The sequence below is a fragment of the Coffea arabica genome, chromosome 11c (genome assembly GCF_036785885.1).
Source record: "Coffea arabica cultivar ET-39 chromosome 11c, Coffea Arabica ET-39 HiFi, whole genome shotgun sequence".
Lineage (NCBI taxonomy): Eukaryota > Viridiplantae > Streptophyta > Magnoliopsida > Gentianales > Rubiaceae > Coffea > Coffea arabica.
Genome location: NC_092330.1, coordinates 12,519,126 through 12,590,936, shown reverse-complemented (window position 1 = coordinate 12,590,936; position 71,811 = coordinate 12,519,126). Strand labels below are relative to the sequence as shown.

The 71,811-nt window shown below is 34.7% G+C and overlaps 5 protein-coding genes across 8 annotated transcripts; 3 read left to right on the top strand and 2 right to left on the bottom strand.

Moving 5' to 3' along the window:
- Positions 1-15,010: 15,010 nt before the first annotated feature.
- On the top strand, positions 15,011-29,198 carry LOC140016479 (putative protease Do-like 14). Its single transcript, XM_072070005.1, has 8 exons — positions 15,011-15,104; positions 15,189-15,274; positions 16,316-16,527; positions 20,496-20,586; positions 26,199-26,285; positions 28,172-28,210; positions 28,843-28,935; positions 29,061-29,198. The coding sequence occupies exons 1-8, from the start codon at positions 15,011-15,013 to the stop codon at positions 29,196-29,198; spliced, it is 840 nt and encodes a 279-aa protein (XP_071926106.1).
- A 3,728-nt stretch (positions 29,199-32,926) lies between these two features.
- On the bottom strand, positions 32,927-44,787 carry LOC140017082 (replication protein A 70 kDa DNA-binding subunit B-like). Of its 4 annotated transcripts, none has more exons than XM_072071441.1 (11): positions 44,247-44,787; positions 42,966-43,025; positions 36,031-36,186; positions 35,669-35,939; positions 35,490-35,577; positions 35,274-35,398; positions 35,110-35,182; positions 34,901-35,033; positions 34,639-34,796; positions 34,425-34,545; positions 32,927-33,772 (listed from the first exon to the last, which is right to left on the bottom strand). In XM_072071441.1, the coding sequence occupies exons 4-9, from the start codon at positions 35,883-35,885 to the stop codon at positions 34,737-34,739; spliced, it is 696 nt and encodes a 231-aa protein (XP_071927542.1). In that variant the 5' UTR covers positions 35,886-35,939; positions 36,031-36,186; positions 42,966-43,025; positions 44,247-44,787; the 3' UTR covers positions 32,927-33,772; positions 34,425-34,545; positions 34,639-34,736. The 4 variants fall into 4 exon arrangements, with proteins under 4 accessions (XP_071927542.1, XP_071927544.1, XP_071927541.1 ...); XM_072071443.1 differs by having other exon boundaries at positions 32,927-33,693; XM_072071440.1 differs by having other exon boundaries at positions 34,446-34,545.
- Positions 36,656-37,918, bottom strand: LOC113715919 (uncharacterized). Its single transcript, XM_027240223.2, has 2 exons — positions 37,492-37,918; positions 36,656-37,335 (listed from the first exon to the last, which is right to left on the bottom strand). Exons 1-2 carry the CDS (start codon positions 37,916-37,918, stop codon positions 36,656-36,658), a joined length of 1,107 nt encoding a protein of 368 aa, XP_027096024.2.
- A 9,050-nt stretch (positions 44,788-53,837) lies between the features above and the next one.
- On the top strand, positions 53,838-61,118 carry LOC113715761 (methylenetetrahydrofolate reductase (NADH) 2). Its single transcript, XM_027240055.2, has 11 exons — positions 53,838-54,520; positions 54,732-54,792; positions 54,897-54,979; positions 55,118-55,291; positions 55,995-56,168; positions 56,270-56,370; positions 56,501-56,612; positions 58,296-58,376; positions 58,466-58,643; positions 59,107-59,441; positions 60,876-61,118. The coding sequence occupies exons 1-11, from the start codon at positions 54,116-54,118 to the stop codon at positions 60,957-60,959; spliced, it is 1,788 nt and encodes a 595-aa protein (XP_027095856.2). The 5' UTR covers positions 53,838-54,115; the 3' UTR covers positions 60,960-61,118.
- An 8,313-nt stretch (positions 61,119-69,431) lies between these two features.
- LOC113716332 (F-box protein At3g07870-like) lies at positions 69,432-71,157 on the top strand. Its single transcript, XM_072071270.1, has 2 exons — positions 69,432-69,835; positions 70,289-71,157. The coding sequence occupies exons 1-2, from the start codon at positions 69,642-69,644 to the stop codon at positions 70,977-70,979; spliced, it is 885 nt and encodes a 294-aa protein (XP_071927371.1). The 5' UTR covers positions 69,432-69,641; the 3' UTR covers positions 70,980-71,157.
- The last annotated feature ends 654 nt before the right edge of the window (positions 71,158-71,811 follow it).

Here is a 71,811-nt window from a genome sequence, read left to right as displayed (position 1 = left end):
CTTCAAATCCTTGCTCTCTTTTTCCAATTGTCATAGGCTTGTTTGGTCTAAGGTGTAAAAAAGTTCATCTTCTATTGATCCAGAGCTTTCATGGTGCTCTGAAGAAGGGAGGAAAAAAAACTCTTTCCGTTGAAGTAGTTTGAATGCCAAACAGTAGTTTGTGCTATTATAGGAAAATCAGTGTCTTTTGTCAAGTTTTGAGCCAATCTAATATTTATTTTATTAAAATTTAAGTGTGGCCAAATGTGCCTCATTTGAACATATATCAGTTGCAGTATTTGGTTTTTTGATAATTAACTTCTAGGCAAGTTATTATGACTCATACCTATTTATTCTTGTTTCCTGGAACGTCAAGTAAATAATATTAGGTGCACGTTTGTGAAGTGGGTGGTGAAATAGATTTCTAATTTGGCAGAGGATCAAAATAGCCCGTTAAGATAACAAAAATATTTCAAAGACTATTTGGGCAATTTTTTAGTGATCAAATCTAGAAAAGAACTTTTTTGTTTTAAAGAATCTTGAATAAGATTCATCTATAATAAAACGGAACATGTAATATGGTCCAAATCGATGAACAATTTCAACATTCAATAAAAAGGTCACTCCACCTTTATTATATGTATAATACTAGTACGTCTTTGCTATGCTACACACAGCCAGTGAGCATCTTAAAGTGTTTAAGAGTAGGAAATTTCCAAAGAATGTCCCTAAGTTAAGTGTAATTTTTAAATCTATACGTATTGTGTGTATATTACTAAAATGGAAAGAAATTAGATATTGGATATAAGTATACTATTAATTTATATGTTCAATCAAAATAGCTAAATGAGTACTGAGAAGAATTCTTATGCTTCTTCTTGCTATTTAAAATTTTTTGCTTTATTTTATAATTAATTGAAGTGGATATAATAGATAAAATTTAGTATAAATTTTATTAAATTTAGATTTCTTGATTAATTGTTTGCTTCTAATTTTCATGCTATAATTTTTCCTTTCCATTTTCAAAATGTGAAGGCTGTGGAACATGGAATTTTTTGGGGTTTTTGAAACTCTAATTATGTTTTAATCAAATTGTGCTGTCTTGAGATTTTAGAGTTGGCAGAGGACTGGAATGTAATTTGATGGAATTGCAATATTTATAAAATGAGTCTAGTTAATTGTGTACATTAACAAATTTTTTTTTGTTTTTTCAAGATTTTTTCCGGTTAATAACTTTTGTAATGTTTGTTTATCTAGTAATTGGAAAGTGCATGATGAATTTATATGTATAATGTGATCGGATAAATGTAAGCACAGAAATTGAAAAACAATGCATTTGTAATGTAGTTTTTAAGTTTAGTTCAATAGATATTTACATGTTTTTTGTATTTAAAAGTTAAATAGTTAAAGGAATTGGAAAGCAATGCAAAGAACTTGTGCAGGAATTCTTTTCCTTCATAAAGGCACATCTATAAATAGATTGGATTTACAGCTTGTGAGTATATTTGATTTCCAATCCAAAAGAAACTACTTTCAAGTACATCATGTGATAAGTTATACATAAACAGCAAACCAGATTATATTTCAGCTACTGTAGGACTCATTCAAATAGCAAGCAACTACTAATAGTTTACTGATCAAGCTTACAAATAGGAAGCAAACTTAAGCAGTATTCTATCAAACATTAGGCAAGTTAGTTATAAGCATTGTGATTAACCTGAAGGGATGTAATCAACAAAGCAACAGTCATCAACAATCATGTTAGTACTGCAAAATGAAAACATAAAACATGTAAAAGAAACTATATGTTAGTATGGTAACTTATAAAGGGGATGTTGAAGAAAAATCTGAGAAAAACCATATTACCAAATGGCAAGAAATCAAAAACTGAAAGAGCCTCTCTGTTTTGTGAGAGCACAAACAACAAGAAGCAGAGCAACACTAGCAAGTCTACCTAGCGCGGTGTGTGACGCCCCACTTCTCCCTAAGGCGAACCAAAGGGTATCCGCGGGACGCCTGCCCAACTCTCGCCAGGACTCAAGCAATTTCCGTCCAAGGTTAATACAATACGAGACGTTACGATTAAATATCATAAATACAATCAGTGCGTAAGCATTCAAGCTTATCAATATTCAACATCTTCCCAATCATTACATCGGAATCTCGAAATACATCAATATTCAAAATATATATATATCAATCACAAGTCTAGCCCAAAAGTGCAACGGAAACCCTAAAAACAAGAGTAAGCCAAGAGGGGTTTCTCCAACATTTCTCCAAGTCCAATCCTGTTAAGGAAAACAAATCTACAGGGTGAGCTGAACGCTCGTGAGGCCAAGAACACACATGCAAGCACTTTATTCAAATAGCAATCCCAAATTTAACAATTAAACCATGTCCTTTCAATAATCAATCATTCGAACAGGAAAAGTAATCAGAAACAATTCAAGGATATAGTAGCTCTCAGGAGCTAAGTTCCACTTGCTCTGCCGATGTCATTCGTATACCTTCCCGCGTTGACCCTCCTGTCAACCGGGTCGGTATTTCCATTTTCCGTAGATCACCACTTACTTCCCTCCGTCCACCGTACACCCCAAGGGCCCACAAGTCTATTATTGGGCGATACTCTATGAGTATGCCAAGCAAGACCTCTTATTAGGTCGAGCTTATATGTATCTCATGGCTCGCCCAAATCCCCGACCAAGCCCATTGCTGGCTCGAGTCTAAGGACGGCCTATGAGTTTGGGCGTCCCCCATTCATTTGAAAGTCGAGGAGGTTCACTCCAGCGACATAAGCATTCATGACATAACATTGCATTTTATTCATTCATTCAATACATTTCATTCATTCATTTGAAATTAGAACGAGTGCGGTAAAGTACGCACCCGCCCTTATTTTTAAAACTTCCAACAATTACCACAAATAAGCAAGTATCAAATTCATACACCTGACACTCACCGAGCAATTCAATAAGAATTATTTTCTGGGAGTTCAAGTGTCCACTGTGAGATCCTCTTGAAGGTCTCCTTGTGCGCCTGACAATTAATAGTGGATAATCACACAATTAACCCACTTATCAAGGAGATTGTACACTAGTACAATCTAAAGATTATTTCACAAAAGGAACCTCAATTACACGCAAATCGAGGTTCAACTAGCCTTTTGTTATGTACAATATTATTTGAGTTTTTATCACGAAAAGCGAGGGCAAAACGTTCGAATAATACTAAGAGAATTAAGAATTTTGGAAAAACTCCTTTGCCTTGAAAATTGAGAAATTTCAGTTTTATCCTAAATTTTTGAAAAATCGTAACTCACTCGGCATAAGTCAAGAATTGGAAAACTTTATACCGTTGGAAACCTCTTAGAAAGTACTATAAGTTCCTAGAAGACACTTTTCCATGAATCAAAGTGGAAAGTGTTCAAAAATGAGCTTGAAGATGCAGGATTGGTTTACAAGGCAGAATTAAGTTGGATTTCGGCCAACTTTGAAAATTCGGCACGATTCACACGTTGCAAACCAGCCTCTGAAATTTGTCACTCAATTAGAGTTGCAAGCGAGGTTTATGACAAAAAAAAAACTGATCAAGAATCGGAGTTTCGAGTACCGAGATACGGTAGCTCAAAGTTGGGGAAATTCAAGACTGGAGAAGAATTTCCAGATTTGAACCTCCAACTTTAGCAATTTAATTGGGTATCGAAACGAACTTGGATTGGTACCAAAATTGGCAGTATTTTACTCCCATATGAAAGGTACCACTCTATCAAATTTCAGGGAAAAATACCTTCGGAAAGATAGTTAATTAGTCAACCAAAGTTCAGGAAAAATTCTAAGGCAATCTGCCTTTTGACTTTCATTTCCCAATTTCCAATCGTTTAACCAAGAAAGCTATCCAACCATGGTTCATTGGTGAAATAAAGGTCTAAGATACATCCATGATACCTTTGGTAATGGTTTAGCACCAAAATTTCAATTAATAAGATCACTCCCAAGTTTTTGTCCCAAATCAGTCCAAATATTACGTTTTTCCAAAACAGGGCAGTCCTCTTGTTTTAGTCACAACTCAATCAATTTAACTCAGAATTGAGCATGGCTTACGCCGTTGGAAAATACATTCATAGGGCTAAAATACCCCAGAAGAAATCATTTCAAAATTCGGCACCCATCTGGTTCAAAATTGGGCATCAAGCTGCTGCCTGAACACATCATTCCAGATGAACGGAGCAACAAAACAGCGAACTTAAAACATTTGGTTTGGATTGCTCACAAAGAATCAGAACGTGCATTATATACCAAATTAAAGCCAGGAATGTCTAGTTTCAAACGCCACCAACGGCACATGATTTTGACATCCGAGGACAGAGTTATAGCCAAAATACTACCACTGGTCAGAATCATACGCGAACAGTTTTCCAGATTTGCTAGTTTCTCAAGAAAATTCATTTGCTCAATCAAACCTCAATATTTTCCAATGAAATTTTTCACACATCTAATACATCCTATAAACATCCAATTCAAGCTGTTAGACCAGTAAAAATTGGCCTCAAAATGGCCGAACATGGCAGGGGTAAAATCGGAAATTTTTACTTCTTACACCCAATGAAGTTTCTACTAATTACCCACCACTAATGCATCATTTTAACCACTAAACCAACAATATAACCACCATCAATCATCAAATCAGCAACAACAACCCAAGTGTGGGAATACAAAGAGCCCACTTTCACATTTTACAACCATATCAAGCCATCCATACACATGCAATAGCTTAAAGATGCATTTCTACCATCATAATCCAAGCTTAAGGTGTAGGATGAAGTTATACCTCTTTAGTGTCTTACACCCAGAAATTTTCGGCCCTCAAGAGCTCCAAGAAACCGTGAAAATGCAGCCCTTTAGTTAGCTAAATCCAACCTCCAAGTAGTTTGCTAGATGATCTTCAAGTTTGGTGAAGATTGGTTGAGGTTTTGGGTTGATTTGATGAAGGAAATTGTGAAGCAAGAGAGTGGGAGAGAGAGGGAAGGCTGGTCGGCACTCTTGGTGAGAGAAGAGAGAGTGAATTTTGATCCAAGTTAGCTTCCAAGAGAAGATTAAATGAGTGGTGTAAATTCACTCCAAAGTCAACTCTCATTAGGGCTCGTTTGGCACGTTTTAGGCTCGATTTTCTCGCGCGTTTGGTTCACTAGTGCACTAAACCTCCAATGCATATATATTCATGTAAATATTATTCACTCTTAATTGTCCCGAAATAAGGGTCTAAAGTCCCGCAAATAAAGTTGCGCGTGTGAAAACGCGTACCGTCAATTTTAACGCTATAACGCGAAACTTCCGAGAATTTCTTATAACGATTGCACTACTAACTATCACTTGAGTATTTATTCATAAGATTACCTATTTTAGGACCATAGTACAAGTCTCCAATATTCCAAGCTTATTGTGCTACTACGCGGATAAAATCTCCAAGCACTATTCACTATTTTTACTAAACGTACTCCAGGAAATTAATTCTTGAAACAAGTCACTTTAAAAATATAACGAAGCTACATTTCCACATAATTAGGTTCAATAGGTCTAGAAAATAATACTCGGAATAAATGAACAAGTAAATAATTAAATAAGCTCAAATTAGGGTTTTAATAGGAGTTTTACGAGTCCTCACATGAGTCGAGTATTAACTCCTCAAATCTCCAATAAATTTGTATCCCTGCGTCTTTTGGAAAACTATCCACACGTGAGTAGTATATGCTCACTTAGAACTTATTCACCTTTAATTCTCGATTAACTTTTCTTAATCTGCTATTGTCCGTTCTTAATTTCCCCAGGATAATCATACTCTCAAATACAATATCACCTTGAAACACTCGTGTTCATTATTTCTCACTCAAACAATCCTCCGAAAATTGAAGTTGTTAACGGGACGTTTTAAAAGCATAATGAAGACATTATTCCATACGAATGGATTTAAAATGGTCGTAATAAATTATTTGGGAAAAAACAGGTGGATTAATACTTAATTAAACCATTAATATTCGATAAAAATAAGAAATTTTTCGGGTCCTCACACGGTGTACTATATGATTGAAAATTTGTTTATTCATAATAATTTTTTCTAAAAAACTAGTCAATGGTATCTAATTTAACCCTATACCTTGTGTTTCAATCTAATGGTTATGAAACAATGAAGTACAATTGATAATTCATCATATGGTTGAGATTGTTGTCAAGGACTACCTAACATTAAGGGAAAAAGCAACTATCTAATCTGATTAGGTAATTGGGAAAAAGTAGAAAAGTTGAAGAAGGATTGCATTATTGACTTAAAAGAAAATAAGAGGGAAACAAGGAGAACCAGACATAAAAGCAACGATTGACTGCTTATAAAATTGAGCAAAAGAATTTAAGCTTTATTGCATAATCTAACGATCCAATGACAAGGCAAAAAGGCAAAAAAAAAAAAATCTAATGCCTAGCACTTAAGTAACAAGAATAAATAAAAGCAGCTGAATAAAATAGAATAAAAGCATATATTTTTTTGTCATTCAGACATTAATGCATTCATTTGCTCAACAAAAAAAATTGTCACAATAAAAGACAAATGTTCACATATCAATAAATTAAAATGAAATTGATTCGAAAGTGTATATTCTATTAGGTGGCTAGTTTGGTTTTGCATTTATAACAAATTGGAACCAATTTTTTTTATCACTTTTTCCCACTTTGAAGATATCTTTTTTTTCCTCCGAGTTTCAATAATAGCCAAGGTTTGATTAGGAAAGTTTAAATTTTTTTTTTAGCATGCAGATTAAAATAATAAAATTCGTGGTATGAGATTTGGATATTTCTTTTAATTTTTGAAAATGTGACAATTTTTCTATCATTTTTTACGGCTTCTAAAATAGCAAAAGTTATATTAACAATGTAGCAAAAAAGTATAAACTTTCAAAAAGATGAATAGAATTCTATGATTTTTAATAAATTCAAGTTAATCTGTCAAATATAACTTTAAATGATATTTCAAATCATAATAAATTTAAATTTATCTAATGATAATGATAATAATATTATAATTGGATTACATCTGTCCAAGACCTAGAGGTTGAAATCAATTTTAAATATTTCTTTTCATTTTTGAAAATACTATGATTTGAAAAATACTCTCTCAAATTGACATCATAATAAATATAAATTGAAATAATGATAATAATAATAATTTGTAATTGAATTACATCTATCAAAGGCTTACAAACTGAAAAGTGCAATAAAAATAATTGGACCTCATACTTGAATGCCAAGGCCAGACTAATTTTGGTCATTGTGCAATGCAATCCAATCTATCTACCATTTCCTATGAAAAGAAAAGGAAAGAAAAAATGCTCAAAAATATACCAAGAGTGCCATGTGTCAGTGAGACAGCAACTTAAAACCTTTGCTTATCTTATAGTAAGAAAAACTAGAGGTACTTGAGCTGTGCAAAGCACAGCTTGGGCCCCCTAGAAATTTAGTCAAACACATAACATCAATTTATTTTGGCACATGATAAATCAATAGAAATATAGGAGAAAATTGGGCCTCAAAACAATTAAAATTAACAAATGTTATTTGAACTCTCATTTTTGTTAATCACATTTTCACTATTATTTTTATCATATAGTTTTTATTTATTGTAGAAATAAAATATGGAGTATAAATAAAATTTCCCTCAAAATTTGTTGTGAAGAGAAATTCCATCTATGAAGTTAATACCCCTATTTATTGTGATTTGAATAAAGATTTTTGAACTATTATTATGATAATACCCAAAAAAGAGAGAAAATCAATACACTACAAGTGCATTGCTGTATTAATTAGCAGCATAGTCTTAGTTATAACTAAATCAAAAGCAATCATAATGCTTCCAGTATTTTAATAATGAGAAAAAGTTTATGTAAGTCCCAAAGACAACCAAGAGGGGGGGTGAATTGGGTTGATTAAAATCTTAACCAAATAATGCACTTTTTCTTTAATAAAAATTTACCTTCTTTTCTAGTAATGATCAACCAAGTAAATTAGAAGACAAGAGCAATATAGATCAGAAAAAAACAAGGATAGATAAGCAATGAGAATTTTATTAAACAGAAAAGTAAGATAGGGAATCAAACCAAGTGTCTACCAAGCTAACCTCAAGCTTGAAGACCAAATACAAGGAAGAGCAGCTTCTCTTTGATGAAAGAAGATCAACTAGATGTACAATGGAGGGAGCACTTCCTCCTTGCCCTAAGCCTCACTTAGTCAAACTAGGAAGTTTTACAATCACTCAGAAAACCCTCAACAAAGCTACACTAAAGATCCTTTCAACCACAAAAGAAATGCTCACCAGAAATTCACACCACTTTAAAACAAATCTAGCTTTGGAGACTATTTTCTAGCTAAAATATCTCTTGAGATCTTGTAAACAAAGTGTGCCAAAAGTCCCTTCTTGGTTCTGACCAGTTTGATTTTAAAGGGAACCAGAAATGGGCTTCATCAATGCTTCCAACGGATAGAAGGCAGCTGAAAAGTCAATTAGCCGTTGGGGCTGTCGGACGTCCGACGATCGAATCATCGTCCGAACCAATCGTCCGATGTTAGCCAAGTTGAGGTTCGGACGTCCGATGAGTTTTTTGTCGTCCGACAGCACAGCGTCCGACCTTGGGCCGAGAGCTAGCAAGTTAACTTGGAATTTTTCGGACGTCCGATGCGGTTGATGAGCGTCCGATGGCAAGCGTCCGATCCTTCCGGACGTCCGATGCTTCCATGTGAGCGTCCGACGGTGCTTCCTTCTTGATGCTTTTTATCCTTTCGGCCGTCCGACGTGAGTGTCCTGTTTTTGCTTCTTCTTTTGATTGAATTGCATTTCATGACCTATTCGTACCTGATTCTTTGATATGTAAAAACACTTATAATTGAAGAAGGTTAGATACCTTTCAAAATACCAAGAATAGCAACATTGTCATACTTAAAGGACAGTATCTTTGATCGGATCAAAACAATGACTAAATTCATTCATATTATTCCAATCTTGTTTGCCACATCCAAAGCAACGTAGTCAGGAGACCTGATCAAAGTGTTCACTTTCCTGGTTAGTATAAACATTTCAAATTACTTTGTGATCATCAAAACCAAGAATAACAGTTTAGAAAGCCACTAAGACATGTCACAATCTTCAACATCAATATAACTTACTCTAAAGTTTCACATTTTTCTTTCTTTATTTATTTAAATCCTGTTTAAAAGTGACAACATTATCCTGCAACTCCAGAATATTAATAGTAAAGTTAGATAAAAAAATATGAATTGCTACGTTTCCAGATCTACATATACAAATTAGAATTGAACCATTTTTTTATTGCAAAAACATCTTCCTGATCAAAATTGAATTTTCTAACAATTTTTAATTGTGACTTCTACCACCAACTACAATTTTCATATGCCAACCCAATTGATACTACAGAACCTGAATAATTAAAAAACAAACAAAAATTAACGTTAGTTTAAATATATACAAAATCTTATAGAACACAGAGGTAGAAGAATGCCTAGCTAGATTTATTTTGGTGGAAGCATCACATGATATATCTTTTCTCTTTAAAAAATACACAAAATTGTAGATAATTACAAAATGTAACCAAAAAACAAAGAAAAAGAAAAAAAATGTGAAGTAAGAAATCAAATCGTGGGAGGAGAAAAGAAAAGAAAGAATTATTGTTCTATTCTTCATAGAAAATTATCATTGGTATAAAATGAATTCTAAGATCTTTTTACATATTTTAATATTTCACCTTTTATCCATGAAAAATACCAAATAATAGCATCGTCATATAAATTTAACAAACAAATGCCAGTTGACTATAATATTATGATCGAAGAATAGAGCAAATATGAGAGATTAGACATGAAGAAAAAAAGGAAGAAAAGAAAATGTAAAATGGGATAAAAAAATAATAAAAACTTCTCTTTGTTAAGTAGCTAATCATCTCGACGAAAAAAAAAAGAACATGGCAACAATTTTAGTTAGATTAGTTTTAAAAAAATAAAAAATAACAGCACTTGCCGCAAGAAGAAGAAGAAGCGACACAGTTGATTTTCTGAAGGAGAAAAAATATTTTAATTATTTTGGTCCAATTGAATCAAAAAAGGGAAGGAAAAGTTTAGCTAAAATGACCAAGAATCCACTTGTCAAAAATATATGCAATACATGTGTCAAAAAGATGGGGTGCTATAGTAACTTGGCTTTTTTGGAAAAGTTTAGCTAAAATGACCAAGAATCCACTTGTCAAAAATATGTGCAATACACGTGTCAAAAAGATGGGGTGCTATAGTAACTTGGCTTTTTTCTTATATAATAGGTAGATATCCCAATGAACAAGGGCCACTGCCACAGGACCATAGCCCACACAGGGGTTTGAGAGGCAATTAGTGAAAGAGAAGTAAAAAGTAAGATTTACTCTTTAAAATAATATAATATAAGTATACGGCAAATTATGTAAAAATAGAACACCACCGGAATGATTATAATTGTGACTTCATTGGTACGGGGTCATCAGTTGTCATCACGACAACTGATCCTAGTAAGTTATAATTCCACTATAGATTTTCTTGATATAATTTTTAAATTTATTTATCCTATTCAGGGAAATTTTTCAATAATAAATATTTTAATTGCAATTGCATAGTTATTCTAGTATCATCGGAGAATTAAAGTGGACGTTGTTGCAGGTTATCAAGAATGCGCCTATGTGGCTAAGGGGGAAGGAAGAGTCAATGGCACAAATGCACAATGCCTCGGTCTTCTCCACTAATGTTCCCATGCTGGGCAGTTGTTATATATAGCCAATTCTTTAGGTATTTTATAATTAGAGGGAAGGCTATTAGTTATAATATTTTGAGTAGGGATTTGAACTTTTGACGCTATTCAAAATGTCATGTAATTCATCTTTGCGACAAAGGAAAATGGTAAAAACCTTATCCTTAAGAGCTAGTACTTCTAATTCTTACCAATTTGAAAAATTGCATGAGTGTTTTTTTTTTTTTTGTGTAGGAGGAAATTTTATGATGTATAAGATAATAGGACATTTTTCAACCAAAAAGTTTTTCTAAAAGTAAAGTCCTTCACAATAAGAAAATTTGTCTTCCTCTCTCTCTTTTTCCTTGTTTTATTCTATTTATCAAAGCTTTCCAACAAAATTAAGTGTTAGCATTGAATTTTTTTATAACATTTTAGAAGATGAGTAATCGTGGAGGACAATTATAATATGCATGTAACGTTATAACTTTTACTCATATAATTGTATATCATTAAATTTCAAATTTGACCCTATTTATTGTTGGGTCTTGTCTCTGCAATGCATCCATAGTAGTGGTAATTGGGGATTAATGATAAGGCCCATAATAAAAATTATTGTACTCGTTTCATCCAATTGAAAGTGTCATACTTTCTATTTTTTGATATGAGAAAATCGTTCAAAACGTCTTTCACATTTTACAAGATGATATTTTTCGTCCCTCATTTTTAAAAGTGTAATTATACGCCTCTTACAAATTCACATTGACCAAATTTGGTCCCTACCTATGTTTCTGACTAGTTTTTTGTCGGAATCCATCACGTGACTTGCATGTAATCATTTTGGAAGGGCAAAATTATCAAATCAAATTTTTACAAAATTGTCAAATCAAATTTTTACATAATCTAATTCATAGTCCCTCACATTTCACAAAATGAATTTTTTCATCCCTAACATTTTACAAAATGAATTGTTTCATTCCTTACATTTCAAAAAATGAATTTTTTCATCTCTCACATTTTTCAAAATGAATTTTTTCATCCCTTATCGATCATGTGTATGAATAGCTTTTTTCGATAAACCCTCGTATATGTCTATTTGATTTTATCTAAACAGTACGAACAACATGTAATTTATCTCTATTGGATTTCATCTAAACATGCTAATCGTAGTTATACACATGCTATTCAATAGATATATATAGGGGTTTAAAACTAATAATTTTGTTTGAAACCCATGTATATATTTATATAATTTCACCATTTGAACCTATTCAATATATGTGACATTTCTCTTTTGATAATAATTTATTTATTAAATTGTATAATAAGGTCATCTAATTAATCGGTCCTAACTCGAATTCTGTAATTGTGCTTACAAATTTCAGTTTAAATATGAAATTTCTACTCGACACTTTTAAGACCAACATTTGAATTACTTGCCTCGTGATTGTCTTAAAATTTGAAAATGCCAATCATTTATTTCTTTTTGTCAAACATTTTTTTATTTTTTCTATCCAAATTTAATTCGATATAAACACTCAATAATATTTAGGATTAAATGTCTTTTTTATTTTCAAATTTTGAGTAAAAGAAAATGAATATAAGTGAAAAACTAACAATTTTTTTAAACCCATGTATATATCTGTTTGATTTCACTTGAGCAGTACGAATAGTATATAATATATCTCTATTTGATTTTATATATTATTCGTATCGTTTAGGTGAAATCAAATAGATATATACATAGATTTAAAAAAATTTATTTACACACATGATCAATAAAAGATGAAAAAATTCATTTTGAAAAATGTGAAGGATGAAAAAATTTATTTTGTGAAATGTAAGGGACGAAAAAATTTATTTTATGAAATGTGAGGGATTATGAATCGAATTATATAAAATTTGATTTGATTATGAAATGTGAGGGATTATGAATCGAATTATATAAAATTTGATTTAACAATTTTGCCCTTAAAATATGATCAAGCGCAAAGTACGTGGTGAATTCCGACCAAAAACTAGTTGGAAACCTAAGTAGGGACCAAATTTGACCAATGTAAATTTGTAACGGACATAAAATTACATTTTAAAAAGTGAATGACGAAAAAAGTTATTTTGCAAAATGTAAGGGACGTTTTAAACGATTTTCCCTTTTGATATTTCAAAACTTTTGCTATGTCACAAAGTCAAAACCATTTTTGATCTCTATCCCCAATATTAAACATTCCATTAATGTTACACTCAAATTTAAAATTTGAATTTTCAAGGGGCAAGAATGGAAAAAAAATACAAATATTACAATCAAAATATTATTATTAAAAAGTTGAATTCTTGAAAAGTGACAATAAAAAAATTGGTTAATTACATTTACCTCCCTCGAGGTTAGGCCAAATGTGATGACCCCACTCCTCCTAGGGCATACCCAAGCCAACTCTCGCCAGGACTCACTCCTTCAATCAATCGACTTTCGAGATTAATCAATCAAGCCTCCAAAATAACATTTAAGTTCTACAATTCAACAAAAATGCAAACTTATGTACAACCTAAAAGTCAAATGTATGATACAACGTCAAATGTCAAAACACATCCTATCAACCAAGAGTATAAGTACAAGAGGGTTATACACTCTAGGTCACACTTAATTGCTCCAGACCTCCATTCCTGTAAGGAAAACAAAAATTAAAGGAATGAGCTAAAAACTCAGTGAAGTTCCCAAACAAGCAATCAGGTAGAGAAACCATGGAAGTATGGTATTTAACAGTTGGAACACTTTACACAATAATAAATAGTCATTCAAGAAATAAATATTCATTCATTGGAAGGATACGTGCTTACTTGTAACCATTTATTCAGTCATTCAGTTGCCTACGATTTCTCTTATTCCTCTACCATTTGAAAATATTTAACAATGAACACTCCTTCAGTATTTATTATAACTCATTCATTGATTTCATTGTATTTAATTCACTGGTCAGTTCTCCACCAGACTTCGTGGTAATACTCGAGTATACCAAAACACTGTTCCAGAATCACCAGTCGCCCGACCGAGTCCACTTCTGGCTCGACTCAACTACCAACGAAGGGTAAGGGCCCAGTTCAACCAAAAGACTTACACTCATGCACAAGTAGCATTCAATCATTAAAAATTCACTTTTGCTTGGGTCGGTGTGACAAAGTACATACTCGCCCATCGAAAATCCATTTAGCAATCATTGGAAAACATTTAACATTCCGACAACATTCACAACATTTCACATAGTCATTTAAAGCATTCACATGCAAGAAACACTCACTAGTTTAAGCAAAATAACGTCAAAAGTTTCCTTCCGAATTATGCCCTTGATCACCAACAAACTCTAAGAATAACCAAGAGAAAATATTATGGTTGAACCATCCAAAGTTTAGGCAAACCAAAAAAAATCCGACTAACTACTAGTACAAATGTGCACACATGGTTTTGGAGTGAAAAGAGAACATTTAGACCCAAGGGACATGAGTAACCAAGAATTTCCTCATTCCAATCATAAATCAAGCTCAAAATGGTTTAACAACTCCAACTTAAAGTTGGAAATGAAAGTAAGGATAGTTTTAGGAAAACAGAATTTTTTCAGTTTTGCGCGATGCTATTTGAAAAATCATATCTCAAGATTCTTAAGTCCAACATTTACAAACTTCATACCATTGAAAAACGCATTTTAATCCTTGTAACTATTGCTAGAATTGTATCAATTCTTCTCCTTCATAAGCAAAGATAGAACTTAAGTTCATAGGAAAGGATTGAAAAGTTTTGACGATAACTTGAACTCTATGGATAGTTCTAAACTATTAATTTGACAAGTTCATCATTTGTTGCTTACTTTATTTGACATAACGTTGTTTAAGGAGTTTGTATTTGCAATACTATGTATAAATTGGTTATAAATTTCAGTTAATGAACTGTACTTCATCTTGTTGAATGTTGTTACTTCCTCGCAAGTTATTTTGATTTGCTTTAGTTTCAGCATTATTGACTGTCTTTTGTTGGAAAGGTTTGAGGACAGCTTGTTACAAGAATGGATAAAAAAAGTCTTCTGTTGTTGAATTTTGAATGCTATACTGGTGCATGCTACTAACTGTAACTAGGAGAAAACTTTTTTGAGCAGCCTTTCAACCCATTTGGTTTCAAATTGCAAATTAGAGTAATTTCACATCAACCAAGTTCATTCCTTGCAGAGACACAAGGGACCAAATGGCGACATGTGATGATTGCTTGGATCGTAAAATAATATCTAACTTGGCAGCTTCAATTTTCAAAGCAATTGTTTCCATACATGTTACTGGAGGTATGCTCTACCATATTCGATTCTGATTGGTGGTTTGTTTCTTTGTACTTTACATAATAATAAACTCTATACACAATTGTGTAGGTAACAGATCTAAAAATAATTTTGAGCATAGAGCCACCGAAACCATATTAGATCCAAAAGGCCTTATTCTGCATCGGTTGTTGTTGGTGATGACTCCAGAGCAAAGGTAAACGCAAGTTTCACTGGTTTTAGTTGATTATTGGTTTTTTTTTTGGGATAATTTCAGAAACCTCCCTCGAGGTTTCGACAATTTCACTCGGCTCCCTTGAGGTTTACATAATTACAGAGACCTCCCTTATTGTGATAAAAAGACAATAATGCCCTTTATTAATTGTCAACTCATTGAAAAACTCTATCAAATATTAAAACTCTCTCATCGAGTGCTAATTTCATTATCATTTTGATGGAGATGAAGATAGTGACAGTGATAAAAAATAAAAATTAAGATAAGAAGTGAAATAGGAACTAAATATAAGTTATACTATTATGGTTATCATGAAAAAAAGTGTTCTTGGTATATATTTATAACTGTATTGTGTTTCTATTTTTGATTTACAATTATTGATATTATTCCTATAGAGAGAATTTGATTGATTTTGAACTCTGTACCAATGGAATATATTGGATATTGATATTAGTAGTGATGGTTTAGATTATTTTGTATTAAAAAGGTGGCAGTCATGGAATTGAAATTTAGGAATATTGATGAATATTGTAATATATTAAGTAAAATCTAATATTGTTATGAAATTGTATGTAAGTTTTTGAATATATGATGTAGCATTTATAGTTGATACAATGGTCTACATCGAAAATTTTTAAGTAAAAGAGAAATATTAGAACAAAGATAAGTGTTTATTTACCGATAATTTTGATGTTGATAAGTAGGTAATAGTGGTAGGAAATAAAGATAAATGAAATAGAGACCGGAACCATTTTTTCCTTTACATTTTTGTTGTTAATTATAACTCAAGGGTATTATAGAAATTTTGAAAAAAAGTATAGCCTTTTGGTCTAGATATTACTTAAATAGTGAAAATAGGGGAGATAAATATAATTTTTAGAACTTGAGGGAAACTTTCTGCAATTGTTAAAAACCTCAGGGAAGGTATGTGAAATTAACCCTCTTTTTGTTGGTTTTGGGTGGTTAATCTGACTACTTTTGTCTTTTTGTTGCTGCTTTGTAGATGAAAGTCACTTTGCATGACCAAACAGAATATGATGCTAGGTTGATGCACTCTAATCACTTAACTAACTTAGCAACACCACAAATTGATCCTGACACTGCACTCCAAATTGTGGAACTTGGTGATTCAAGTAACGTACAACAAGGGGACTTTGTATTTGTTGTTGGTTGTCCACTAAATCTCCCACACTCTGTCTCAGCTGGAGTTGTGAGGTAATCACTTATTCATTCTTAAAATTTATTGAATTTGGGCATTGTATGACAGCTCCACCTCCCCTTAGGGCGTACCCAAGGGTTTGACAGACTGTCTACCAAACTCTCACCAGGATTTAGTCACAATTCATGAAATTTATAAATAATAATCTCAGTAATACAAGCAGTATCAATTACAACCTTAAATATAGATACACTCATGGACCTCCAATGTCCACACAATCTATAATACAGCCAAAAGGTCAAACTTGTAAAACAAAATCAAACCAAACAAGCCGGCTAGACATCTAGGAAGTGCTCATGCGAGCAGCTAACACAACCTAGACAAAGTCTATGTCCTCTCCACTTCTATTCTCACGTTCTTACTCCTGTAAGGAAAACAAATTTGCATGAAATGAGCTAGAAACTCAGTGAGATTCCAAGTAACCAAGCAGGTAAAATAATATGCAAGATACCATACCCAGATATCAAGAAATAAGTCAAACTCAAATAGATCATGACCCGGTATATAGTTAAGCAAGTAGCCAAATAGATCAAGCAAAAATGTACAGAAAAAAACATTCATGGCAAAGGATATACGTTGTTCTCAAGAGTAAGTTCCACCGCAGCTTGATCAAGGTCCATTGACTCTCCATCAACCACGAAATTATAATGTCTGTAGATTACCACTTTACACCAATTTTCACCCACCAAACATACCCTTTACCAGACCCGAACGTCAAAGAATTATCCAAGATTTGCCGATCTTCTCGACCAAACCCTTGTTGGCTCGATTCGACCAACTAACCATGGGCTGAACTTATAGTCCCAGATATACAGTAATTCACTATCTGGCTTATAGTCCCAAGTATTCAGTATTCAGGAGTAGAGTTGTTGGCTGTTATCCAACACTCGTGCAGTAAATGATTGGAGACGTTAATTATCACTTAACACTCCGTATTCAGTAATATCAGTGTTCAAGTGATAAATTCTAGTCAGGAGTAAATAGGTTAGGAACTTGTCCTTTACCCAAAGTTGTCCAACTTACCCGTCCGCTCTAGGGCAGGTCTCAAGAAAGAGATCCAACGAAGGTTCAGTTCAGTTGTTACCGACCTACATTCACGCATACGCATGAGTAACCCTAAATTCCTCTTACCTGACGTCTCGGATAAGGTCCAAGGCCCAATTCAACCACTACAAGAGAAATGTAGCTGGTCTACAATTCAACTGCTATAAGAGAAATGTAGTCGGTCTACTATTTAACCGCCACAAGAGAAATGCAGCCGGTCTACAGTTCAATCGCTGCAAGAGGAATACAGCCGGTCTACAATCATGCACATAAACAGGCAAGTCCACACGCAGGATCAATTGATTCAAGTTTATGGAGGTCGAGTGCGAATATGGTCACAGTCGCCTAACCACGATCAAGTCACAAGTAATGTCCAACAATTCATATTCTCAAGTATTTCAAATATTTCAAGTCAATATACAGGTCACATGCACATCAGGTTACTTATTCATGCATGAATGAGATATCAAGTGTTTAGTCAAGTTAGATTAATTGAGTGTACATAAGCGCACACTCGCCTTAAACAGGTTCAAGTCACAATTAAACTCAGTATATCATGTTTCAAGCATTTCAATTATTTCAAGTCCAAACAGTTGAAAATCGGATGGTTACGAAAACCTGATCAAATAAGAAAAACTACAGAAAACTGCAGAAGTCAGAAATTTTTTCAGCAAATCCAGCCACAAATCCAATCAAATATTGGCCGGATTCAAGGCTGGATTGTCAGGGAAGGCGAAAAAGATTTAAGTCTCACTACCTCAAATCCGGCCTACAATCTGGCCAGAAAGTGGCCGGATTCTGGCCACATTTCAGTCATAATAGAATGGCCAGTACATATTTTAACAAAATATTAAAAGTTTAGTCAAGTTAGGTCAAATGCAATAAAGTACACACTTGCCGATGTGACGATAAATCAAATACTTAGCAACTTCTAGCAACTGTGAGCATGTAACACGCGTCCCACGCACACAAGAAAGTTGGTGGGATAACCACCTGAGTGACCAACAAGTCAAGTGCAAGCAAAGCAATTCATTTCATATCAATATCAAGAAGTTAACTATAAAGGATCGAATATAATAAAGTACATTCTCGTCCCAATGGTCATCAATTCAGGAGCAATTACTTTAATCAAACAAGCATTTCATTCAAGCAAGGAGACATTCCACGTAAATATTTTCATACACTTAGAACACTCACCAATCAATTGCAACCCTTCACTTTAACCCTGGTTTGTCCTCTTGAATTCTCTCGAGTCCTGTGGTCTGACTAGCAATACAAAACTAAAATACATGAAGAAATTAAGGTTCTAAAACTTCACTTCCTTTCATTTAAACCTCAATTCCACCTGTAAACCAAACTCAAAATAGTTTACCAACTCCAATCTTAAAGTTGGAAATGAAAGTAAGAACGGTTCTAGGAAAACAGAATTTTTCCAGTTTGGCACGATACTATTCAAAAAATCATATCTCAAGCTTCTTAAGTCCAAAATTTATAAAGTTTATACCTTCAGAAAATAGGCTCAAAAAGTTACAATTTCCCAGAGGACACATTTGTAAAATTCTGTCCACAAGTCAATCAAACTCCAGCCTCAAGTTGATGCTTCATCCATTAGAAACACAGAACAGGTATAGAAATTCAGTCAAATTTGAAAAATCACAGATATTCATAGGAATTGAGAAAAATTATGAAATTTTCGCGGTTGAAAGTACCCTGAATCTAGTTTCAAACGCAAGAAACAAAACTCAATTCCAACTTTTTTACACCAAGATATAACAGATTTTTCAAAACTACTCAAGGTTCCCTGTGGACAAATTTTCAGCAGCACTTCCCCTTGTTTTCTTTATTTTTCCATCCCAACTTAATACTAAATTTCATCTCAATTCAGACACAATCACAACCACAAATCATAAGCTATCAAATACACATAATTAATGCCACAACACCCTCCAATTATAGCCAATTTATACTCAAAAACCAACCACAAGCAAGCTGAATTTGAAAATCCTAGGCTGAAATTTTTCTTAGGCAAGTCAGCTAGCATATAAAAACTAGATTTTTCACATAGCAAATATATCAAACCATGGCCAACCCTTAAGCATCATATATTGGCAGAAATTTGACTATAAAAACTGAAAATTTCCATTTCACCACTTCAAATCATGAAATTTCTCATAAAACTACCAAAATTCCAATCCTAAATCACTAGTTTGCAAATATTTGAAGTAGAGGAAAGTTTCTTGCCATAAATACCTTAAACCCTATCCAAAGAGGCTGTCAAGACCTTTCTCTTCCCAAATCACTCCACCAAAACCCTTAAACTTCCTTAGTGATTAACTTTTATGGAGCAGTTTGCAAGATTATCTGTTGAAACTCAAGATTCAAGCTAGAAATTGAAGTTAAAGATGAAGCTTCTCTCTTGTTTTTCCCTCTCCAAGGTTTGGCTAAAGCAAGGTGCAAAATGAAGAAATTTTTGGTCAATTTTTGTTAATTAAAGAGGTAAGAAAGTCTTGAGTCAAAGTCCAATTTCCAATGGTTTCGGGACACTTGGCATCTCTAAGGTTCATACTCATCTCTTTGTCTTTCAAAACTAATCTATTTAACTAACCTCTAATTATCACTTAGCACCTTATAAAATAATATCCCTTTATGCAAAACTCCATCTAATCTTAAAAAATTTAATGCACTTACCGCATTAGCGGGTCCCACTCCCATAATGTACTTTAAACTTAACATGAATTAATTTATACAAGAAAAATGATTTAAAAAATTGACTAACTTATAAAAATATTTAGGAAATTAAGGTAATAAAGTAAAGTAAAGAAAATGTGTTCAAAGAAATAAGATAAAATAAAGATAATTTTCGGGGTTCTCACATTGCGATGTTTCTTTGATACTCATTCTTTTCTTCTTTCTAATGCAGCTCCATTGACCGTACAAACCGCGATTTGGCTGATTTTGGATTCAATGGACGGCTACATAAGTACATCCAGTTTGATCGTGCATTATCTCAGGTTAGATCTACTTTTTTTTTGAAGTCAAAATTTTTGAAAACTCTTTTTGCTTTCTAGATATATTGCCAAAAGAATCTTTTTAGAGATGTAATATCATGGCACCTCTGCTTCATTCTATGAACAACAAATTTACTATAAGAAAGAATCAAAATTGATGTCCAATTTTCCTCTAAAGCCATGACCAAATTTGCTCTAATAGCCAAGCTTCTAATATCAACTCATCACCTGCTGTTTGGACTGGTATGGTTGAAGTGCAAATAAGCTTATCAGTGTTGTGTTTTACCCGAAGTCCCAGCTTGGGACTTACTGTGACTTTGATCTGCTGAATTAAAGCCACTCGATTGTTGGTAGACTTTTGTCCCAGCTTCTTTGAATTTTCTTTTACTCTTCCACAGCTTTCTTGGAGATTGGATGACCCTCTCTTGTCTAAATTCTACTCATTCCTTGCTTTCCGCACCTGCTAGAGAATGTTTACTGTAATTTCAATATGTTGTTTGCCATTTACTCTTGATCATGTGACTTGCAATGCTTAGCACCAGTTCCAAAATTTCCCTTTGTGTTCATCAATGCCATCCCACCATATTGAGAAGGCATTCTGTAACTTGCAATTGCCAAAGAATAACACGTGTTCTGGTGTTACAGTTCCTTCTCCACAGCATTTGCACCAAGGATCTACTTTTCCTGTCCTCCTAAAACTTCCCTCATTAGTAGGCAAAATATTATGGAGGCATTTCCAGAGGAAATGTTTAACCTTCTGCTTGATGTTAAGGTCCCAGAGATATGCCAATGTTTTGATCCTTCCACATTTTCACTCATCTGCTCATCTGAAGTTCTGGATCTGGATTCCTCTTCCTGCCTCTCTTGAGCTCTGACATAGCCTGATATAGTTGAATACATGCCATTAGCTGAAAAGTGCCTAGCATACTTGTCTTTTCGTCCACAGAATCTCAGTGGAATTTGCTGAATTATCCTGGCTTCATGTTCATGAAACGAACTATTGATCAGGATGGTGTTCCACTTCACAGATTAGCTCAAGCTGGGAGTTTGGGGATTTGGCCGCTTAGGGGTCCTAATCTTTCTTGAATTGGTTCCTCTGACCCAGCTATCATGCCAAATGGAAATAGTCCTTCCATCGCCAACCTGTTTTCTTAGACGACTTTCCACTGCCAGATCCAAGATGCACCAGATTTCAATTGGGCCTTTTGGAAATATTTTTACTTTTACAACTCGACCAACTAGCAAGTTTGCGTTTCTTAACATTTCAAAACTTGCTAAGCTAGTAAGGTTGTGTTGAAGCATTGAATAACCGAATCTTTGTCGTCCTTTACCTTGAACATCAGACAGATGATGCCACTTTTTCCATTCTATCTTTTTTGTTCCTTGATTATTACCCCACCAGAATTTGGCCGTGGCTCCAATTAGCTCGTTGCATAAGCTTGTAGACAATTTAAAAACAGGCATGGCATAAGAGGGTAATGAAGGAGCTCAGGCATGATTAAAACTTCTTTACCAGCACTGGTTATTGATTTTTCTCTCCAGTTTGTTCATGAGTTTTTTCCAGTCTGGATATTCCGTTTCTTCTTCTTCTGTTAGCCACACAAGCATGAAAATAGGCTGTTTCCCTGTCACATATCTTTTAGCCATCTCACTCTTGCTTTTTGTGAGGCCCCAGTTCGTACTACGTTGATATATTCATTAATTTGGCGGTAACGTTTGGTTTTGGGAGTATTTCGAAAACCCTAAGTAGGGAGTAAGATTTAAACCCTAGTTTTGTATTCGAACAAGTTTGAGTGGTGATTAAAGTTAGTTATGTTAATGTGTGTTTTAGTGTGGGTAAGTATAGGATTTAATCCATTTTGTATAGATTAATTAAGTTTAAGAAGGTTAGAAACCCGAAGTGAACAAAAACCCTAATTTCCGGTTAAGATTGGAAACTCGTCTTTTCTACATTTTTTCTGTATTAGAAAAATTCCCCAGATAATTTTTATTGAGTAAATGGAGTTTTTAGATGATTTTTCTAGTATTAGTTGGTTTTTGAGAAATTAACAACGTATATCGAACGTGGGACCCACTAGTGCGAAAAGTTCGGAAAAATTCGGCCAACTAGGTTAAGTTCTGAATACTGGATTTAATTTACCGGGTGTTATGAGATAATTGAAGGTTGAGATGTGGATGAGAGTGGAGAGAGACAAAGTGATAAAGATGCATTAAATAGGGTGACATGTGTCACCATTTGATTAAACCTTGTTTTGACTTTTATTCAACCATTTTCCAAATTCTAAATAAAACCAAAAAAATTGACTAAATATCTTCCATTTCTCTCATAGCTTGGCCGACTTTCTCTCTCTCAAAACAAGGAAGAAACTCTTCAAGTTTTGCCTCCATTTTGCTCCAAATCATCAAAACCAACCATTGGAACTTGTTTCTACTCCATAAAATCCTATCTTCTAGTGCTAGTAAGGGTTGTGGTGAAGTTTGTTTGAAGGTCTAAGGTGCCCAACATCTTCCTCTCTCTTGGTTCTTGGTAAGTGAAGCTTGAAACACCCTACTACATCTAATGATGCTTATGTTGTGCTTATTAGTGATAAGAGTGCTGAAATTTCTGGTTTTAATCTTGGTTTGAAGTGATTTGGTGAAGTTTTCCATTTTATGATGATTTTTCTGGTTTAATTGGATTATGATGGTGTGGTTGAATATGATGAATGGTAATAGCCTATAATGACTCTAGTGAGTGTGAAATGTGGATAAATGCAACCAATTTTGGATTTGGTGTGAAAATTGAAAAGTTAGGGTTCCTAAATCCCCAATTCTGTCCGGTTTTGGATCATAGGGTTAGAGGCAGAATTTAACTTTGCTCAAAACATGAAAGTTGTAGGTATTGATGTGTTTGAGGTGCCTACAAAATTTCAGGTCATTTGGATTAGTGTAGAGTGAGTTATGACGAAATTACTGTTGCTGTTCTGGGTTGATCAGAATGTGAAAACTGCACTTGTAATTGGTTGTTTTGGCTGGTATTGCTTCAGAATTAGTTGTTATGGTCTTCTAATGAAATGTATCTTGATGTATTAGCTACCATATGCCTTTGGAATTTCTGGATTTGGACTTGTGTAGGCTGAGTTATGATGTTTGCACTAGAATACGTTTTGTGAATCTGTTTTTGCGATTCTGGTATAGTATATTGCACTTTCGACCTGGTTGCACTCGAAACTAGATTGAGTAGCCTTCTTCAACATTGTAGCCCCTTGAGTCCTGTGTATGCCTGTAAAATCTCAGGTTAAACGGATTAGTGTATCATGAGTTATAGATGAAATGCTCAAGCCTGTTTTGAACATCAGATTTGGTACGTCTTTTAGTTTAGCTTCTGCCCGTGATCTTTCGGTTTTGATACAGTACGATTTGGGTGTCAACTCCTTCATAAGAAATTTAGATCTTGGTATCAGCTTCGAAACGGTATAAAGTACGTTGAAATCTGAGTTCCGTAGCTCCGGTTTTGATCAAAACAATATCGATCGTCAGAACTGCCCGGTATTTGGACAGTTCTGACGGGTATTTTGGCACTCGATTTTCGTTCTGTTCTGAATGGATTCAGGTCTTGGCCAAAACATGAAAGTTTTAGCCTTATGTCCCAGCTTTCTAACGCCTTTGGAATTTCTTGATTTCGATTTCTGAGCCATGAGTTACGGCCTTGTAAACAGGGCCTGTTTGGTAACTCGCAATGAAACAGCTGGCACAATTTCGTGCATTTTTGACCTATATCTATTGAGATCTGGGTTGAGATGTCTAAAGGGAAGTTGTAGCCCTTCCTCTTAGTTTCGCAACGGTACCTCATGTACCTTGATCCGACACTCCTAGCCTAACTTTTGACCAAAACGGTTTGAGATGGCAGATTTGGCCGTCCCGTTTGCCGTTCCGCGCGCGCGCGTGTGCCATTTTTGTCGTTTCCGCACTTGCGCGTGCCAATTTTGCCGTTTTGCTTGTTTTAAGTACGTTAGTTGCCGTTTGTGATATATTGTGACATAATCTTCGATTTCAGACAGTGGTGAGCTAGGCGGAGCCGGTGGGGCCCACTACTAGCCAACACACAAAGTGAATTCCGCCTTTGTACTACTTTTGGTATTTTGAGTAAGTATTCAGGCCGCTTTTGTATGTTAGTTGCTTATGTGTTTCGATATGTATGAAGAGGGTACTTAGACGAGGGTGTACTTTATCGCACTCGCTCTAAACCCTAATTTGCACACATATTTGTACATGGCTTATGTATATGAGCAATTTTGGAACTAAAACCCTTGAGCTGGTGGCTCAGGGTGACTTTTGAATAATTTTGTGAATTTTGTGAGTTTGAGGTTGAACTCAATACCTAGATGGACTATTCGAGCCAGTTAGGGCTTGGTCGAAGTCAGTCCAACTTGGTTTGAGGTCACCAAGTTTGTGAACCCGGTTCGCTGAGTATGTGAACCAATTTTGTGACCCGAGCTTGTGACTCAAGCTCAAGTTTGTGATTTCGTTCGCCTGGGCAAGTTTGTGAGGTGACTGGCCAGTGAGGGTGATAAGGTGTTCGGTGGGTGTACAAGTGGAGTTCTACGGACCTTATGTATGGTCGACGGAGTGTCGACAGGAGGTCACGCATGGCAACGACTTGGCTTTGGAGCCACCTGTATCCTTATTATGTGATGTTACTTTTCTGCTTTTGCTTTACTCTTATTGAGTAACTGTGGTTACGTGACATTTACGCTTTTGCCCCTGTTTACTTACTAAGCATATAGCTTACCCCGTTCCTTTTGTTTTCCTTAGCAGGGGCCGACGCGGGGACTTATGGGCACTTACACTAGTATTGGTTTGTCATAGTTGGACAATTAGGATGTTTGTTTTTATTGTGGTGGTTTGTATAAGGACCCTCCTTAGGGTCTACCTTTTAGTTTTGGTTGTAATTATAAGGGTGTAATAGTTTGAGCAGATACTTTTGGAGAATGTAATTATAACCTTTTTGGGATTTGTATATAGTATGTAAGGTACTCTTTTGGATTTTCTGGTTTTTATCGCTTTAAGGTTTGAGTCCTGGCGCGAGCTAGGCAGGCGGCCCGCCGATACCCTTGGGTTCGCCCTTGGGAGAAGTGGGGTCGTCACACTTTTGACTCCAGAAATATTCAGAACTGAAAAGACAAAATGGCCCACTTTAACATTATTTTTCTATAGCACTTCGAATCCACTGGATATGCCAACAGGTTTCATACAAAATGAGCCATCAAAACCAATTTTTCTTCCAAAATTTTCCATGAAAATTTTCTGATTTTTGGTTTCACTAATAAACTCTCAGTTGGAGTGTGGAAACCAGTGAGGGTTGGTCTCCACCACCACTTTTGCAGTAGCACAATTATTCCGGGGGCTCTTTTTCCTGTTCCTTTTAGTGCACGAATCATCCATCGTCATCTGATCCTCTGGCCCATCTCGAAGAGTAAAGTTTGGATTTGTTGGTTCTCCATGAGAGTTAGTGTTCATGTTAAGCAGAAAGAGGAGATCTTTTTTGTTTGGAATTGCCATCTCTGCGGAAAATTTTGATCTCTTGCTTTGCTGTTGGAGCTCTACTTCTATTAGCTTTAGTCTTCCATTGGTAGGTTTCTGAAGTTTCTGGACCAGATGGTGTTTGGGAAGTGGTTGAACTGTGTCATGCTCCTCATCACTTTTTCCTTCCTTACTGCAAGGTTGTCTAGAAGTTCCATGTCGGATGTTTTTGTTTCCTCATCTGCCACATGGTGCTTTTTTGGCTGGCTTTTGTTTGTCATTTGACTCTTCCTTGTAAGAAGTTCTTCCCTATTCAAAATTTGAAGTGTGCTTGGCCTTTCCCTACTATTCTCATTGGCTCCAAACCCCCCCTCCTCCCCGGGGCGGCTGTCCGCAGAGACCCTGCTTCCTGTTGTCTTCCATTAGGGTTGCTGAGCTTTACCAATCTCCCAGGATTAATAATGTACTCTCACTCAAAAAGGACTCAATTAGCAACGGCATGGTGGTTTTCTGATTGTGGTCTCTTTGCATCTGTTCTGAAATCCTGGGGAAGTTCTGTTTGGTTGCTCTCTCATGCATGAATCATATTGAGGTCTACTATTTCCTTAAGGATGTCCATCCTTCTGGTTACAGGTCTTGTTGCTATGGCCTATAATTCCACAGCTCTAACAGAAATATGAATATTTCTTGCGCCTGAATTCTATCCATCTATTTGTCTGGTTCATCTTCTTTGTAGTACCATGCAAGAGCGGTAGGGCTGTGCTCTTCCGCCTTCAATTTCATATGTCGTTCTTCCTTGCTGTCACCATGAGGAACAATGTCTAACATTACTAAAGACGCTCCCAGCTTTCCTCCCTGTTTCTTTGGTGGGCCAGTGACTGGGCATATTCTACAACCGTACCTATAATTGAGAGGTTGAGAAGGCTGCTGGGGGCCTAATCCCCTCTGCCTATTGTTTAATTTTGTGGAGTTGATTGTCTATGATGTACAGGCTCCCTGCAAGAACTCACAATATCTTGGCTGTCAGTGAGTGAAAATCCCAACTCAACTGTAAGCATGTTTTTTGGATAACCCCACGTGTGATTGGCAGTTTTTGATTCTTGTCAAATTCACAACTCTTTCTCACGTTACTATACCAAACAGACTCATTTTGCAGTCTTCTCTTCTCTGCCTTCTTGTGCATCATTACCTAATAGGCAGATCCCCTCACTTTCCCTCTTTGAGAGACCAAATTGTTCGAGGATATCTACTAGGACTACAAATTCATAACCTGGGCAAGAAAAAGAAAAAGGCAGCACTTGTTCCATCAAAAGAAACAGATTAGAAGAAACAGAAATACTGAATATATAACTAGAAGAGAGGGGATGATTTTGATTGAATGAACTAGAAGAGTGAACATAGGTGGAAGGAGAGATTTAAGACACATTTTGTATATGATGAAGGTGCAGAATGTAAACTAGATGAACCACTTCAAGATTGAAAGGAAATCAGGCTATAATCTTTTCCACTTGTTTTTATGAAGATTTTGGGCTCCTGCTGAAAAAGGAGAGGAGAGCTCTGATTTAGAGAGAGATGCTCTCATTTCGAGAGAGAGAGAGAGAGAGAGTCATAAATGGTTTTTCCCATGGTTACAGTTGTAGGATTTGAATAGACTGAAATTTAACACGCTGAAACACTAGAGAGTAGAGACACTTATTACATTAGAGCCTTAATAGGAAAGTTTAGATATTAGTATTATATATAGATTGTTATTAAACACAATACGCCAATTCTCATAGTGAGAAAGACTTTAGTTTATTTGGGGTTCTTGCTGCTTATTCTGATATACTGTGGTTAACTTAGCTTGCAAAATTGTACTAGCTAATGTATGAATACAAAACGATTTCACCAAGGCATGCATCAATATGAGCACGCTGTGATTCAAGCACTGCTATGTGGTGCATTAGCTGACCACATGAATTGCCAATCTTGGTATTTATTAGAGTACGTACATTCCTTTGCCACTTAGCAATTAAGGTTCATCTGTCTGTTTCTATACATGGACTGATAGCATTAATTTTCTTTGTTTTTTTTTTTGTGTCTATAGGGATGTTTTGGTGGCCCACTTGTTGATATGGATGGTAAGGTAATTGGGTTAGCATCTCTAGTATACCTTTTAGTGATGGAATAAGTTTTGCAGTTCCAGTCAATGAGGTGAGGCATATCATTTCTTGTCCTTGAAAACTCTTTCATTTCTTGCTTTCCACAATTGCAATAGGATATTAGCCGTAAGGCCTATGTGCTCCATCCCCTCCTGTCTATATCTTGCTCCTACCAAGGCATTCCACCATCTCCTGAAGCAGCCTCTTTGATCAGCTATCCCGTCCCATTGTACAGGTGAAATATTCCACAGGTGTTCTGCATTCTTGCAGTGAAAGAGTAAATGTTCCACTGTTTCTTCCTCTTCTCCACAACCTGTGCAAATAGGGTCTCCCATCTTTGTTCTGTCGAAAATTAGTTCTTTAACCGGTAGCGCATTATTCATGCATTTCCAGATAAAGACTTTTAGCTTTTGTTTGACATTCAATTTCCATAATTGCTTCCACCCCTGCCTGCCCCTTTGACTCCCGCTTGGATTATCCTCTTTTTTGCTGCCTCTATTATCCTGAGTTTTGCTTGCTGTTCAGTTCCTTGTATGAATTTAATGCTATTATGAATTATGGGATTTGGAGGATTTTTGGGTTTAAGGTTTGACTAATGTGCTGCTTTTAAAATCAGGTTTGCTGCCGGACACCTACTTCTGCAGCTGGAATTGAGGCGGGTGATGTTATGGTTGAGTTGGACGGAATACCCACATACAGCATTGAGCAGGTATCATACTCTAGAAATAGCTTATCTAAAAGCACGTCTGTACTGTTCAGATGTTTGGCTGTAGAAGGTAATGAATATGGATTGAGAAACATGATAGAGTTGATATGATTGATTCTTTCTTTCAGGTTATGAGCAACATCGGCAGTGGGATCAATGTATCCATTAGAGTGATTGTCATCCGTTGGGATGGAGCACACTATCTTACCTTTTTTACTGGGGATAGAGCTGATCCAGCGGATGATGAACTTCCTTTCTGTATTTGAGCTTCGTTAAAATAGAAGTCAAAGGTAGAGGATTATAAGAAAATTGTAAAGATCGATCCCTGACATGGATCAGTTAGCTTATTGTTTGTCTAATTCATTATGGGCGGAGCCAAGGGGTTCGGGTTGGGGCAGCCTCGCCCCAAGTTTCGGTTAATCCACTTTAACCCCTCGAGAGTTTTGATAGTTGCCTCAAAATCTATAATAAGAATTGTTTTATATCTGAATATTTATGCTGCTACAACTTCTCTGTAGTTTTGCTGTGACAATAGAGACTACTTTCAAAAGTACACAATTATCTTCTTTCCAGTGCTGGCAAGTTTTTGTGTTTTTGCTCAGAAATGCAGGTAACTGGTACTTTTGATACTTGCGACTTCAAATCCTTGCTCTCTTTTTCCAATTGTCATAGGCTTGTTTGGTCTAAAGCATAAAAAAGTTCGTCTTCTATTGATCCAGAGCTTTGATGGTGTTCCGAAGAAGGGAGGAAAAAAAAAAAACTCTTTCCGTTGAAGCAGTTTGAATGCCAAACAGCAGTTTGTGCTATTACAGGAAAATCAGTGTCTTTTGTCAAGTTTTGAGCCAATCTGATATTTATTGTATTAAAATTTAAGTGTGGGCAAATGTGCCTCATTTGAACATATATCAGTTGCAGTATTTGCTTTTTTGATAATTAACTTCTAGGCAAGTTACTATGACTCATACCTATTTATTCTTTGTTTCCTGGAATATCAAGTAAATAATATTAGGTGCACGTTTGTGAAGTGGGTGGTGAAATAGATTTCTAATTTGGCAGAGGATCAAAATAGCTCGTTAAGATAACAAAAATATTTCAAAGACTATTTGGGCAATTTTTTAGTGATCAAATCTAGAAAAGAACTTTTTTGTTTTAAAGAATCGTGAATAAGATTCATCTATAATAAAACGGAACATGTAATATGGTCCAAATGGATGAACAATTTCAACCTTCAATAAAAAGGTCACTCCACCTTTTTTATATGTATAATACTAGTAAGTCTTTGTTATGCTACGCACAGCCAGTGAGCATCTTAAAGTGTTTAAGAATAGGAAATTTTCAAAGAATGTCCCTAAGTTAAGTGTCATTTTTAAATCTATACGTATTGTGTGTATATTACTAAAATGGAAAGAAATTAGACATTGGATATAAGTGTACTATAATTTATATGTTCAATCAAAATAGCTAAATGAGTACTGTGAAGAATTCTTACGCTTCTTCTTGTGATTTAAAATTTTTTGCTTTATTTTATAATTAATTGATGTGGATATAATAGATAAAATTTAGTAGAAATTTTATTAAATTTAGTTTTTTTTGATTAATTTTTTGCTTCTAATTTTCATGCTACAATGTTTTCTTTTCATTTTCAAAACGTGGAGGCTGTGGAACATGGAATTTTTTAGGGGTTTTTGAAACTCTAATTATGTTTTAATCAAATTGTGCAATCTTGAGATTTTAGAGTTGGCAGAGGACTGGAATGTAATTTGATGGTGAATTGCAATATTTATAAAATGAGTCTAGTTAATTGTGTACATTAACAAATTATTATTATTTTTGTATTTTCAAGATTTTTTCCTGTTAATAACTTTTGTAATGTTTGGAAAGTGCATGATGTATTTATATGTATAATATGATCGGATAAATTTAAGCAAAGAAATTGAAAAACAATGCATTTGTAATGTAGTTTTTAAGTTTAGTTCAATAGATATTTACATGTTTTTTGTATTTAAAAGTTAAATAGTTAAAGGAATTGTAAAGCAATGCAAAGAACTTGTGCAGGAATTCTTTTCCTTCATAAATGCACATCTATATATAGATTGGATTTACAGCTTGTGAGCAGATTTGATTTCCAATCCAAAAGAAACTACTTTCAAGTACATCATGTGATAAGTTATACATAAACAGCAAACCAGATTATATTTCAGCTACTGTAGGACTCATTCAAATAGCAAGCAACAACTAATAGTTTACTGATCAAGCTTACAAATAGGAAGCAAACTTGAGCAGTATTCTATCAAACATTAGGCAAGTTAGTTATAAGCACTGTGATTAACCTGAAGGGATGTAATCAGCAAAGCAACAGTCATCAACAACCATGTTAGTACTGCAAAATGAAAACGTAAAACATGTAAAAGAAACTATATGTTAGTATGGTAACTTATAAAAGGGGATGTTGAAGAAAAATCTGAGAAAAACCATATTACCAAATGGCAAGAATCGAAAAACTGAAAGATATATGATTGAAAATTTGTTTATTCATAATAATTTTTTTCTAAAAAGCTAGTCAATGATATCTAAACTAACCCCATACCTTGTGTTTCAATCTAATGGTTATGAAACAATGAAGTACAATTGATAATTCATCATATGGTTGAGATTGTTGTCAAGGACTACCTAACATTAAGGGAAAAAGCAACTATCTAATCTGATTAGTTAATTGGGAAAAAGTAGAAAAGTTGAAGAAGGATTGCATTATTGACTTAAAAGAAAATAAGAGGGAAATAAGGAGAACCAGACATAAAAGCAACGGTTGACTGCTTTTAAAATTGAGCAAATAAAAGCAACGGTTGACTGCTTTTAAAATTGAGCAAAAGAATTTAAGTTTTATTGCATAATCTAATGATCCAATGACAAGGCAAAAAGGCAAAAAAAAAAATCTAATGCCTAGCACTTAAATAACAAAAATAAATAAAAGCAGCTGAATAAAAATAGAATAAAAGCATATATTTTTTGTCATTCAGACATTAATGCATTCATTTGCTCAACAGAAAAAATTGTCACAATAAAAGACAAATGTTCACATATCAATAAATTAAAATGAAATTGATTCGAAAGTGTATATTCTATTAGGTGGCTAGTTCGGTTTTGCCTTTATAACAAATTGGAACCAATTTTTTTATCATTTTTTCCCACTTTGAAGATATTTTTTTTCCCTCCGAGTTTCAAAAATAGCCAAGGTTTGATTAAGAAAGTTTAAACTTTTTTTAGCATGCAGATTAAAATAATAAAATTCTTGGTATGAGATTTGGATATTTCTTTTAATTTTTGAAAATGTGACAATTTTTCTATCATTTTTTACAACTTCTAAAATAGCAAAAGTTATATTAACAATGTAGCAAAAAAATATAAACTTTCAAAAAGACGAATAGAATTCTATGATTTTTAATAAATTCAAGATAATCTGTCAAATATAACTTTAAATGATATTTCGGTTCATAATAAATTTAAATTTAAATAATGATAATGATAATAATATTATAATTGGATTACATCTGTCCAAGACCTAGAGGTTGAAATCAATTTTAAATATTTCTTTTTGTTTTTGAAAATACTATGATTTGAAAAGTACTCTCTCAAATTGACATCATAATAAATATAAATTGAAATAATGATAATAATAATAATTCGTAATTGAATTACATCTATCAAAGGCTTACAAACTGAAAAGTCCAATAAAAATAATTGGACCTCATACCTGAATGCCAAGGCTAGACCAATTTTGGTCATTGTGCAATGCAATCCAATCTATCTACCATTTCCTATGAAAAAAAAAGGAAAGAAAAAAAGCTCAAAAATATACCAAGAGTGCCATGTGTCAGTGAAATAGCAACTTAAAATCTTTGCTTATCTTATAGTACTAGAGGAACTACAGCCTTGGCCCTCCTAAAAATACTGATCATTGGAAAAGCATATATAACAATTCTAGTTGCAAAATAGGTACATAATATCATAATTACCATTCATAGATAGCTATCAATAATTTCAATAGCAGTTACACACCTTCCAGTACAATTAAGTCCCAAGTAGAGATACATAATGCATGCTAATAGTTACATAATATCATATATTAAAATTCATTAACTTCTAGCCACAGCGAAAATGTTAATGGATTCTAATATGATGGCAAAAGATAGCATGCTAAAAGTTCAATAGCATCCATGATGAACAAAAGGATGAACAACAAAAGGATGAACAAAAGAGGACATGAGGCTGCGTGACTGCTTCATTTTGCAGATTCACGTGGCTTCTTGAGAGGGCTCATATGAGCAGATTTTGAAGATGCAGGCTTGTTGTCTTCAGGACCATTTTTCCCAACAATTGAGGGAACAGCTTCAATGGTTGTCTTCTCAGCAGAAGGTACATTAGTTCTGGGAATTGGTGTTTCAAAAGTTAAGCTTCTTTTTGAAGCAATGTTTGAAGAGGCTGGCTAATCTGCACGCCCAATTGAATCTAGGATGATTTTTGTTGTTGGGCTGAAGAATTGCCCTTGAGTGGCAAGTTGGTCAGTGAAAGTGGAGCGAGCAGTTAAGTCAACTTGTTCAATGGTGTTGGTCAGCTTCTCAGTTATGGTTGGAGCAGTTGGAACAGGCTCTTCCACAGGATTAGAGACAACTGTGCGCATGATTGCCGAGTTGATTTCAGCCAATTCTTCAGCAGTGTATATTTTGACAATGCTATACTTATCATCTTTCTGCCTTTGATAATCTGAGTCAAAATGGCGGACAAAGCATAGGACTTCACGGTTATCAATTGCAGATGCAATTTCAGAAAAAACCTCAACACCCTATATTTTGCAAATAAACAAAAAAAAACAAGCTCAATACCCTGTATTTTCAGAAATTTTATAGACTGCCAGAAAATGTAAACATGATGCAATTTCAGAAGAAAGCTTAATAGTAACATAGATTGAAGGCGACATGAGCTGGGAAGTTCCAGCGACTTTCATTTAACATTCCAGCCCAAATTTCCAACTTTTCACAAGTTTTCAGCCAAACATTTTATAACACTTGAGATAAACATATTGGATGCGTTTGCTAACATTATTTTCCAAAGAAACATTGATAACAAGCTGCAACTTCAGTTTTCTCTGTCGGTTCCTGCTATTTTTTTTTTCTTTCCAACAACTAATTAGTTATTAAACAGAATTTTCCTCAACTAAAACTCATTTTTCCTAGCTAAAATTCAACATGCAACTTAAGAATTCAGTTATACCAGATAATTAAAAGATTGTTGCAATCTTAATACTGGCTAAAAGAAACTTTTAGCTAGTTCCAGTTAGGAATTTTGTTTCTTGACTACGATTGAGTGTTGTCCTTGGAAAGAACAGCAAAATAACCAGAGGGACATTACCAGATTTTCAGGCCAATCAATGCAACTATAGACAAAAGAAAATAGAGATATTGCATGCTAATGGTATGAGTTTTTCAGCATCTTACGTGTTCATCAGCTTCACTTACTTGTACTGCTGTGAATGGTATGAGTTTTTCAACATATGGACCAAACACTATTGCATACATTGAACTTGTTCCATCATCAATGATAATTCCAATACAGCATCTAGTATATGATAGCAGTGAATAATGGTTAATCAATGAAATAAAACAGAATTATTGTTAAGAGCACTATTGTAAAATTGCATGCCTTGTTTACCTGGCTTCAACGGCACTTTCTTCTGTGCAAGACGGACATCTGATGATCCATTCCAAATTAGCATCTACAGCCTTTTGACAGTTACTACATGCAGCATACTAGAAAGATCGCTGCTCAGCTGCCAAAGAAGTATTTCCTCGTATCCAAACAGTCTTGACCTATAGTTTATATTGTATTAGATGCAAAGTTAAGTAATTCATTTTTCACTAATGTATAAGGTAAGAAAATAGTATAAGTCAGTTGCTGAAATGACCATATTTACATTTTTCAATATGCTCACAGCATTCTCAACACTAATGATATCATTATTTTTGGGCAGAGGCAGCAATTTGGTTGAGTCTTTGTAACTGGCCTCCTCAATTAGTTGTGCAATTTTCTGCTGATTCTGACCATACCTGTGAACATAAAAATGACATGTTATATTTTCCAGTCTTTATGTATAATTATAAAACATGATATGCTTACCATTACCTTAATACAGTGGCTTGAGGAGTTGGTGGATTCACCAGCAGACAACTTGCAAGCCTTGTTGTTAGATATAGATCTAAGAAAATAGTATATAATTAGCTTATTAAAGTTGAAGTATGGCAAGCAAAGCAGTAATAATTTCTTGAGCAATGGGAGCTATAACTTACAGTTAAAAGTAGTTACTTTGACTCTCATAGCTATGATGATGTTGTTGTTTGCGATAGTGTTTGCCAGTTGCGCTCCTTCACTTGCTTCAAATTCGTTCCACAAAGTAAGGAGCATTGGCCTTTTTCTAAAAAAGCAATAAATATGATAAAAATTAAAGAATATAATAAGTTTATTTAGTAAATTAAAAGTCTATTCTTTTGTTCCAGTTGGCTTACTCTTGATTAATAACAACCAAGTCTCTAGTCGTTGAATCAAGACTCCGTTCCCGTGAAGGAAAAACATGCACGATAATACCCTGGATATCTATTATTCAAAAGAATATTTCAATCTAAGGATAAGCTGAAGATAACATAAGGAATACATTGGGATTATCTATGTTAAAGCATGATCTTACTTTGCAAATTTTCTATGTCAGCAAATCTGAATAAGTTTTCAAATGCTGTGAGCTCAAAGTGACACGGAATAACCGGCGGAACTTGCTCAACATACTCCTCAACCAACGTTATGTTATGGATTACCCAAGAATATAGGTAGTCATTGACGTTATACCTTGGTTCTGCTTTGCGAAGAGCTGCACTAGAGATATAGTATCTCCTGAATGGAATCAACATGCCAGCAAAAAAACGGATATCATTGCCATAAATGACTGCTCAAACCTTTGTTCCCTGTTGCATCATAAAGAAGAAAAGTTGTAAATTTGTAAAATAGTCAAAGATATATGCAAAAATTGAAAGAATATCTTTATTTTTTTGTTACCTCAGAATCTGTAAGAAGGAAGCGGCGGTAGTTCACAGGCCTTGCTCCTTAACTCAACTGAACATGTCCTCTCTCAACAATCTAAGCCAGTACTATCCATCCTTTTACTCTCTCAACGACCTCATTCACTGGAAGGTAGCGTCTTGCCATGCTTATCTATAAATGGTACAAACAAATGAATTTAATTCTAAATATAGACTACAATTATGATAGGATTAATTAAAAATTGAAGAAACATCAGAAGAATGTTCATTTACTTGACAGCTAATTGAGAAGCTTCAAGAACTTCTCTATATACAATATTTTTTGTCTGATTTATTCTAGATTTATCCAAAACATGGAGGCTTAATGAGTAACTTGACTTGTGAAGCTGTTCTTCACATGATAATGCCACAAAAAGCTAGCCATGAGAAAACACAGGTTCTCTTAAATAAATACCTACAAAATCTAATGTTTGTCCTTGAGCTTTGTTAATTGTCATTGCAAAGTACAAACAGATTGGAAACTGAGTTCTCTAATATGGGACAGGGTATTGCTCATCAGTGGGAGGTTCTAATAGAATTCTATGGATGAAAACATCTTTTCCAACAAAATCACCTACAACTATTTGAGCATGAATAACATTTCAGCTCAAATTCCTGCATATTAATCTTGTCCTATTACAAAGGCCTTCAGTGGGATCTAAATTTCTCAGCAAGATTATTGGTGCATTAACCTTCAAGATTAGACTATGTGGTGGAAGTCCACTTGGGGAAAGAGAATTCAAAAAGTCCTCATACTGTCCCTGATGATTTGGATTTAAGGTTTTATCAGAACTAAGATATTCTACTGCTTCACCTGGAAATTTGCTAATGACAATGTCGTACACCTCATCAACAGAATTATTTTTTGTGGACAGAATTACTTGGTTGATTGGAGTGTTAGCATCTGATGATCCAGTCATGGTATTGGGGTACACTAAATTTATCAAATTATCTAGTGCATAATCAGCCTCACTATTTTCAAGCAAAATTGAAGAGGGAATCTTTATGTAGCTATCATCTTGGATTTTTTCAGTTCCATTGCCAACTCTCAATAAATAATCAGTAAATGAGGGGTCTAATCGAGCCCTCATATTCTCTGTTAACTGCACTTTTTCAAGAGAAGGCGATAGAAGAGAATTTATTATGCAAGCATTAATAGTCTCAGATTGATTTCCTCTACGAACAACTGGCAATGTTTGTCTAAAGTCGCCACCAAAGACGACAACGTTTCCACCAAATATTTCTGATGAGTTCATTAGATCTTGCAATAGATCATTTAATGCTTCAATTGCAGATCTTTTTGACATAAGAGCCTCATCCCAGATAGTCAGTTTGGATTATCTAATCATTGCTGCCAAGCTACTTTGTTTGCTAACTCTACATGCTCTGCCTTTTGAAAGATCAATTGGGATTTTAAATCGTGAATGAGCAGTCCTACCTCCTGGTAGTATAGAAGTAGCAATTCCTGAAGTGGCTGTTGCTAGTGCTAAATACCCTTTAGACCTTATATCAGCTAGCAGCGCTCTATAGAGAAATGATTTTCTAGTGCCTTCAGGGCCATCTAAAAAAAAGGTCCCATTTTTGTTCTCATATATGCGGTGAGATATGATCTCAAATGCATGCCTTTGTTTTTCATTAAGCAAAGAAATTGCATTCAGATCTTCTTCACGAATTGTTATGCTTCTTTCAGCTAACAATTCCCTTGTTTGATTCTCAACATCAAAGGATGATAGATCATTCGGAACCAATCCAAATGAAGCTATGCTTTTTCCCATTAATTCAAGAAAACCACTTATTTGTTGCAGTACCTTTTTCCTGACCTTTCTTGGAGTCAAATCTGAACACCTTAGAAAATCCTCTGACATTACAGCCTCAAATTTTAACCATAATTGTCTGGGATTATTAGGACAGGAATATACCAAAAGGGTTGCAAAAAGTCTTCTCAATTCACAAGGCATATGAAAGAGAGAAGCCTCTTCAAGACAATGTTCTTGGTTGTTATCATCTTGAAGCAGCCCTCTTAAAAGTGTTGCTTCACAAAAGGTTCTAACCTGTACACTCTTATAAGTCTTCGAAGGACTTCGGAGCACGGACTTTTGTTAAAAGAAGCTTAAGGTAGTACCTCTCTCCTTCAGTCGGATGGACTGCATTTATTCTTCCTATAGAGTCCCCTCGATCTCTCATTTTCCAACGTTTCTCATTAGGAAGCCAAACAAAATGGTCTAGAAATTCAGAATAGGTACAGTTCAGAGCTGAGCTTCTGAATCTGTTCTATGCATGTAGAAGAATTCAGTGAGCATTGTCTTTTTGTTTCTTGGATTGCTCACAATACTGGTCAAATTCTGATGTTTTTTGAAACTTATAGGCTGATAGTTTTCTAGGTGAAGCTGCAAATGCATTACTGCAGGTTTTATTTCGCCCATAGCAAAACGAAAAAGTCTTCATCCAGCCTCACGTGGTGAGACCCAGCGAGCTGCTTGATATTGCTGGATTTCATCAATATGGCTGTTTGGATTATCGGAATTAACATGAAAACTGATTCTATCATGTCCTTTGCAAATGTATTTATAAATGTACTTAACAGCCTGAATTGTTGAACAAATTCAACATTAATGTGACAATCAAATTTAGCAAGTAAATAGGCATTATATGGAACAACCCATCTATTATCCAAGTAATGCTGTCTAACTTTGACTCTAACACTATTATTACTTCGCCTATATACTGGATAAGAATTAATGGTCTGGATTGTTTCCTGACAAAAATCCTTTGGATAGGGATGCCTACACTTGCCATTCTTTGTCATACACACACTTGATAGATTTAAAACACCGCATGGACCATGCATCATGTGTTTTTTAACCATTCTATATAAGTGTGGGTATTTCACTTTGTCTAGAATCTCGGCATTGACAATCTTATCATACTCTTCAAGTCTGAACATTTTATGTTGAGATTTCAAAATTAAGAGGAAGTGTGCATGTGGCAAGCCTCTTTTTTGAAACTCTATAACATATGTATAGGCTGCCACTTCACCAAAAATATTTTTCTTCAGGATTTCATTTTTTAATTATTCAAGTTTAGCACGAAAGACTCTTACAATCAAATCAGGCCGATTCTGTGCTTCTTCTTTTTCAATTAGGTGTTCTTTTATTTCTGGCCAATTAGGATTGCAAGTCATGGTCAAGAAGATATCTGGTTTGCCAAATTTTTGGACCAAGATCATTGCATCTATATATTTTCTTCTCATATTTCTTGGCCCTCCAATAAAGCTTTCCGGTAAAAAAATTCTCTGACCAATATTTGCTGCCTGTGTTTCACCAGCAGCCACAGAGTCTTGTATTTCTTGCAAAAACTCTCTCCTTATTTCCTCTTGTTGTGATCTATAAAAATGTAGTCTTTAATATTCAAGCTTAACATACATATCCACTATAAATTGCTGAATTAATCTAGCAAAATGAAGCAAAAAAGACTCATCATTATCCCTTATCTAAAACTTATAAGCATAATACTCTCTCACAGAAACAAAATTTGGATCATTATCAATCTTCGCCGTTGTTGGTAGACAAATTGCAGAATAATTAGTTAATTTACTATGCTGAACTGAACTACAAATAGATGAATAAGATTGGCTACACCTACCATCTTGTTCCATCTGTAATAGTTCTTTAGCAGTAGCAGCAAGCATTGGGGAAATTGAACTTTCAGAATTCTTATTTCGAGTCTTTTTCTTGTGGATCTTTTTTCCTTTTTTTTTTTGGATTTTCTGATGCCAACCGAGTTCACCAAAAGGAAAAAGAAGAGGGTACTGCAAGGGGTCATAACAGCTAGAGGTGTCAAAATGGGTGACTTGGGCGGGTTTGCGTTGGGTAAAATAGGTAATGGGTATAAGTGAGTCAACCCATTTATACCTATTTAATTAGATGGGTATAAATGGGTAAGTCAAAAAATAAATTGGGTAACCCAATTACCCATTTATAACCCATTTATTTTAAGTTTTTGTAAATTCATTTAAATTCATTTTTGCAAACTAAGTTATCAATTTATACTGCTCTTTGTACCCATTATTAGTTTTAAATATTTACTTATAATGTTCAATAAGCCTAATTACCAAATTTTTTTCATTTATACTCTATTTCACAAAATTACATATTATTTAATAATTGAATAATAAGAATATAAAATTTTGAACTAAGTACTATAAAAGTTAATATAAAAATTTAATCCAAAAATTTTGAACCCCTAACATTTTTTTCATATATAAATTTAAAATTTCATTTTAGAAAGATAAGAAAAGAGGCTCAAATTTATCATAAATTGGTAATGCTGAAAAATGAGTAAGTTAACAAACTAAGAGAAAATAAAATAATAAAATAAAACCAACACATAATAATAATAAGAAACAAAAGTAGTTAACATCATGACAAAATGAAAAATTTGAAAAAAAAATGGGTGGGGAAAAAGAAGAGATTTAGGGGAAGAGAATTCTAAATGGGTTAATTGGGTTTGATGGGTTACTCAATAATACCCATTTATTAAATAGGTATTATTGGGTAACTCATTTATACCCATATATAAAAATTTAAGATACCCATACCCATCTATTCATGGGCGGGTATGGGTAAATTTAATTAAGTGGGTTGATTTGCCACCTTTAATAACAGCCATAGTAATATTCTATACTGTGACCATGACCACCATGAGTATGGACTTGAATATTTCTCCTGCTTGTTTCCCCATTTTCTTCTCCTTCAACCCACAATGCAGCAACTTGGGAGACCGTAGGTTTGTTAAATACCCTTTGGTCTACACTAGGCAGTGTTCTCAAGACAATACGATAAGTATCAAGGTTATGAACTTCTCTTAAACCACGAAAAAATCGAGCATATGGATTGTGTTCAAGGATATTCATAACCTTCTGGATAATACTTTCTGTTAGCCTTGGACATACATTTGAACAATTTGTCAGCTCATTTTCAGTATCATGAAAATACAACTACAAATTTTTTGAGGCCTCTAGTCACTAATGAAGTGATAAACTTGCCCCTGAATCCTAAATGTATAGACACCTTTATTTCTCTTTGCTAGATTCTTGTCGCACTTAACTCCAAAAGAAGTGAAAGCAAAAATGTTTTTAATTGTTCTTATACATATTCTAAATAATTTTGCCTCTTCTGAAAATGAAGTTAATAGCTCTTTTAAAGGAGCTGAAATTGGGTTGCTAGCTAACACTATGTCTCCATTAGAACAGCAAAAGTTGGTTGTTTCATGGGAAATTTTTTTTGCACCACAATGTGGGCAATCTGGTTGTTTTGGAAGAATGCTTGCCGCACCTAGAATGTAATCTAACAGGTCTCACCCTTTTTTTTGAACTCTTCCTATGATCAATAAAAGATCGATTTTAAATGACTTAACTTGTTTAATAAACAATAATAAGATATAAAATACCCAAGTTATTTAACAATGTAAATGTTAAAAGACATGTACGTTTTCTCTTAGTTTTTCCTTGATTTTGTTCAAGTATTCCTATAAAGTACAGTCCAATATCAGTCACTTGAATTAGATAAATTAAATAATTGGAAGAAAATGATTTTCAGTATTCAATTTAAAGCTAAAAATGTTTTGAAGATGCATAAAATCAGCTACTTGATGGGAAGAACTATATTAATAAGCAGTGCTATATTAAGTACCTGAAAACTGGGATGCATTCGATTGTAATTGGTGAACAACTTGATTAGACTAATTTAAAATCTCAACACCCTCAGGATTATGCTGTTCAGTTGTACTTATGACAGGTTGCAAACTCTCAGATCCTATATTCTATGCTTGATCCAGCTGATTTTGCTTAGTTTTTTTCGTCGTCATCTTAAGCACTCTCTGTTTCCATCGATTTCTATAGGTGGAAGATTCAGCTATTGAAAATTTCGACAGGACAGACATACATGATTGCAAACTATTCAAGTTTGCGTTTGGTAGCGAAAATGTGTTAACAAAATCCGATATTAGAGGCTAAACAGATTTAGAGACATTTGGAAAAGAGCATATAATCTGCGATCTCATACATTCTTGTTGACTTGAATGTTTTTTCTGAGATCTCTGAACTTTCAATGCAAGAGCTTTCTCTTTTCTATGATGTCTCAAAGTTACGCCTTGGCTATTTGCAAATTCAAATGATGCATCCATACCAGTTTGCATACTATTTGAATTTATATCGAATAAAGACAACCTGGGAAGAGACTGAACAATAGAAGGCTCAGTCACAATCTTAGCAAGGTCTACAATCTGATTTTCTAAAGAGGCTACCTAAAAAAGTTGGTTTGTTTGAGATGTTTTGGTCTGTGATCTCACACTCATTTGTGTAGGATACTCTATCAGGTTGGAAGTGTGCCTCCCTGTAAACTGGAATAGTGCAGGCGTACACACTTGCATATTACTCAAATTTACAGGTGGCAAGGAAGGCGCAATAGCAGAAGGCAAAATTCCTACACTATGACATTTTACTGCTCTATCTAATCGTTTCTTTTTCCATCTGAGAACTGCATCTTTTCTACAATTTTTTTCCTCATCATTTGACCCACATAAAACTGAGAAATCACAATAGGCACATTATCACAATTTTCTTTGATCACAGAGTCCATGACAAAAAAAGAAGATTACTATCCAAGGCTTTCTATATGGAACAGACATTCATTCTCATCATTTGAAGGCTTTTACTCTCATAGCAGAAAGAAAACCATTAACTACATCATGTATCTCACAATCATGTAAAAATGAAATAGATAACAATTAATATGCCTGAAACTTAAAACTTTTTAACATGAGACACACAACCTGTAATATAATCAACAGCCGATAAAATCCAAATCCCTTTAACAAAAAAACGCAGCACAAAATTTAGTTTCTTAGACAAACCTGAGAACTGAATATACCAACTTGTTGGAGCAAAAGATGCACACCAAATAGAATATCCAGCTTCAGTTGAAGAAACAGGTTGACATTTTGTAAGCATAGGCAAAAAAAAAAAAAAAGCAAAATCAGTATAAGAAAAGGAAGAGTAAAGATTCACAATGAAAAAAAAACTGAAGAATTACAGTAGCAGTGCTAGACACCGTTTTCATAACTCCATAAAACTTATTGTTTAGTTATGATCTAAAAGTATAAAAATATATTTTCAAGTAAAGTAAGCACATTGTGAGAAGAAAATCAACCAAATTAATAAATGATGGTCATATAACTCTCATTATTGATCCGTTTACTATTCTGTTAAGTTTTACTGCTAGCGAAAACATAGTCAAATGATCTGAGCCTAAAACATTGTCTAGATAAGCTGTTTACTAATATTGTTATATAATGGTGAAAACCAGAAAAAAAAAACTTAATCCTATAAGGTTATGAAGACATGTCTATCTGTGGTAGAAGTGATAGTTTGCAGATTTAGAGACTCTGAGGTCAGGGCATTTATGAACCATTAACATATTCTTAGTGACAATTTTAGTCTTTATTGTTGATAGGAAGTCAACGTGGCCATGGTCTCCTATATCCCTGTATATGGCTGAAGTGTCAGCTGTTTCCTAAGTTGCTATAATACATGGCTTCTACATGGATGTTTAGTTAATTAATAAGCAGACTGATAAATCTGTTTTTTAAGGAGAGGCCAAAGAAAAAATGCAATGGAAAATAATTAAGTATACAGGTTCTTCATGGATCATAATCTTAAGTGACTGTAGTTTCTGCAGTCGTATTTTTGATTCATGATATATGTAGTTTTTGCACCATAACCTACCAAAATTTGATTTACAAAAAATTTCTTGAAAGGGAACGAAAATTTGTCAACAAATATTGAAAAAGCAACATCCTTTTTTTCAGAAAAAAACAAAAGTATCAATTCCAATGTCTTAAATAAAGTCAAGAGGTTGATATCAATGGCAAGAAGTGAACTTTATCTAAACGAAACTGATAATCAAAATATCTAAGCTTTTAAATTGGCCGAAAATGAAAAATCAAAAAGCTAATTGAACAGCTAACCCAAACACAACTGCAAAAGGAACAAAAAAGAATGCAAGCAATGCAAATTAAATAGGAAAAAGAAAAGAAGAATAAACCTGATTAAGTGAAGTATTATATTGAATTACATATCGAATTACAGGAGCAAAAAAAACCGTTTGAAGTATTACAAGTGAAAAGGACCCTTACCAAAGCTAGAGGCAGAAAAAGCTCCCTTCCAAACGCAAGGTCTTCAGAGAAAGAAATACACCCTTTATATGGGCACTTCCCTTTCTTTTCCTTTTTAAAACCTAAAAACCTAAATTACTACTCACTTAATGTCTATCACATCAAATCCCTGAAAATATGATTTAGAATTACGGTGTTCATGGGAAAATTGGATGGTTGCAAAACCAATTCCAGTACAAATGAAAGAAATCAAACGGCTGGCCACTTTTGTGGGGAAAAATCCCTGAATTTTTGGGGAAAAAGAAGACACCTAATCTCTGAGGGATTTCAGGCCTTCCATGCTTCCAAGTACAATAAGCATGTGGAGCCATCTCTACTACAGGAAGGGAAAAGTACTTGCTGGTACTTTCACTCGAAGAAGAAGAAAAGAAGAGATGATGGTTTCTTGTTTGTCTGAAGTGTTTGAAATGAAATGGGCCGGTCGTCTGAAGTGTTTGAAATGAAATGGGTCCCATTGGTTCTATTACACTGTAACTGGCAATGGAATGTCTTCTTGCTGGTTCCGTTGGTTTCTTGTATGCCTTTGTTCCATTGTTGCCCTCATTAAAAAAAAATCCAGCCAAGTGTCAAATAAGTAGCAAGCCACTTGTCAAAAAATGAGCTGCTACAGTGACCACCACTCTCTTTTTATTATACTTGAGGGAAGAAAAAAAATCCCAATGGACAAGGACCACTGCCACAGGACCATAGCCCACACAGGGGTTGGAGAGGCAGTTAGTGAAAGAGAAGTAAAAATAAGATTTACTCTTTAAAATAATATAATATAAGTATACAGCAAATTATGTAAAAATAGAACACCACCGGAATGATTATAATTGTGACTTCATTGGTACGGGGTCATCACCACAACTGATCCTAGTAAGTTATAATTCCACTGTAGATTTTCTTGATATAATTTTTTAAATTTATTTATCCTGTTCAGGGAAAATTTTCAATAATAAATATTTTAATTGCAATTGCATAGTTATTCTAGTATCATCGTCGGAGAATTAAAGTGGACGTTGTTGCAGGTTATCAAGAATGCACCTATGTGGCTAAGGGACGAGGGGCCTGGACGGTTGTCAGTCCCAGGCAATTCACGGCTTGGATGAAACCTCAAAAATTTGTGCGGCTCAAATCACGTCTTGTAACTTGATTTTCACGCCGTGTGGAACCCACAAAAATGTTGTTCTATTTTACTCGCTGTTATTCAATTGTTACACCTTGTACAGATGATGTTACACCATGTACAAATGGTGTTACACCTTCCGAAGCGGTTGTTCTGACAACCGCTCCAGCCCCGCGTCCGTGGCTAAGGGGGAAGGAAGAGTCAATGGCACAATGTGGCCCCGTTGTTATATATAGCCAATTCTTTAGGTATTTTATAATTAGAGAGAAGGCTATTAGTTATAATATTTTGAGTAGGGATTTGAACTTTTGACGCTATTCAAAATGTCATGTAATTCATCTTTGCGACAAAGGAAAATGGTAAAAACCTTATCCTTAAGAGCTAGTACTTCTAATTATTACCAATTTGAAAAATTGCATGAGTGTTTTTTTTTTTTTTTTGGTGTAGGAGGAAATTTTATGATGTATAAAATAATAGGACATTTTTCAACCAAAAAGTTTTTCTAAAAGTAAAGTCCTTCACAATAAGAAAATTTGTCTTCCTCTCTCTCTTTTTGCTTGTTTTATTCTATTTATCAAAGCTCTCTAACAAAATTAAGTGTTAGCATTGAATTTTTTTATAACATTTTAGAAGATAGTAATCATGGAGGACAATTATAATGTGCATGTAATGTTATAGCTTTTACTCATATAATTGTATATCATTAAATTTCAAATTTGACCCCATTTATTGTTCGGTCTTGTCTCTGCAATGCATCCATAGTAGTGGTAATTGGGGATTAATGATAAGGCCCATAATAAAAATTGTTGTACTCGTTTCATCCAATTGAAAGTGTCATACTTTCTATTTTTTGATATTTCAAAACTTTTGCCATGTCACAAAGTCAAACCATCTTTGATCTCTATCCCCAATATTAAACATTCCTTTAATGTTACATTCAAATTTAAAATTTGAATTTTCAAGGGGCAAGAATGGAAAAAAATACAAACATTACAATCAAAATGCTATTATTAAAAAGTTGAATTCTTGAAAAGTGACAATAAAAAAATGGGTTAATTACATTTACCTCCCTCGAGGTTAGGCCAAACCACCAATCAATCCCTGTGGTTCCAAAAAATAATAGATACCCCCTTCAAATTTATTACTATTTAACAAAAGCCACCCTACCGTCTAAAACCGTTAGGAATTCTACTAGTGCCAACCAAAAAATTAAAGTGAAAGTCCAAAAATGTCTTTCAAGACACATGTGCCATTATCTTTCTATTCTTTTATTCCAAAAATAGCCTTTTTCATCCGAACAAAGATTAAATAATGAAAATACTCCAAAAAAAGCCCCCACAATCTTTTCCAATAAATATCATAAAAATATTTTTCAAATCATTGAAATTTTTTCCATTGATAGATCTCTATGTAGGTGAGTAAAATTTTTACTTAAAATGCTTCAGGTTAGCCATGAAAGCCATGATGAGTTGAAAAATGTACCATCCTTCCAAACTCTTACCACTTCAACAAGCCAAACAATAGTACTACAATTTTCTATTTTGTTTTGGTTATCAACGGGAGTAGAAAGCAAAATATTTGAATAAATAAGAAAGAGTAGATTGATCAAACTTTAAAGATTAAAACTTTGAACCATGTAGAGGAGAAAGGGTTAATAGAGAAGGAGAGAGAGTGTAGGATTATGATGATAAATAGGATGATTGCTATAATAGTGGCTGGAGTAGTAGCAAACATATAGGAGACCTCTATAGCTTTTCCTGCCAAAAGGCTATTTGTGTAATTTTAAAATAATTTTTTTATTTTAGAAATTGTTTAGACATGTTGAAGGGCATTTAGTCTTTTTTCTTACTTCCGTTAATCACAAGTGATGGAAGTTATTGTGAGGGGCCATCTGTTATTTTTTAAAGGGTAAAATACATTAAACCCCCTTGTGGTTTGGGTTATTATCATAAAGCCTTCTCATTGTTTAAAAACCCCCATATAAACTCCTTGTGCTTTGGACTTCGTTGGAAAATGGATGGAAATCATCCAAATTGACGGAAAGTGGATTACACACGCTTGACAAGCGAGTATGATAACAACATATCAAGGGTAATGTGGTAATTTTATATTTTCTTTTCTTTTCTTTTTTTCCTTGTTCTTTCTTTTTTTTCTTTCTTCTGAACCATCTGGAGTAGAAAAACAGAAGCAAAATCAACGTGTTATTTCTTTTTTTTTCTTTCTTCTGAACTATCTAGAGTAGAAAAACAGAAGAAAAAACTGAAGCAAAATCAACACTAACCTTTGTTAATCTTACTTTTCTTTTTTCTTCTTTCCTTCCTCCTTCTTTTTCTTCCTTTTTTCTTTCATTTTTTCTCCTTTCCCTTCTGGTGCAACTACAAGTAGAAACCCAAAGCTCCATTACCTTTGATAAACCCTCTCAAATCGGACTTGAATTTCTCTCACCAACTCAAAATCTCCCTTAAACATACAATTCACTCGATTCTTGAAGCCAGAGACACCACATCTCATAGCCTTCAAGTGATCCCTTTCCCCTTCGTTCTTATCCACCGCCACCACCAATTTCGCTTTGCCGTTGTTGCCATCGGCACTATTGCTTAGATTTCTTGGTACGGGTCGCATCGCCAAGTCCGTCAACGACCACAAGGTCAATCTAGATCTCATTTCGATAGACAATCTGCCCAAGCCACTCACAATTGCAGATGTCTCTCCAACTCCAATGCATGGCTTGAAGCTCCATATTGCCCACCAAGGTGTTCCCGGAGCTTTCAGCGAAGCCACTGCCGGCAAAGTTTATATGAACATGCGAAGTGGGTTATTGGGGGTAATTCTTAATGTGTAGACATTTTTGATCTAGTGATTTTCGTGAAGAAATTTTGTGGGTTTTAGTTGAATTTTGATTTCTCATTGCCCAAATCTAATACAGGTTGACTTTAATTTGAGCAGTTTCTGCTTAATTTAGTATTAGGATTCTTGGCGTTGATATTGATTTGATCTGATCCATTTTAGTATGAAGGAAGAAAAGAAAAGGAAAAGGAAGAAAAATGCAAAAAAAAAGAGGCCTGGTATAAATGATTGATGGTTGAACCTAGAGATGATGACAATGGAAAAGGCATCAGTGTTTGCGCGTGAAAGGCAAGTTGGAGAAGATGACTGTTTGGAAAAGATGAAATCTTTTTAAAATTTCAATTTAGCCCCTTAATTTACTTTTTGTTCTCAAATGAATTAAGAAATTTAGTAAAATAACAGCTAAATCCTAATTAACTATTGGTACATTTTGAAAATGGGGTTAGCATTGGAATTTTACGTCTTTCCGTCAATTTGGATGATTTCCATCCATTTTCCAAAGAAGTCCAAAGCACAAGGAGTTTATATGGGGGTTTTTAAATAATGAGGAGGTTTTATGACAATAACCCACACCATAAGGGGGTTTAATGTATTTTACCGTTTTTTAAAACCACAAGAATTGATTAGTAGTTTGGCCAAACCTCAAGGGAGGTAAATGTAATTAACCCTGAAAAATTGGGACAGAGGAAGTATTATCAATTGGTGACATGTAAGTTTTCCTCAATACCTCTTTTTTTTTTTTTTTTTTTTGTAATGAGGAGGTTTTGATTTCAAGATCTCTTATTTATAATCCCTTCCACCTTACCACCTAATCCAATCCTCCCCCTATTGCTCTTGGGTCTGCTTCAATAGTTTGGAGTAATTTATGAATTGAATGACATTTTTTTTAAAATTTGCAATTGAGAAGAATTGTTTTTACACCTCACTCAATCAATCTTTTCTTTTCATTCTTTTTTCTTGAAATCTCACTTTAAAATTTTGTAATTTTGGAAATGGAAATTTTTAATTCAATAACAAATTGGAATACATAATGTGTTTAACTAAAATTGGTAATTTTGTCTTTTCATGAACAAGATTTTGATATAGTGTAGTCTTTTAGAAAGAGATAAAGAATTCAGACTTGGACATGAGTTTGGACGAAGCTAAGCAGGAGAAGACCAGGGAAGGAAGCAAGAGTGCAAGGACTAACAGATGCATCTGTGCTAGTAAATACGATCAACTTCGAGTATTTGCGTACAAGTTTAATTTTGTAATACTTAGATTGCTAATTTAATGTTTAGTTAACTGTTTTTATTGTATATTTTTAATTGCCGTGAAAATTTGGTCCTTTTTTCTGCTCTTATTTTTGCACATGAGATGGTGATGCAAATTTAGGTTAAATATTAGGTGGGCTGTCTATTGTTTTCCTTATTATTTGGATATGTGATGCATCCCAAAAATTTTTCAAGTGAAAATGCGCTCGAAAATGTGTTCGGGACTAAAATTGCGCATTTGTTTTGTTTAAGGACTAAAATGCTTCATTTTGAATGTGAAGTACTAAAAAATTACGACGATGAAATGTAAGAGGCGATTGGTGTCATTTTTCCTAGTGTTAACTATAGGCCTTGCAGCTAAACCCACAAAGAAAGAAAAAGATAATGCTAGGGGTGACGTGTAAAACTTGTTATAATTTGAGGGAGATTTACTTTAATTAATCCTTGGGAATATAAACATCTTTTTTACATTGTTGTCATACAATGTTAGAATTGACTAGTGATCTTGGGTATAAAGTGCAAAATTTACTATACCTGAGAGGAAGTTTTTCTAAATAGTCCCAAAATTTATAAGATTCAGGAAATCAGGTGTAATTTGGATTAAGTTTGAGAGGTTTTGGGCTTCTAGCTCTTGCAGATGAAATTTGGGAGCATTTTCTCTAGGTTCCCGAGGTTTCTGCCTATGGTACCAAACAAATTGTTTCCAAGTCAATCTTTCAAATTTTGACATCAAAAGAAGTTTCAATGAACTAAAGTTAAAGAAATGGCAAATAGCCATTACAATTTTGTCTTTATTATTATTAGTAATAAGAAGGGTATATAACCGTAAAGCCATTGGACTTGTAGTTTTTTTATTTTGTTTTATGTTTTGTCTAAAATTTTGGACTTTATTTTCCCATTTTTTATTTTTAGAGTAGGTGTTTTCCATTATTATTTTTTTTTACAGTAGGTGTTTTCCATTAGAAGATGCAGCAATTGTGGCATCGGACTACCCATCCATCCCTAATGGTCAAAAGGAAAAAATAAAGAAGAGGATAATTAGTTAGATCAAAATTTGACCTCGCGAGGATGTAAATCACAGTTAGAGAAATAAGAGGAGCCCAATTGAAATTTTAATATAATTCTTACAGACGTAGCAGAAATCACATATCTTGGTCTCCAAGTCCTGGGTTGTTGAGTTGCGGTAGGAGAGTGGGACCCAGCCACTGAATCTACCCATTATCTAATTTAGACATGCTCACGTTGCATTTTTAACCATTTTAACACCCTTTGTAGAAATACCTACTTTTCAATTTCGGTATTATCAAACCAGCCCCTCAAATATATTCTCTTGTGATTCTAGCCCCTTCACAAATGGAGTACTTTTCTTTCAAATTATGACAGCTTTTAGAGAACCGTCCATCCAGATTTATTTTTCTATCTTACTTAGATGTTCCTACTTGGATATTCAAACGATTCTTGTATGGACATTTTCCAAGGAAAAAAATATACATATATGCGTGGAAGTTGGAAAATGTACGAGTCAACTTTCGAAAACAATATTATTTATAGAAAAACAATTCCTAAACATGTACACATTTACATCATTTTTACCTTCAACTCTACGAGACACACTAGTACATAAACATATCTTATTTTTAATGCAATGGCAATCCAAAAACAAATTTCCCATTTTAACAAACAATAAAACTCTATAACTTTTTTTTAACATGCAAAGCAGACAAAATAGTTAATAGGTAGTCTAAGGATAAATGAGCTCATTCAAATAATTAAGGTTGCAATGGAGTCTAATCGAGTTGAACTTTAATCTAATCAAGTTATCAAACGAGTTTTTAATGTAAAGCTTGAGTTTGAATTCATCCTCAAATTCGAACCTAGTCGAGTTTGAGTTCAAGCCTACTCGAGTTTTAAAAAGAATATTTATTTTATCTTTTAAAAAATTACTAAAATAGTCATTTTTCCTTAATAAATAATAAAAATGTTAGGAATATATATGTAATTTCATTATTAAAATAAAATTTATATATATGTGAACATACACATGCGAGTTGAGTTTCTCTATACTCGACTTGAGTTCGATAGTTTAATTTAGTCAGTCATATCTCAATTCGAATTCCATATTGACTGATCTCAAATCGAGTTTTGATTAATACGGCTCACACGGTTTAATTCATTCGCATTCTTACACGTAACCACAAATGAGTTTTATAGCTATTATTGCACCATTAAATCACAACCATATTTGAGCTTGCACAAGTGATTTGCGGGACCAATGGTTTGCATATATGATTTGAGATACAACTCACACTTTATTGTGTTGTTTCATTAATTCGTATAACATACAAATACCGTACAACTAAAGACTACTTAAGATCGCTTATCATTTATAGCTTACCAACAGTGATGGTATATCAACTGGCCATTTAAGATTTGGGTCTAGCCTGTAGATTACCACGTGGCAAAAATATTTTCTTTAATTCTCTTTACTTGCAAGCAATTGAATTAAGAATTTGGTTCTCCTTACCTTTCCCTTTTCCCTTTGCTCTTTTTATGTTTAGGCTAGTACCTCTTATTCCTTATTTGTTCTCTGGTCGTTGATTTTTCTTAGGCTTTAGTATAATTCCTCTTAAATTATTTAACTATTCTACGCTAACCAAAATAGAAAATTTTTAATTCATCACTTTTAAAATCATTTACTTTTGATTGGTGAGATTCGGCCACATACCATAAAAATGCCGTCGTAAATTCTTTTTTTGTTTTTCAAAAATTTCGTATGTCAATAATTTCCCTAATATCCCGCTGCAATCACTTTCTTCTCAAGGACTAACCCCCTTATTCACGTATAATTTCTCTCGCAACTCAATGCTATTGATCCTTATAAATCACTCGTACTCTCTTCTATCAATGCACAGCCTTTCTCAAACGTTCTTGAAACGTGTAGGATCAAGCACGACTTACCACCTTAGCCTTTCTCCTATCTATTCCCTTAATTTTCTTTTAAACCTTTTCATTCTCCCTTTACATTTCTGAAATGAATAGAAGTTACTTGTGACGAGTTTGCTTTTTGCTGTGGTACCTCTTCTTGGCTTGAGCATCTCACGATGTTGTACGATTTTAGCCCGAAACAGTTTCTAATTTGTTAGACATCAAAATAGCGGGTTGAAAACCGTTGGTTGGACTTGGAAAGACCAACTAAATATTTGAGAATTACATTAAGAAGACAACTAAAGTATCTCAAGGACTGTTTCAACACTTAAATCCTTTTCCATTTTTTCCTTTTGTGAGGAATCTTGAAAAGGATTTACTTGCAATAATGGAACATGCCAGACGGTCCAAACTCCAATGCATCAACAATTTCAAACTTCGAGGCAATTAAAAGTTACTCCATTTTTTTCACATGCATCGTGAAAAAAGAAAAAAGAAAAAGGATCATTCACAAACCTTCTCCGTGATTTCCTTTAATATCACTTAGTGCTCTTGTGATTTCAAAAATCTCTCTTATTTCCCATTGATTGACGTGTTTTGTAACATTGTTAGCCCTTGTGCATTAAAAAAAATTCATAGATGAGGAGAGATAACATAATTTACTTTAATTTGTACCCCTTCTTATCCTTTATATGAATATGAAAGCAGCAACTAAAACTAAAGCAAAAGACCAATTGAAAGAGATGTAAGTGCAGTAAGGAGAAGTTGCAGCACATAAGTAATTTTACAACTTTGCGATGACTAATACTCCAACTTTAAGATTATAAAGACAGCAAGACAACAAATAAGAAATACAAGTTTAATGGCGAAAGGAGCCACTTTAAGAGGAAATTAGTAGCAAATATTGTAACAAATCATTACAAGTTCTAATATTAAAAAGCACTCTTATAATTCACCAATATCGTTTAGTATAAAGAATAGATTTTATTAATTACAATAGGAAGGTGACAGTCAGGATTTTGAAAATGAAAGAAATCCAAATAAGATATATTTGCTTCTAATATATATTTGATGTGCTTTAGATAATAGTAGTATTAGAAGTTCCTTACCTTTTATTCCTATAGGATTTAAAAAATGTCATAATTATAAATAGTAGATTTGTTAATTGTTGTTGCTTTTCCAAATTCCTTTTTTTTTTAATTTTAGTTAATCAATTAAGGATTTTTAGATGGGTAATATCATCATTTTCTATCCATGATGAAGAAATCTTGTCAATCTGATAAGGGAGACAAGAAAGATTTTAAAACTATAGGGATGCTAAGTGATATTAAGCCAAACATCAGGGGAGCTTTGTAAATTATTCCAAAAGTAAAAATGGAAACAGAATACAAATGACCACCAATTAGGACCACAGTCGACACAGGAGTTGGTGGTTGGTGAAGTAGTTGGCGAGAGAGAAGCAAGCCACTGACCCTATAAATCACCCCAAATTCCCCACGCTACAGATCTGAGCTCTATTCTCCTTTCTTCCTTCCTCCACGCTAGCGAATTCTACTTATCTTGGTGTGATTTTTTGGCTTGACAGAAAGCTACTGCTACAGCAGCATTGTGTCGGGAATTCCTCGCCGACACCGCTGGAGCATTGACAGATCAATCGAGGTATACATATTTTCGATTGGATTTAAATTTCGTTGATAATGAAGGTGATTGAGAAGATCCAGAAGGCCGCCAAGGACGAAAACAAGGTTGTTTTCTCCTTCGAATTCTTCCCACCCAAGACAGAAGATGGCGTCGACAACCTGTTCGAAAGAATGGAGAGGATGGTCGTCCATAACCCGAATTTCTGTGATATCACGTGGGGTGCAGGCGGATCCACGGCTGATCTGACGCTGGAGATCGCGAATCGGATGCAGAATATGGTCTGCGTCGAGACCATGATGCACTTGACGTGTACCAATATGCCTGTGGAGAAAATTGATCACGCTCTGGATGCTATAAAATCCAACGGGCTCCAGAATGTCCTTGCTTTGCGGGGAGATCCCCCTCATGGCCAGGATAAGTTCGTCCAAGTGGAAGGTGGCTTTGCCTGCGCTCTCGACCTGGTAAGTTTGCCTCTGAGTTTGATTCTGATTGTGTTCGTTATGTTCTGATTGTTGCTCATTCAATTAAGTTGATGTTGATTGTTTTACGCTTGTTTGATAACATCGTTAATGTTTACTGTGCATATAGTACCATTTAGTGCTAGTTGGGTGCGAACTCTGGCTACATTTTGATGTTGGTGATGAGTAGTTTTGAGCTGTTTAATCTATTTAGGTGAAACATATTCGTGCCAAATATGGAGATTATTTTGGGATCACTGTTGCTGGTTATCCAGGTGGGTTTTGAGTAATTCAAGTTGTTGTTTTGGACGATGCTGTGTTGATGTATTAGTGTAAAGAGTGTAACCATGATGTTAATGTGGTGTCCTTTCCTGCTCAGAGGCTCATCCTGATGTTATACCTGCTAATGGGATTGCCTCGCTTGAGGCATATCAAAGCGACCTTGCCTATCTGAAGAGAAAGGTTTGTATTTAGCCCCTTGATATGACGCTGTCTTTTGAATTGTGATTAATTTATTCCTTTTGGCTTTTTCCAGAGGTTTGGATGTGGGAACTTAAACTTTTTTTTGCTTATGGTGGTTGATTCTGAAATTTTCTGCAGGTTGATGCTGGAGCTGATCTTATTATAACTCAACTCTTCTATGATACTGATAGTTTCCTCAAATTTGTTAATGACTGTCGCCAAATTGGCATAACTTGCCCTATTGTTCCTGGGATTATGCCCATCAATAATTACAGGGGCTTCCTTCGTATGACCGGCTTTTGCAAGACTAAGGTAAAGGTTGCAATTAATAGCATTCTTTCACAAAGATCAAGAGTTATGTGGGCAAATGTGCTTTTTTAGAAGGTCATTTGTACACAAGACAGATAATTTTTTATCTTGTGCATCAATTTTTTCTATTATACTTTAAAATCTTAACACTTGAGAGTCTTTCTAGTGAGTGAAAATTCACTTATTTCTATGCAGCTACACTAACATACTACTGGACATATACAATTTGCAAGAATTAATAATCAGATCACAATTAGTCTTCTGGTCATTGTGAGCCTTAAAATCTAAGGTTGTGAATCTTTTCTGCATACCTTCCACCTCTATAAGTTTATTCCTTTCTCTATGCATGATACTAGGTATTTAGATATGTAATATGTCAACTTCTTTAAAGCATATGTTGTATTAGTCCTAACAGTTCTCATTTAAGTTGACACATTAGTTTACCTCACTATGCTTAACAGTCATTGTAGTAGTAAATAAATGTTCTGCTCATTCTTATTTAACATATGAAGAATGATGACAATTTCGATTTTATTCAAATAGCAACTATGTGGGAATGCAGAATTGATACAAATCCAGTATCTCTAGTTAGTGCTGGTTAATTTCATTTTAAGTGATTGGCAACTTGTTGAACTATGTGGTTACTCAGACAACATTAGGTGCTTGTGCGTTTAAGTTCCATACTAAGTTTACTGAATAATTGTAGATTCCTCCTGAGATTACTGCTGCCTTAGAGCCTATCAAGGACAATGAAGAAGCTGTGAGAAACTACGGGATTCACCTTGGAACTGAAATGTGCAAGAGGATTTTGGCTAGTGGAATCAAGACATTGCATCTCTATACATTAAACATGGAGAAGTCTGCATTGGCTATATTGATGGTTTGTTGTCATTTCTCATTATCCCTGTGTGGGTTATCTAGTCATTTCCATTATTAGTATAGTGCTGGAAGTTAGTGGCTTATGAAAGCTTGCATGTGTAGAATCTTGGTCTGATTGAGGAATCAAAGATTTCAAGGACATTGCCTTGGAGACGTCCCACTAATATTTATCGTGTTAAAGAAGATGTTCGCCCTATATTTTGGTATATAATACTGAATCAGCCCATTTTTGCACTCCTCTCTCTCTCTCTCTCTCTGTCTTAGTGATTTCATCTATTATGTGGATGATTATCGAAAACTCAAGCATTTCATCTTTCGTTTCTACTGTTGCAGGGCCAATCGTCCAAAGAGCTATATTTCAAGGACCATAGGTTGGGAACATTACCCACATGGCCGATGGGGTGATTCTCGAAATGCATCATATGGAGCACTTTCTGACTATCAAGTATGGAGATCTTAATAACTTTTTTTTTCTTTTTATATTTTAAAGTCATTGACTTTTACTTTTCACTTTCTGCCTAAGCATATGTTATCATCTCCTAGTTCTTTGGGGTGCTATGTAGTTTTTTGTACTTTATCTGCCATTGCATAGGTTTTTAATTCTTAGGTGATTGTAAATGTTTCTCTTCCTCTGTTTTGCCTTCCAATTGTAACCTGTTTCCATAGAAGACATCATAGTTCTGCAAGTTGTAAACTTCTATCCATAAAATCTAGCAGAGCTTTGCGTTTAGGGAATGGTGCTTGCTGAAGTAGAAAAGAGACTATTTGAAATTTCGTTTTTTTTATGTGATTGTCAAGAGGAAGTGTTGGAAGGCTATAATTTTGATGATCAAGTCCATGCCTTGGTCTAAAGCCCTACATAGTTGATTTAATAATTTTGCCACTACAGCTTGTTGATTCCGATCTTTATTTACTAGAAATAAGTGAAATGTTAGTATAGGATTTTAAAAGTTTTTTCTTCCCTGTAAAAAATGGCAAACTATACAGACCTCCTTAAAGCATTCTTGATAATTTTAGATTCTTAGCATGAGGACAGATTTTCTGACTGAACCATTGCTGAGTCATAGGTAGTTTCAACTTCAATCAAGAGATTTACCTCCTACTTTTTACTGTCTAACTTAATGATCCATTATGAGGGCACTGTCCCATCTGATCTTCTACTCTTCATATGCTGTGAGTCAGCAGAATATATTTCAAAGTGGCTGGAATTACTGAATTAACTCCTATATGACTCTGGCTCTGTTGAAATTCAGGAAATCCATGAGGATAGTAAGCATTCCTAAAGATCTTTCCCCCCTCCTTTTAAGTAGCTTTTTGCGAGGATCCTATAATAAGAAGCCTTCCTGGTACATGTGCAATTAAAGGTTTAGAAATTCAAGTGGATAAAGAACAACTTGACTTCTTTATATGGTACAGGGAGATTTTATGGTCTGATGGATCATTTTCTGGTAGTCTTCTGTTTAATGATCCTTTTTGTGCCAGATGTTCATATCCTCTCATGGTTTCTCAAAAGATCATATGTTTGTTTGAGTTCCTAATTTTAGGAGTTGATCTGTATCTCCAACTAAATACCAAGTCACAGGAAGAAGGATAATCAAAATCTGGTAATGGGAACCCTATAATGGACATTAACTTTTGAATCTACTCCAGCTATTGACAACTGTGAGGAGTTACAGCCCATTCTACCATCCTTGATTTTTTTAGAGCACTTCAGATTGACTTTTCAAAAGTTGTTTGAAACATTAGAAGTAACATTTTATTATAAAGTTCAATCTCTAGAAAGCTCCTCCAAGGCGCTCATAGAGACAACAACTTTCTGTTTCAAAAGAAAAACTGAAAGCATCCTTTAGTTTAAATACAAAATTAGAACTATCTTGAAGCAAATGAGAACAGGCCCTTTACCTGTGTGTAATTATTTTAAATTGGTGAAAATTCTTTCTCATGTGCAACAAAGAATGAGTAATAGAATGACCTTTGTTTTCATCCATGTTTTTAGAGAAAGTTTTACAGGGAGAAATAAATCATATCACCTTCTGTTTAGATTTATGGACCTTTAACCAAGTTGTTGATGCTTAATTCATCTTATTATATATTCCACTCATGTGGCTATGCCATAAATTTTAAACAGTTCATGAGGCCCCGTGCACGTGGTAAGAGACTTTCAGAAGAATGGGTTGTCCCTCTAAGAAGTTTACAGGATATTTATGAGGTACAATTACTCGTTACATTTTTACATTCATCTGAAGAAAATACTGTTTCTGCGGAAGCTCTGATTCTTGATGAATTTCGTCAAATCAGAAATTTAAGCAATTTTGTCTCGGGCAATTAAGAAGCTGCCCATGGTCCGAATTAGATGGCCTTCAGCCAGAGACAAGGATCATAAATGAACACCTGGGTGCTATAAACTTAAAAGGTTTCCTAACAATCAACAGCCAACCAGCAGTTAATGGAGTAAAGTCTGACACTCCATCTCTTGGTGAGTTGTTTCTTACCTGGAATGCAGATTTTTTATTTTATTAATTTTGTTCAAGAGTAATACCTGGGACCCTGTCTTCCCTTTTCCTCCTAAAGTTTGGGTCAGGTGGAAACAGATCCTCACATGCTGAAAATCAGTATTCTTTTTGAATGAATTTTTTCTTAATAGAAACTTTTAACATTTGCACGTCCCTTTTGTGGGTCAAACTCCATTATAAACTCTTCAATTAGATATTGAATTTGCTGGGTATTTCAGGAATGGGATTGACTGCTGCACTATTTACTTCTATGAAGTTGATAAATTTCTTTAGATCAAAGAAAATAGGGATCAAACCAGAGCAGTAATTTACTGTCTTTGCGTTGATCCGGGAATCTGTTGATCAACATTGGTATTAATAGATCGGATATAAGGAATTCTTGAGAAAATGACTTTTAACTGCTCTGTATGTAAACGTGGTTTGCAGGATGGGGTGGGCCAGGTGGATATGTTTATCAGAAGGCCTACTTGGAATTTTTCTGCTCCAAAGAAAAGTTGAATTCTCTTGTTGAGAGATGCAAAGCATACCCATTCCTCACCTATATGGCTGTGGATAAAGCGGGAAGTTGGATTTCAAACACCAACCAAACTGATGTGAATGCTGTTACATGGGGAGTCTTCCCTGCAAAGGAGATTATACAACCTACCGTTGTGGATCCTTCCAGCTTTGTGGTGTGGAAGGATGAGGCATTTGAAATTTGGTCAAGAGCATGGGCTCAATTATACCCAGAGGCTGACCCATCCAGAAAACTGCTTGAAGAGGTTAGTTTCATCTCTTTATGTCTATTGTATGTCAATCTTCTTATACTTCTAAAGCACTGCTATTTACTGAAGGACTAAAATATTTGTACAATATTTGGGATGATAACAGTAAAAACAAGTCCTCCCCACCCCTACCAACCCTCTCCCCTAACACAAGTAAATGAAATAAAAATCAATTGAATCTTACAAACGTGAAGATATATAGTTTTTGTTCCGTCTCTTAAACATTGCTGGATTGGTTTGACTTTACCATGTTTGGTTGAGATCAATTGCCATTACACCTTATTGGTGCAAATTGCCGCGCCTCCCCCCCCCCCCCCCAAAAAAACCACCCCAACAAAACCCTCTCCCCGATTCAAGTAAGATAAAATAAAAAATCATTGATGTCTATATGTCATTTCTCTACCCTTCATTTTGTGAACATTATGTTGCAAAAATGTCAAAATTAAATATTGATAAAAAATTTATGCTTCAAAGTGGGAGTAGCATTTACTTTGACGGATAGTTTTCCATATCTCAGAGGTTTGTCTAATGGCACTGAGGCAGTGGAGGGGTTTAGGTATGAAGCATTTGCGCCCCTGCAGTTATTGATGTCTGTCAAATTTGCATGATCAGGATACTGGAAATACTTTGCTCTCCTTCTATATTATCTCTTACAGCCTTGTTCTGCTGCATTTCACAATAGTGGAGAAATGTTTGATGATTGATAGTACATGGTCTGTGGCATATGTTTTAACCAGGAAGCAAATTGATTTTGTAATTTGATGAATAGTTGTAGCATAGATAGGTGTATGTGTGTTCTCATGGATTGTGAGATGATTATTAGAAGGAATTAGGAGTGGGATACAATTAGTTGGTCAAGCATTGTGGGATATCACTTGTTTCGTTTGTCTAGTATATCTTTCGTGCATTAAGTCTACTGCAATTGCTTTCTTATGTGCGTATGTGTGTTCTTATGGATTGTAAGATGATTGTTAGAAGGAATTAGGAGTGGGATACAATTAGTTAATTAAGCATTGTAGGATATCACTTGTGTCGTTTGTCTAGCATACCTTTCGGGCATCAAGTCTACTGCAATTGCTTTCTTATTTCTTGATGTAAAATATTCAAAACTAGAGAATTCAGGTTCATCTCTTTGGATCAACAACAGTAAGACTGAAGAGTAGTGGTAGGTGACACAATTTGCTTATGTGCCAATTAGTCTAAACATTTACAACACATTGATTACAAAAGCAATTAATTGCATGTTATGTTGCTTATCATGGATTAATGATTGTCTTGAGTTGCTAGTCATAATTGGCTATCATTTCTATTTTTGCCTGATTTTCCATTTCCCATTTTTCCATTTGGTCCTGGATGTAGAACACTCATTGACTACCTCCAACTCCTTGTATGGGACAAAAAATTCACGTGGTTGCTTCCTTATCCTTGTAGGTGCGAGAGACGTACTTCTTGGTCAGCTTGGTTGATAATGATTACATCAGTGGTGATTTATTTGCAGTCTTCAAGGATCTTTGAAATGATTAGCAGTACTCGTGGAGTCATCCTCCATGAAGTCCTACTTTCTTCTCTTGAAATTTCTTTTCTTGCTGTAGTGAGATTATTGCTTGTCATCTATAATGTTTAGGCTAGCCTCATTTTATGCAACAATAATGACAAAAGCAGCCTTTAGCACGAGATTTTGAGTCTCCCGTGTCTACCATTTCACCACCAAGGCATGAATATGATATCTATCTAGTGTGATGTATGGAATATATGACAAAGGTGGGGTATTTCTATTGATCGGTCATGTCATATAGGCCCGAGTTGGACATCCAATTGCTTCGATTTGAATTATCCGGAGAATCCCTTAGATATATCAAAAAGATGAACAATTAAACCTATTCAATAGAAGCTCAAAGAGGTGAATGGGGTCCCAACAAATAAGGAGAGGTGTGTCAAAAGCAGGTCTGATTACTCCTATTCCTATAATACCTGATATTCTTTCGGATTTTGGCCTTACACCTCTTGGTAATGGAAATTCTCTTGGCATTGCAAGCTGATTCATTGTACATGTCGAGAAGTCTATAGACGAAGCGTATCTCATGACTTCATTAGAATGTTGCTCGGCAAATTTGAGCAAGTTTGTTACGTGTCATGACTTCCAAGTCGAGTTTTTTATGTGGAATATGTGGTCTGGGTATAATAAACCAAATAGTTGTTACTATAAGTGGTTTAATATTCATTCGAATCATCACGCATTTTGATCAAGATATAACAAAGGGTAAATAGAAGCCACAGGACAATATTATGACTGTAAAGTCTCTGGTTATTCAGCTATTAAACTTATCAAATGACTTAATTTGTAAATTTACGAACTTGTATCTATTTTTGTGCACAACGTGTTGATGTCTCTTCAAATTTAACTGGAGGTGTATCTATAGGCAAATAGGGTGGTATGGTCCCGAGTAGATTACACGGATAAAATCCTAGAAAATCATTTACTCAAACCCATAAAATTGATTTTAGTTTGTAAACAAAATCTACAACTATCCAACTTACCAAAAAAAAAATTTTTTGAAAAAAGGATCATACTTGAATTCACTTTAGATTGGTGATGTCAATTAGAGCAATTATCTTACTTATAGAGTAATTCTGCTTCAAATGCCCAAGCTACTTTTGAAATAATTCAACACCAAATTGCACATATGTTGCTGCGACCCCTATAATTACCGTTTCCTTCCACCGCTTCACTTGCTCAGGCCAATGACTTGCAGATCCGGACTCCATCCACCGTATAATAACTAAACCACCACATAAGACTTCCTACTGGGGTAATACATGAAAACGTTTTGTCATCGTAATCTAAGAGAATAGTAAAGATTCTTAAAGAGAAATTTATTGATACTGATTTCTAAACAATAGCATGAAGTGATGAAGTTAAAGCATTTATAGGTAAGCACATGACATTGCCGAAGGACCTTATTACACATTATCCATGATGATTACTGAATTTAAATCTTCAGAATTCGGCTTGGAAGCTGTTAGAATAGGATGGGCAGGAAGTTGTGAATAAGATAGGGAAGGATACAATTATAAGAGTTACATAAACAAAACGTGTCTGCAGTAGATTTTCAGAATTAAAATTCCATATTTTGCACTATGTCGAATTGCAATTCCGTAAGAATTAAATAAATGGCCCCGGACACTGTTGAATTAAAGTGGAGTCCAATACTATAGACTACCTATCCTTCGTAACATTATAATCTACCTAGAATAAAGAGGAAGAATGATTGGTCCAAAAAGTTACTGGTCGAGATTCGACATGCGAAGGATCCATGCTTTAAGAAAAAGTGTAAAATACAAAATAAATCCCTATTATTAAGCTAATCTAAGAAAAAGCTCCTATGATTTTAAATCATATACTCCAACTCATCGTGATTTAAACTAATTTGAAACAGCAATAGAAATTATCAAAACTAATAGAAGCGGAGGAGATAACACAATTTCTTATATATATATATATATATATATATACCTATGAAAAAACCCCTTGTGATTAGTTAATCCAACCTACCGAAAAACCCCTTATGATTACCTATTGCTTCTCCACCTTCTATGGCCACCCTTCCCTCTACCACATCCCCTATCCATCTCCTTTTTCCTCCTCTCTCTTTCTCTTTCTTTTCGTCCCTTGTACCCCCCTATTCCCTCCCATTGCAGTCCCCTTTTCACATCTCTTCACCTGCTTCCTGTGACCAAAATTATCATGGGAGGGAGGGCATGGGGTGCGGGAAAGGGGCAATCTAGTCGCGATCCCTTGCACCCGTTTCCCTCTCTCCCATGGCTAGCTATGGTCGCTGAAACAAGAGACGGTTCGGAGAAGTAGAAATGGCTGGGAGGAGACGAGAGGGAGCGGGATGCAAGGGAGAGGAGAAGAGGGGGAGGAATGTGTTGTGATAGAAGGGAAGATGGCGGTGGAAGGTGAACAGTGGTGGTGGAGGAAGAGATGAGGGTGGTATTTTATTTTTATTTATTTATCTTGTGTATGCAAATTAGGTGAGCTATATTTGGGCATTTTTATTTTGTGTGTAGAAATAAGTTGACTTGTATTTGGGATTATTTATTTATTTATTTTATGTATAGAAATGAGGTAAATTGTGTTTGGGAGTTTTGGATTGTTTTTGAGAATTTTATGAGCTCTAAGGGATTTAATATGTATATTAGCAAAAAATTTGATTTTAAAAGTTATTTCCTAGTTCAAGCACACTTAGACTCATTAATTTAAATGATTTTTTATCGATCTTTCACATTAGTTCAAGCCATGAAGTACCAAATTGTATGATTTGAAATATTCATAGGGAGTTTTTTCTATAGGTTTGCTGAATGGCATGGGACTTCAAACCATAGAGGGCTTTTTCAAACCACATGAGACTTTTCTGAAATATAATTCTAAGCGTACAATAGGTATATCTACTGAAAATTTGAGTGTTTCTAGTACAAATGCTTGCAAAAGAGAAGCGTGTATTTCAAACTGATTAATTCAAATGATTTTCACTACTTTTTAAAATTAGTCTATGTAAGAGCCCGGTGCAACCCAATGAGTACAAACAATTTCACAATAATGCACAAAGATATATCAAATTTAAGCACAATAAAGAAAACTTAATTAAAGAGAAAAGATAAGAAATGCAAACCAAATATCAATCCAATAGCCTCTTCAATTGATGGCGAAGCTAACCAAGATGTACAAGTGAAGGCTCACTCCTTCCTCACCCCAAATACTCTTTGGTTGAGCCAAGGAGTTTTACAACTATTCTAGTTAACCCTCAACAACCTACACTTGAAAGATCACTCACCCAATTAAGAACTATTTTATACAAATGAGGCAACCTTCACCAAGGTTTTACCACTCCAAGTGATAGGTTCACCTTCACCAAGGTTTTCACTTGAGCAACCTCACAACCCAACTTTCCCAACCCCTTATACAACCAACAAAGAATCTTTCTACTCAAAAATCTCACTTGTAAGCTTGTATTTTGTGTTGGCAAAAGTCTCTAGTCTTCTTGTGCTTTGGGGTTTTTATAGAAGGTGAGAAATGGCTCCAAAAGACTCTCCAACGGTCAAATATTAATTGCTGTCAAAACTAGCCGTTGGCCTGTCGGACGTCCGACAGGTGCCTGTCGGACGTCCGAACCACCTGTCGGACGTCCGAACCCTGCGTCCGAACGTAGGCAGAGAGTCATCAAATCTTTGCGAAATTTCTCGGACGTCCGATGCGATCGATGTGCGTCCGAGGCGTGCGTCCGATCCTTCCGGACGTCCGATGCTTCCTCACGAGCGTCCGACAGAGTTTCCTTCTTGATGTTCTTCATCCTTTCGGACGTCCGATAGCGTCCGACATGAGTGCCCTGTTTTTGCTTCTTCTTTTATGCCACAAGAATCTGTTCTAACAAATTACTCACATAAAAACATTAGCCAAAATCTACATTTTGGTTTGTTAATCATCAAAACCAAGGATTGATCGACCAAGGTCAACAATCTCCCCCTTTTTGATGATGACAAACAAAATGAAAATTTCTTTTATCAAATAAGTTCAAATAAAGCTCCCCCTTAGAAAGTGCCAACATACAAAGAAATTTCAATAAATCCTACTCCCCCTTTTGGCATCAATCAAAAACAAACTCCCCCTTTATTTTTCAAATCAAGACCATATTGAATATCAAAATTTTCAATTGTACTTACAACTATATAGCACTTCTTGGATCAAATCATCATGATGTGCCTAAATATGAGAAATTTCATTTGGTACCTTTTCTTTATAGGGTCCTTGGGAGTTAATACGACATGATCTAGCAATCCACATGAATTTCATGCCTTTTCTCATATTTTTCTTTACATAGCAATCATTTTGCATATGTCCAAATTTGCAACAAAAGTTACACATGATAGAAGTATTTTGCACATAGGTGGATTTAATGCAACTAATTTTCTTACTTCTTATCATAGCAAACTTATTTGTGCCTTGAAAAGATTTGCTTTCTTTTGTTTGAGAAAACTTTTGTTTTTCATTTTGGAGAAACTCGTTCAAGTCATTAATTCTTTTCTTTAACACATTTTGTTCCTCCAACATTTTTTCATAAAACTTTGTTTTCTCTTCTAACTTCCTTTTCAAATTATTTTTGCAATCAAAAACACTTTTTTGTTTTTTTAAATCATCATTTTCCATTCTCAAACATTTGTTTTCTTGAAACAGTTTGGAGTTTTCTTCCAACAAATCATTTATTTTTGTTTTCAAATCTTTATTTTTAGCATAAGATTTTCTCAAACTTTTATGCATTTTAATCATAAGAATTTTCACATCATCATCTTCATTATCTTCATCACAAGAAGAGTGATAAGAACTTACCTCATCTTCTCCAACGGCCATTAGTGCCATTTGGGCCAACTCTTCTTTTTCTCTTTTTGAATTGCATTCATCCCATGTAATTTTGCAATCTCCTCTTGAGCATCTCTTGTTGAAGGTCTTCTTGGAACTTTTGATGTGAGGAGTTGTATCATTGTCCACTTCCATGAATTCATTACCCATGAAGGATGGGTTATCCCCCACTTGAGATGCTTTAAAAGCTATGCCTCTCTTATACATTCTTGCATTTTCTTCCTCTTGCACTTTGAATTTCAGCTTTAATTCATAAGAGGTTAGGGTATCCACAAGAGATTCAATGGACATAGAATTTAAATCCTTTGCCTCTTCTATAGCATTTATTTTGTTTTCCCATTCTTTTGGCAAGGCATTCAAAATCTTTCTATTTTTCTCACCCAAAGAATATTCTTTTCCAAGCAATTTAAGATCTTCAATAATGTCACAAAATCTACTACACATCTTATCAACATTTTCAAGAGGATGCATTTTGAAAAATTCATATTGAGAAACAAGCAAAGATTTCTTTTGTTCTTTAATATCTTGGTTACCTTCATGAAATACACACAATTTATCCCAAATATCTTTAGCTGATTTACAACCTTTAATCCTACTAGATTCATTTACATCTAATGCATTGTACAATATACACATGGTCTTGGCATTTAAAGAAAGGTATCTCTTGTCTTTTTCATTCAATTCTTGTCTAGTCTTTAATCTACTCAAATTGGTGGTGGAGTCAACTATTCTAGCTTCATAAGGACCATCTTCTACCACATACCATAATTCAATATAAACGGATTGTAAGAAAATCATCATTCTTTGTTTCCACATGCTAAAATGAGAACCATTAAACATAGGTGGTCTATCAATAGATTGCCCTTCTAAAAAAGAAACTTTTATGGTTGCCATGATCTTTACTCTAAGCGGTTAAGTTTGATCAAAAGAGACCAAGCTCTGATACCAATTGTAAGAGCCCGGTGCAACCCAATGAGTACAAACAATTTCACAATAATGCACAAAGATATATCAAATTTAAGCACAATAAAGAAAACTTAATTAAAGAGAAAAGATAAGAAATGCAAACCAAATATCAATCCAATAGCCTCTTCAATTGATGGCGAAGCTAACCAAGATGTACAAGTGAAGGCTCACTCCTTCCTCACCCCAAATACTCTTTGGTTGAGCCAAGGAGTTTTACAACTATTCTAGTTAACCCTCAACAACCTACACTTGAAAGATCACTCACCCAATTAAGAACTATTTTATACAAATGAGGCAACCTTCACCAAGGTTTTACCACTCCAAGTGATAGGTTCACCTTCACCAAGGTTTTCACTTGAGCAACCTCACAACCCAACTTTCCCAACCCCTTATACAACCAACAAAGAATCTTTCTACTCAAAAATCTCACTTGTAAGCTTGTATTTTGTGTTGGCAAAAGTCTCTAGTCTTCTTGTGCTTTGGGGTTTTTATAGAAGGTGAGAAATGGCTCCAAAAGACTCTCCAACGGTCAAATATTAATTGCTGTCAAAACTAGCCGTTGGCCTGTCGGACGTCCGACAGGTGCCTGTCGGACGTCCAAACCACCTGTCGGACGTCCTAACCCTGCGTCCGAACGTAGGCAGAGAGTCATCAAATCTTTGCGAAATTTCTCGGACGTCCGATGCGATCGATGTGCGTCCGAGGCGTGCGTCCGATCCTTCCGGACGTCCGATGCTTCCTCACGAGCGTCCGACAGAGTTTCTTTCTTGATGTTCTTCATCCTTTCGGACGTCCGATAGCGTCCGACATGAGTGCCCTGTTTTTGCTTCTTCTTTTATGCCACAAGAATCTGTTCTAACAAATTACTCACATAAAAACATTAGCCCAAATCTACATTTTGGTTTGTTAATCATCAAAACCAAGGATTGATCGACCAAGGTCAACAATCTCCCCCTTTTTGATGATGACAAACAAAATGAAAATTTCTTTTATCAAATAAGTTCAAATAAAGCTCCCCCTTAGAAAGTGCCAACATACAAAGAAATTTCAATAAATCCTATACCACGGGTACTGAAATATATATTTTGAAATTATATGAGGCTTTTTTTTTGTAGATTTACTTAATTGCAGGAGATTTTTCCTGTATATTATCAAAGAAAAACCACAACAGCATTTAAAGAAAGGGATAATTTCATAAACCACCCTTGGGCTTTTATGACAATTTCGCTTAGCATCCCTCTTATTTTAAATATTACACTTGTTTTCCTTGTTTCTAGGAGATGAGGATACTAGCCTTAACTTAAAACTCAATTTACATACCAAATAAGAGACCTAACATAATTGAAGAAAAAGGAAACACGACGCAAGTCACATTCTTTTCAAGCTTTTTATGTTTCTTTCTTTCTTTTTTGTACCTTGTTACAGCGATCCTTGATGTACTTTAAGCCATTTTGCATCATTGCGTAATCATTTTTTGAATCAATGAAAATGTTAATTCTTGCTTTAAAATAAAAAGTCTATGGAACTACTTTATATATTTATTAATCACATTTTATTCTTTTTCATTTATATTTTTTAGCTGGTTTTTTTTTAAACCTTCCCACCCTTCCCAATACCCTTCACACCCCAATTGCCAAGCGTAAAATTTGAATCCAGGATCTGATAGCAGGAAAAACTCTAATAGCCCTTTCTGGTAGCTAGTAATTTGTGTGATTAGGGAACATCATTCAAAATTTTTCTCACATTTTGCCAAATGAATTTTTTCCTCCTTCACCTTTAAAATGTTAACTTTACGTCCCTTACAAATTCAAATTAGCAAAATTTGGTACCAACCTAAGTTTTCGATCACTTGTTAGCCTAAAATGATCACGTGATTCACATGTGGTCATTTTTTGTATACGAAAATGTCAAAATCCACTCTTGTAGTAGTAAAACATGAATATGGATTGGGTCAAATCTCATTTTTTTGGGAAAAAAATGAATATAGTTCAAGTCAATATCATACTTTTTAGGGGAAAAATGAATATGAATCAAGTCATTTGTTTAACTACAAATAGAATCTAACTTTTTGCATTAAAAAATAATTATGTATGGATCATGTGATAGATTCAAGGTAAAAAGTAATCGAAAATTTAAGTTGGGACCAAATTTTATTGATTCAATTTTATATGGGACGTAACGTTACTATTTTAAAAATAAAAAAAAGAAAAAAAAATATTTGACAAAATGTAAGACACGTTTTGAATGATTTTACTTGTGGCCATTATGGTGGCAAAAGTATTAGCAGTAGTGGTCTTATGGTGTTGGTAGTGGCAAAAGTATTAGCAGTACTGGTTTTGACACTTAAAATGAAAGCATTAGAGTAGTTTGTTTTCTTCTTCTCTTTTTTTTTTTTAGCAAAAGGGTAGATTGGGTATTTAATTTGATTTTGTTACCCAAATAAGGTATTTGCAATATTCAAAATAAGAGGGGTGTTAGGTAAAATTGTCATAAACCTCAAGGGAGGTTTCTGAAATTATCCCTCAAAGAAAACATAAAATCCTCATTTTATTTTTATTTATGTGCATAAGTTTATATTTATGAGTGACTATTTATACTTTGGGCATATCAATTCATACATGAATGCTAACATGTGTGAACTCAATTTTGTTAGGCCCTGATGTGCTTGCATCAACCTTCGTGAAACAAAGCATATTCTTTCTTTCTCTGGATATCTCCGCCCCATTTGAAAAAAGACGCCAGCTAGAGTCCAATTACTACGTCGGACCTACACACACAGACACACATTCCGTCCTGCGACTTTAAGCCGTCTAGCCATGAACTCAAGCCTTGACATGTTCACATTTGTCATGGAAGACATGGAAATTGAGAGAGAAAGCAAGAGAAGGAAATCAACTTCAAATGATGAGCATCATCACCCAGGACCAGGAAATTGTTTTGAAAATCTACCTCATGAAGTTGCTCTCGACATAATTTCCAGACTATTCATAAAGTCCGTCATCCAATTCAGGTTTGTTTGCCGAAGTTGGAACAAGTTGTCGCATGATCCTGATCTTGTTAATTTGCATCTCACGCGTGCATTAGAAAACAAGGACATATCTCTGATCTTTCATTGCGATTATCCTGTAAACAATCAACTTTATTTTGTTGAATTTGCTGATCAGAATCCTGACAAAGATGTATTAAGAAAAATTCATATTCCTTTTTCCACCTTCATGCCTGAATTTCAAGTCGTTAGCTCTTGCAATGGCCTACTTTGTTTGTCCAACTCTTTGTTTCATGATGGACCATATGTTTATAATCCTTTTACGGGAGATTATAAAGTGTTACCAAAATCCACTGAATTCCAGGACCAAGATGTTGTATTAGGGTTTGGATTCCATCCTAATACCAATGAATATCGTGTAATAAGGATAGTCTATTATTGGAATTTGTATGAATTACCTCCACGCATGTCGCGAAGGTTCAGGTATCAGAATTTTCCAGGATCAGAAGTTCAAATATTTTGCCAGGGCAGTGAAAAGTGGAGGGTTATCGGAGACATACCTTATAAACTAGATCAATCATCAGGAGGGGTATTTGTCAATGGAAAGCTTCATTGGGTAAGTCTATGGGGCAAGAATCACTGTCGACGTGACCGAATTCTCGTGTCATTTGATTTATCTAATGAGATTTTTAGTGAAGTTCCATTGCCTGAAAATGATGTCAACCTATTCAGGCACAGATACTCTCTCAGTGTTCTGGGAGGGTGTCTGTCTATTGTTGATCCTTCGTCTACAAATTATTGGGTTCAAGACATTTGGATCATGAAAGAGTATGGCGTGAAAGAGTCCTGGGAGAAAGTTTTCAGCATCGGGGCTTATGATGTGACGAGATATTGGTCTCCAGAAATGCGACGAACATACAGGATCTGGAAGAATGTAATTAATCAACGATATGTTCGCGTACTTTGCCTTCTCAGCAATGGTGAGGTATTGTTGCAGTATAGATGGGGAGCTCTAGTTTCCTACAATCCTGAGAATGGCATGTTTAAGGACATAAAGTTCCCAGGAATGCCTAAATTCTTTCATATCACTGTGCACATTGGCAGCCTGAGCCGAGCCTCGAAATGCCCCTCCGATGTGAATGAATCTCAACTGAACTGGAAAACTTGAACATATGTACAGAATAAATGGCTTTGATGGTTAGATTGCTTAGGTCCTTTGCCTTCTCAGAAATAGTGAGATCTTGTTGATGGTTAGTTTGCTTAGGTTAATACATGATGTAATTGATACTTTTACTGGTGTATTCAGTGTAGTTATTAACAAAGTATCAAGTCTTTGTATTGCAAAACAGCTAGCGTATCTATAACGAGGATGATTCGCATGTCATCTTTCCTAATGGTCCAAGATAATCATGAAAAGTATTGGAAAATTGCTATGATCCAGAAAGATAAGATGCTTACAACATCTATCATTAGAAAAAGCCAAAAAGGTGTGGCAAAAAGAAAAATGGATCTTTAAGTAGAGCAATAATGATGACAATCCCTGTGCATTCGAAAAGGATCCTTTACCAATATAATCCTCTATTTACTGATAATTCGAAACAAGTCCAGCATGTTTTAGCCTTCCAGAAAAAAAAATTTTGCCATTTGAAATATCGATTTAAAGTTGCTGTTTCAATCAGCAACTTCAAATTTGCTAATCCGTATGGTGACTTTAATGGAGTCACGCCTGCTTGTACTATAGGTATCAAAGTAGTCGTAATATTGACTTGTCCAAATTCGCCCACTAATAAGTGAATTTGGGTATGCAGTGAATTTTGAAAGGGTTTAGATTTATGACTCAATTAAACTCAACTAAAAATAATTGGTAGGTGATAGATTGACTCATAACCATCCATATTCATTTAAAAATAATTGGATATTTAATCCCAAGCTCTGGTGGATGTTAAACGGATAAATTTGAATTTCTTATCAATCCAATAATAATAAAATATTATTATTTC

Excerpts from the sequence above, each read along its gene's own strand:
- LOC113716332 (XM_072071270.1), top strand. The coding sequence starts at position 69,642 with ATGAACTCAAGCCTTGACATGTTCACATTTGTCATGGAAGACATGGAA. Across the intron at positions 69,836-70,288 it reads AAGTCCGTCATCCAATTCAG|GTTCAGGTATCAGAATTTTC; the intron begins GTTTGTTTGCCG and ends CATGTCGCGAAG.
- LOC140017082 (XM_072071441.1), bottom strand. The coding sequence starts at position 35,885 with ATGTTGATTCCATTCAGGAGATACTATATCTCTAGTGCAGCTCTTCGC. Across the intron at positions 35,578-35,668 it reads TGACATAGAAAATTTGCAAA|ATATCCAGGGTATTATCGTG; the intron begins GTAAGATCATGC and ends TTTGAATAATAG. Across the intron at positions 35,034-35,109 it reads CCTCAAGCCACTGTATTAAG|GTATGGTCAGAATCAGCAGA; the intron begins GTAATGGTAAGC and ends TTATGTTCACAG.
- LOC113715919 (XM_027240223.2), bottom strand. The coding sequence starts at position 37,918 with ATGTCAGAGGATTTTCTAAGGTGTTCAGATTTGACTCCAAGAAAGGTC. Across the intron at positions 37,336-37,491 it reads TACTTCTATACTACCAGGAG|CATTAAATGATCTATTGCAA; the intron begins GTAGGACTGCTC and ends CTGCAATTGAAG.
- LOC113715761 (XM_027240055.2), top strand. The coding sequence starts at position 54,116 with ATGAAGGTGATTGAGAAGATCCAGAAGGCCGCCAAGGACGAAAACAAG. Across the intron at positions 54,980-55,117 it reads TTGCCTATCTGAAGAGAAAG|GTTGATGCTGGAGCTGATCT; the intron begins GTTTGTATTTAG and ends AATTTTCTGCAG. Across the intron at positions 56,169-56,269 it reads CTGCATTGGCTATATTGATG|AATCTTGGTCTGATTGAGGA; the intron begins GTTTGTTGTCAT and ends TTGCATGTGTAG.
- LOC140016479 (XM_072070005.1), top strand. The coding sequence starts at position 15,011 with ATGGCGACATGTGATGATTGCTTGGATCGTAAAATAATATCTAACTTG. Across the intron at positions 28,211-28,842 it reads TTGTTGATATGGATGGTAAG|GTTTGCTGCCGGACACCTAC; the intron begins GTAATTGGGTTA and ends TTTTAAAATCAG. Across the intron at positions 28,936-29,060 it reads CCACATACAGCATTGAGCAG|GTTATGAGCAACATCGGCAG; the intron begins GTATCATACTCT and ends TCTTTCTTTCAG.